Source organism: Eublepharis macularius, chromosome 2 (assembly GCF_028583425.1).
Source record: "Eublepharis macularius isolate TG4126 chromosome 2, MPM_Emac_v1.0, whole genome shotgun sequence".
Lineage (NCBI taxonomy): Eukaryota > Metazoa > Chordata > Lepidosauria > Squamata > Eublepharidae > Eublepharis > Eublepharis macularius.
The window spans coordinates 101,151,533-101,223,621 of NC_072791.1; positions in this window are offsets into that span (position 1 = coordinate 101,151,533).

Below are 72,089 nucleotides of genomic sequence, written 5' to 3' on the forward strand. Positions count from 1 at the left end.
CATATTTTTGAAGTTGTAACAGCATCCCTTTTAGTCATGCAATTTTTCCAATGGGCTTGGAAATGATGGCTTCTAAGTGTTGGAATATGTGTTGCAAGGTCTGACATTCAGTCATCATGGAGTTAATATGTTTACTCACTGTGCTATGACCTGGAAGAGAACCTGGCACAAAGCCAATAGCCTTATCTGATTGAAAGCCGGGGAAACTAAGATAGGTTTGTAAACTGTTATTAGTCAATAGGTCAAGTGATTTTCTCTCAGGATCAAGAAGAGATCCCCAGTGTTACTTCTTCTCCTTGCTCTCGTGGTCTACATTTGTAGTATGTAGCAGTAAAATGTAGCTCATAGATTTTCTTATTTTGTAGCAATCCCGTGTACCTTTTCCTTTACAAGTAAATGTTTTTTTAAAGCAAACAGATGTTTGACTCTCTATTGATTCAAGATTCATTGCACCTCTGATTTTAAACTGTTTTAACCCATTTTCCCCCAACACGAAGGGGTTTATAGTTCGATTAGACACACTTGAATGCCAAACACATACAGGTAGAATTTAATCATAGCAAACACAATTGCTAGAAGTTCCTTCTCGATCTGTATGTAGTTTTGCTTGGCCTGTGTCAGTGCTATAGCAATATAGGCAATAGATTTCTGTCTGTTGAAACAGACACTCTCCTAAGCCCTCTTTGGATGTGTCTGCCTGCATTTCCAACTGTTCTCATGGATCAAAATATTGGAGTGTAGGAAAAGTTGTTATGTCCTGGTTTTAGGTTGTCCAAGGCATTCTGCTGCTCATGTCCTTATTGTCTGAGAACAGTCAGGTATAAAATTTCACACATAGCTTAAGATTCTAAACAGTATGTTGGCACTATCATCTCTTAGGGGGGAAAATCAACAAAAAGCAGGATTTAAAAAAATGTTGCTACACTGAGCAGCTTGGAGCACTCTCCTGTTTGGGTGCTACCCTACCACCGCCACCACCCTGCTGCCACTTTCCAGCCAGTTTCTCACCATAGTGTGTGCCCACTGACATGCACCTTCTTCAGGGTCCATTACTGTGTGTGTTTAGTGTACTTGAGAAAGAACTCAGTGAAGCTATGGTTTAGAGGGAGAGGGACTAATTATTAATGTGGTTTTTGATTGTGAGAAAACAGCTACCTTGGAGCCTTGTTTCGCCAACCACTCCTGAAAAGAACCGTGTGCAGGTGCTCTGCCAACACTTGCATTCCCAAAGCATCCTTTGGGGTCCATCAACACTGAATCCCATTGTTGTGTGCACTCAGACTCACTGGGTCCATGATTTAGAGGGATATCTGAGATTTTGGTGCCATTAATTGCAACAACAGCTGCCCTAAGGAGCCTCAGAGATCTCATTTCAAAGAATGGACAGAAACTCATGATGATGAAACAAGCTCATGAACAGATTTGAGCTCCACCCATATTACTCCACCCAGGTGGGCTGGGTAATATATGCCATCAGGCAATGGGGTGGGCATTTGATGCAGTAAATCTGTTGCCCTTATGCCATGCCAACATACGGCTGTAATCAATAAATTTAGAGCCTATTTCCATCCAACAATGGTGTGTTGTGCATTCCTTGCCTGGACACCAGCATCAAGCATAGCCTAAGCAGATGCAAGGTCCTAAGACGGAACAAATTTACTTGGTTATAAAATCCTCTGTTCCAGCAGCCTTATTATGCTATAATTGTTAGAACTGGTCTCTCTCAAATACAGGGTTTTTCTTGGGTTCATATGATTTAAAGGCTGTTAAAAGGCTCTGCAAACCCCTTTTGCATATTATTATAATTCAAGGCCTTTTTTCTTCTATGCAGTGAAGCAAGTTTGCAATTTTATAATCCTCAGACTCTTCTTCAGCCTTTGTGACTGCTAGGTACAGTTTGAATTTCTGTTCCCACCGACTCCAGTTCTCCTCTAAATTCCCCACAAAAGGTAAACTTAACGGAGGCTTGAAATACTCAATAATTGAATAGAAGCTATAATCTTGAATCTTCTTATATAGTGCTGGAGATCCAGAGAAGTAACAAGCCCAATGTTGACACTATGTGTTATTCTCTTTTGCTTGCAAGTCAGAGTCTCTCTACATAATATTTCTTACATGATGGTCAAGTGAAGGAAGACACAATGTTAGCTGGGACATGTAGTTTAAAAAGATGAAACGGAAGGCTCTGTCAATTTCCCCTCTCTACAGGAGGGTACTTTAAAAAGACAGTGGGTAGAGGTGCTCCTTAGAGGGTTTGTTAATTGCCCCCTCAGTTGGAATGAAAGGCAGACACAGTATTTGGGTTCTAAAATGGGCCACTTTATTAAAATTACAACAATTAAACAAACTATGGCAAGGGCCTAACTAGTGGTACAGGTCAGGCCCTGGGGTCACTGCTGGACCCTGCCGTGACCTGTATGGACGAGACACCCTCTGCCCTGGGTGCGAGCCATCCATGGTATGGCTGGCCAGGCAAAGTTGTTCACCCCTTTAAAGCTCTCCCACCTGGCTGTAGAGCAGTGGGGGGAGACTGGCTTGTCCAGGGGTTCCCCACCCAGGGCGTCTGTCCTCACAAATGGGCCATACAGCAGCCAGCTGCTCCTGACATACCCCTATTCCCCACCAATGGGGAGATGCCAAGGGTGCTCACTGGCCTGCTCAAATTTTCCCCTAACTTAAATCCTGCCACCAGGGAATTCCTCAGTCCCACCATGCCAATAACCTTCCTCTTCTCACAGTGCAAGGTAGGTGAAAAAAACTCCATTCCCAAGTGCCAATCAGGGGCAAGGAGAGAAAAATTCCTACCTGGCCCCCAAAGGCAACCAGCTAATCCTGCACTGCAATCGGGTGAGGTGGGTGGGCCGGGCACAAGGTGCAACTGAAGGCAACGGGGGCGGGGAAGCCAGCTAAGGCTACAGACTCCACCCTCAATGCTAAGCTCTGGATGTCAGGGTGCACCTCCTGCTTTTTTCCTTCTGAGGAGGCAAAGAGCGGCCACTGGCCTGAGCGGCTGTTGCCACTGGCCGGGATGGCCGAATTGCCCCCTCAGTCAGAATGAAAGGCAGACACAGTATTTTGGTTCTAAAATGGGCTACTTTATTAAAAATACAACAATTAAACATAAATTACAGCAAGGGCCTAATTGGCGGTACAGGTCAGTCCCTGGGGGCTGGACCCTGCCCGGACCTGTCTGGGTGAGATACTTGCTGCCCTGGGTGCAAGCCATCCATGGTATTGCTGAGACCCGGCCTGGCCAGGTGAAGTGGTTCACCCCTTTAAAACTCCTCCACCCAGCCATACAACAGTGGGGGGAGACTGGCTTGTCCAGGAGTTCCACACCAGGGTGTCCATCCTCGCAACTGGGCTGTACAGCAGCCAGCTGCTCCTAACAGACCCCAATTCCCCACCAATGGGGAGGTGCCAAGGGTGCTCACTGGCCTGCTCAAATTTTCCCCTAATGTAAATCCTGCCACCACAGAGGCCAAGCCTCTGCTTAGGCCTCAGCACCCCACAAATGGCTTAAAGCCAACCTAAGCCCTTGCCGCAGGTAGTTCAAAAATATACTATTGCCTCTCATAGAAAGGTGCACACTATCCCCTCAGTAGTGGTCTGCAAACTTGCCCCCAATTTATGAATGGGGCAAATAAATCCCCACCCCCCCATCATAGCCTTGAATAGGGCTCTGTTGGCCTTTCGCTAGCCCATTCTAAAGCGCTGTGGTCCAATGCATCCCACCACACCCGGCACAGAAGCATTGCAGACCAAAAAATCAGGACGCTGGGCCAACGCTTGCTATTCTCCAGCAAGTCATCCCACACCTGCCAAGACAGGGCCATGCCCTTCATCAAACCCAGGTTGTTACCTCCCAAATGAACAACCAGGATGTGTCAGCCAAGGTCATTACCATGTAGTGAATGACCAATGTGAGGCGGAGGTCTGAACCTCCCATCAAACCATCCGGCCACTACTTGTCTGAGCAGTGCAAGCCTGCATGAACTTGTAAGGAAAGGGCAATGCCCTGTAAGACAAGGTCATTACCACACGGTGAATGACCAACATGAGGAGGAGGTCTGCACTTCCCATCAAACCATCAGGCCACTACTTGCCTGGGTGCTGCAAGCCTGTGCGAGCCTGTAAGGAAAGAGCATGCCCTGTGAGACAAGGTCAACACCACACGGCGAATGACCAGGCCATGAGGCGGAGGACCGCACCTCCCCTCAAACCATCAGGCCACGTCTTGCCTAGGTGCTGCAAGCCTGTTTGAGCCTGTAAGGAAAGGGCCATGCTCTGTGAGCCAAGGTCAACACCATGCGGCAAATAACCAGGCCATGAGGCGGAGGACCGCACCTCCCCTCAAACCATCAGGCCACTCTCTAGCAGGGACTCCTCCCCCCACTAAACTAACACTCTCAAATATCAGAGGGGAAAACAGACTGTACCATTGTAATGTATACAATAACTACACCACAGGCTGGGGAGCTTGAGGAGTGGCTTCATTGTTGCACTCATGTTTTTATTGGAAGTGCACACATATTTTAAGACTGGACCTGGTCTTGGAAACAAGAGTTGCTGTGGGAGAGCTGTATTGGAAATTGCGGAAGAGGATTGTATTTTGTGGAGTTAGTGGTGCCATAGGTCCATCCATCTTGCCTAAAGAGCCATATTTGGCTCATATATGCCTTTGAATATGTGCCTTATACTACATTATGTCTTGTGGCTCTGTTTCACTTTCTGCTGATGCAAGCTCTTGCCAGCTGGTGCTGATTCTGGCTGAGGTAAGCGCTGACCTCGAGAAGAGTATATCTTGATTAAGGGAAGACCAGGCAATCAGGCCTTGGGTAAGTGCCAATCACTTAGCCTTATCAGCTAGGCTTAGATCATCAAGGCTAGCTGGACACTGACAGCATTCCTTAGCCTTGGCCCCCTGATTAGTCACCTTCCCTCTCATTAAGACCCTTCTGGGGAGGCTGATGTCACAGGTGGGCATAAGCCAGCTTTAAGGTATATAAGTCTGAGCAAGGACCCTCTGAGTGGGGATTCGGTACAGATGAAAGATGGTAGTGTGCTGTACAGTTGTATTTGGCCGAAGGAGTCTGCCCATTGCCATCAGAGAGAGTCTCCCAGTGACTGAAAGGGCATTGCTTGCATCAGGCGGCATCTTTCCTTTCCTTTATATTATGCTATATGATATGCTGTATGTTTATTCCCCTTGTCTTGTATCTTTATGTAATGATTGTATTTGCTTTGTGTAATAAAGTCTTTTGCTTTCCCCATCAATTGGTTTTAATTGTCCTCAAATCCTAAAAGAACAACTGGCAGGACAAGAGCTGAGTTTGCCAGTTCTGGTTCTGCATTCAATTTGCCCATCTGAGAAAACAGAGAGAGACATGGGTTATACAAAACACTAAGGATAAATGCTTTTGTTCAATGTTGTGTCAATGCACACTGTATATACTGTACACACTGATAACATCGGGGTGGGGGGATGAATAAAATGGATCAAACCAGCAACAAATTGTCCATTGGGCTGGGATTGACGGGAGAGTTGCAGAGCCCTCCCTGCAAAGTTGTGAATGTCTATTGAGCTTCCATTATTTAGGTACCTTTGGGGAGGGCCTAAGATACAGACAGCAATGCCAGAATTAACTTTACAATTATATTACTTACATAAGAATTAAGCACCCTGACCTGGATAGCAAAGGCAAGCCTGATCTCACCAGATCTTGGAAGCAAAGCATGGTAGGCCTTATCAGGGTTGCAGAAGGCAATGGCAAACCACTGCTGTTAGTCTCTTGCCTTGAAAGCCTCAGCAGGGATCACCATAAGTCAGCTATGATTTGATGGCACTTTTCACCATCACCAGAATTAAGCAGGAATGAAATGCAGCACAGAAATTCTGAAAAAGTGATGCAATGCAATGGGTGGAGGGGGTGGTGTATGAGCTTCTCTATTATGTAGATAAAAAATCCTGACAAAGCTCTTTGAATAATGCAATTCTATGTTGTTGTTTTTGATGTTTTCTAAAGCTAATAGTCTAAATATGACTCTAACAAGAGAAATAAAATACCAATCATTGGTTTTGTTAATGCCCATAATTGTTGATAATGGAATGTGCAACTGCCAGCAATACTATTTACAAATCATATAATGGCATAAAATGGCCTATCATTAGCTTCATATAATAGAACAAAAACACCGCTATTTGTTGCTGTCTATAATTCTATAAATTAGATTTTTAAAAAATAGAAAATACTGGATAGTGGAAAGAAGTAGACATGCAGAAAGGAAACGGTAACACTGAGCAAATTACTAATTTTTTCATCCATTTTTACTAGTGTATACAATTAGACTGATGTTATTTAAAACACATCATTTCCCCAGGCATAAACCTTGTGATAAAAGTTTTGTGTGTTTTATGTGTATGAGAAGAATGAAGTAGCTATACTGCTGTTCACCACTATAAAAAATTAGGGAAGATTTGTGATTCAGCAACAGTGAAATGAAGTAGATAACCTTTAAATGATAAATAAAACAGATACATTTTTAAAGACAAATTGTCCAGGAGGTCATTGACTGTTGGAGGTAGTGTTTAACACTTTTAAAAATAGAAGTGTTTTCATAAATGATTGGCATGGACTAACAGTGGTCAGCCTCTGAAGAAATTTTAAAAAGTCAGAAAATGGTGGTGGGATAATAGAGAAGAAACATTGCCCCTCATGTTTAGTGATATCATAGTCACTGTTCAAAGGGGACATGTGCCACTCATGCCACCATATTCCACTTGGGGCACTCAAATCTAACTAGTAATGTATGGGCTATGGTGGGGGGGGATCACATATTTCTAAGAAAAAAATACTGCAATTTTGGTGGCTAAAAAATGTAAAATGACTGAAACAGAAACATTATCCAGAAGGAAAATGTGCAGTAGATGATTTACACATGCCTTGGCACTTCAGGAGCCAAAATGACTTGAGTGAGACTAATTTTTTTATTTTTATTTAATATTTTTATTTTTAAACAATGATTGAAATGCTTAAAAAAACAAATATACACATAAAATACCAACAAAAACATCAAAATAATGAAATTACATAATGTTTCTCTCTCCGCCTCCTTACATAAGATACTTTATGTTTTATATTTTATATTCAACATTATATTCAATCTAATTATGTTTAGCATATAACTTAGCTATTTAACTTAGTGATTAATCTATTTTAATATAACATAATTATCCTTAGTTTACAGCTACATATTAAAAAAACTCCATTTTTCTTGAAATTCTTGGTTTGGTGTGTTATGCGTATAAGAAGTAATTTTGCCATTTATGCTTATTCATACAATTTATTCATCCAATCGGTCATGTCTGGACAAGATTCTGCCTTCCATTTTGTAACATACACTACTCTCGCCACTGTCACCATATATTTAAAAAGTTTGCTGCGCTCTTTTATTATGTTGCTTGGTAAAATATTTAATCATGTACTTTTTAGGCCCAGTGCAAAGCCTTCAGTATCTTTTGCATCTCCTCATATGTTTTTATCCAGTATCTTCTTGCCATCTTACATGTCCACAGCATATGATAGAAAGTTGCATCCATATACATTGGCATTTCCAACACCTTCCACTGTAATCCTTACTAGTTTTTGCAGTATCCTTAGGAGTGATATACCATCTTAAAAACATTTTATACCAATTTTCTCTTAACATTTGACAATCTGTAAATTTAATTTCTTTAGTCCATAAATTTCCCCATTGATTCATTGAGATATTTTCACCAAAGTTTTGGATCCATTTAATCATACAATTTTGACCTGTTCTGATTCTGTTTCATATTGCAATAATATTTTGCATAGTTTTTGTAACAAGTGTCTTTACTCTCCAAAATTAATTGTTCAAACACTGTTTTCTCTCTTAATCATCCTCCTTCTTTGGATAGTTATTCTTTAAGTTTAGACAATTTTAATTTAATTTAATTTAATTTAATTTAATTTATTGTATTTATATTCCGCCATCCCCGCTTCCGCAGGCTCAGGGCGGATAACAGAATACAAATATACACATCATTAAAACACATTAAAAAACACAATCATATCATCTACAGAGTCATCTATTACATATAAATAATTAAAAAGATTTTTAAAAGCAGCACATAGCAAAAGTTTAGTATATCACACAGCGATGTTACCAGAGCAAATCCATATCGTAATAATAAGTGTGGCAGCAGCATCTACGTTTACATGGGGGAATAGTTTAACCCCCCCTCCAGGGGGGGCACCGCCCGGCATCAGCCATATGCCTGGCAGAATAGCTCCGTCTTACAGGCCCGGAAAAATGCAAGCAAATCTTGCCGGGCCCTAGTCTCGCAAGACAGAGCATTCCACCAGGGCGGGGCCAGGACCGAAAAGGCCCTGGCCCTGGTTGATGCCAGGTGGGCCTCCCTAGGGTCAGGGACATTTAGAAGATACTTTCCACTAGATCGAAGAGTCCTCCGGGGCTCATACGGTGAGAGACGGTCCTGCAGATACGTCGGTCCCAGCTCACATAGGGCTTTATAGGTTAACACCAAAACCTTGAACCTGATTCGGTACTCCACTGGCAGCCAATGCAGCTGGCGTAGCACCGGCGTAATGTGCTCCCACACTGGTGCTCTAGTAATGACCTGCGGTGCTGCATTCTGTACCAGCTGTAACCGCTGAATCAGGCCCATGGGAAGCCCAGCGTAGAGCGCGTTACAGTAATCCAGCCTAGAGGTGACCATTGCTTGGACCATTGCTTGGAATTGATACCCCATCAACCATGGGTATCAATTGAATTTGGGAATTTCTTCCCATTTTTAATTTTTTTCCTTGCTTGTTCGTCATGTATTCATGGTTAACATCGTCTATTTTATTCCTTGTAATAATATCACAATAGGCATCTATTGGTGATGTCAGTGGCAAAATTGGCAGGCTTAATCTATTTCTACACTGTAACCATATTTTTAATAACTCCTCTCTCACAATAGGAGGGCCATTGTCGCGCACAGGGCTGGGCACAGCAGGCAGGAGGCTCACTGGTACTGCAGGGCTGAACACAGCAGGCAGGAGTTCAGTATTACAAGACAGCAAACCAGGGTCCAGGAGTCAGGCCAGGTGTCAGGGTCAGGCTATCAGTCAGAGAGAGAGAGCGGCAGGCAGAAGAGTAGTCAATAGGCAGGCCAAGGTCAAAGTCCAAACAAGCAGTAGAGCAGGGTACACGAACGTCCAGGTAGCAGGGAGTGGCGAGCTGAGTTGCTTCCACGCTTGGTCTTCTCAGCGTCTTCCTTTATTGCTGTTCTAATGAGGGCCAGCTGCTGCCTCTCCCTCGAACAGCGCCGCCCGGCGTTGTGCTTGTAGCCGGCTACTCCTCCGCCTTTCCAGAAACGCTGCCTTATCTCTAAGTTTCCTCCTTTCAGCTGGCCCCAGAGGCTCGGATTTCGCTCTTGCCCTGGGGGAGTCTTTGTCTCTTACAGCCTCTGTGGAGGTTTCTGGCTGTTCCTCGTCCCTGACAGTCTCTGCAGAAGCTCCAGGCTGTTCCTGCTGAATTCCCTCTGGAGCAGCAGCAGTAGTTTCTGACTGCTCCTCCTCTCCCATAGCTTCTGCAGGGGCTTCCGACTCCAGAGGAGATTCTGCTGGCCCTTCCTGCTCATCTTCTGAGGAGGACTCTGAGGCAGTAGGTAAGGTGGCCAGTCAGGGCTGGGGCTGACTCATGACACCATCCCCCCTCCCAAGGCCCCCTCCACCCAAGGGTCCGGGTTTGCTGGGGTAGGTCCGATGGAACTGGCGGATGAAGCGGGGTGCATGGAGGTTCTCGGCCGGTTCCCATGATCTATCCTCGGGTCCATAGCCCTTCCATTCCACCAGGTACTGCAGACGGCCCCGGTGCCAGCGAGAGTCCACGAGCCGTTCTACCTCGTACTCCTCCTATCCGTCCACCAGGACCGGGGGAGGTGGTGGTACAGGTTCATGGAGGGGGTGTGGAGGTGTTACCGGGGTGAGCAGGGAGCGATGGAACACGGGGTGGATCCGGAGTGTTGGCGGGAGCTCCAATCGGTAGGCAACAGGATTGATCTGGGCGGTAATTCGGTAGGGCCCGATGAACCGGTGGTCCAATTTCTGGGAGGGCCGCTGTGACTGAATGTGCTGAGTGGAAAGCCACACCGAGTCCCCCACCTTCAAAGGGTCCCCTTCCCGCCGTCGCCGGTCTGCGGTTGCTTTGTAGGCCCGTTTGGCTCGGTCTAACTGTTCCCGCAGAACCAGGTGTAGGACCTGCAGCTCCTGGACAAAGTCATCTGCTGACGGTACTGATGAGTTTGGCGTTGTTCTGGGAAAGTAACGTGGGTGGCGTCCGTAGGTGGCCAGGAATGGGGTCTGGCGTGTGGAGGAGTGCACTGAATTGGTATACGCAAACTCGGCCATGGCTAGGAGGTCTGCCCAGTCATCCTGCTGGTAGTTTATATAGCAGCGCAGGTATTGCTCCAACGTGGCATTGGTCCGCTCCGTCTGCCCATCGGACTGTGGATGATGGGCCGAGGACAGGTGAACCTGGGTTCCGAGCAGTGTCTGGAGGGCCTTCCAGAAACGCGAAGTAAATTGCACCCCCTGATCTGAGACCAGGTGCCGGGGAATCCCATGGTGCCGGAACACGTTTTGGACATACTGATATGCCAAATCTTTGGCTGTAGGCAGCGATGGGCAAGGTACGAAGTGGGCCAGCTTGGTGAACAGGTCAACAAACACCGCAATGCATGTATGCCCTTTAGAGGGTGGCAGGTCTGTGACAAAATCCATGGAAACGGTTTCCCAGGGCCCCTCAGGTGTGGGCAGCGGTTGTAACAGTCCTGTTGGCTTCCCTGGAAGGTCTTTGGCCCGCCGGCATGTATCGCAGGACTGCACGTAGCGAAACACGTCCACCCACATACGGGGCCACCAGAAATCCCTGGACAATAGGTGCAAGGTCTTGTATCTCCCAAAGTGACCAGCTGCTAGGGTGTCATGAGCAAGCTGCAGTGCCTCCCCTCGTAGAGCACCTGGGGGAACATAGACTCGGCCTTCATATGTAAGGAGGCCCTGTTGCAGGAGGTAGCCTGGAAGGTCTGGCTGCGCGGGGTCCTGTAGTCCCTGGGTGATGCGTTGTGTCCAGGGGTCCGTGGTTTGAGCTTGCCGGATCCGATCCTGCAGGGCATCTGGGGCATTGGTGGCTGCAAAGCACTCAGGAGCCAGAATGGTTGTGGCTGGCGGCTTCTCTCCTGCCTGCCAGCTGAATTCAGGTTTCCAGGACAGGGCATCCGCCAACTTGTTCTGTGAGCCAGGGATATATTGGATAGTAAATTGAAAGCGGTAGAAGAACAACGCCCATCGGATTTGGCGTTGCGTTAGGTTTCGGGTGGTTTGCAGATGTTCTAGGTTACGGTGGTCTGTATACACCACCACCGGGTGCCGAGCTCCCTCCAAATGGTGCCGCCAGGTCTCAAAGGCAGCCTTGATGGCCAACAGCTCCCTCTCCCAGATAGTGTAATTCCGCTCGGCTGGGGTGAGCTGTCGGGAGTAGAAGGCACATGGTTGGGACACCTCGTGGGAGGAGCGTTTTTGTGCTAAGACTGCCCCCAAAGCGGTGTCAGAGGCGTCAGCCTGCACTATGAACGGGAGGCTCGGATCTGGGTACACAAGGACCGGTTCAGTCGTAAACCGGGTCTTCAGGGTTTGAAAGGCCTGTTGGGCTTCCTGGGTCCATTGGAATGGCAGGCGGGGCCGTGTCAATCGGGTCAAGGGGACGGCTAGTGCAGCAAAGTCAGGGATGAACTGTCGGTAGTAGTTCGCAAACCCTAAGAAGCGCTGAACCTCTTTACGGTTTCGGGGAGCCTGCCAGGAAAGTACCGCCTCGACCTTAGCGGGATCCATCTGTACTCCTTGGTTGGACACTCGGTGTCCCAGGAACTCAACTTCTTCCCGGTCAAATTCGCATTTCTTGAGCTTGGCATACAACCCATGCTGTCTAAGTCTCTCCAACACAGAACGCACATGCTCCCCATGCCTGGCAGGGTTGTGGGAGTAAATCAGAATGTCATCCAAGTACACGATGACATAGTGGTCGAGGAGGTCCCGGAACACGTCGTTGATGAAACGCTGGAAGACCGCTGGCGCGTTAATAGGCCAAAGGGCATTACCAGGTACTCGAACTGGCCGTAACGAGTCCCAAAAGCTGTCTTCCATTCATCCCCTGACCGTATCCGGATGAGGTTATATGCTCCCCGCAGGTCTAGTTTAGTGAACCGAGTTGCTCCTCAGAGCTACTCTAAGAGGTCAGGGATCAGAGGTAGTGGGTAGCGGTCTCTGACTGTAATCTGGTTAAGGGCCCGGTAATCGTTGCATAACCGCAAGTCCCCTCCCTTCTTTTTGACAAACAGGACTGGTGCAGATGTCGGAGAGGCTGAGGGTCGGATAAACCCCCGTGCTAGGTTTTTTGCCAAAAAGTCCTTGAGGGCCACTCGTTCTGGCTCCGACAATGAGTACAGGCGTCCCTTGGGAAGGGATTTATCAGGAATCAGGTTGATGGCACAATCGTAGGGTCTGTGTGGAGGTAATTGATCAGCCCCCTTCTCCTCGAACACGTCCGCGAACTCTGCATAGCGGGGTGGCAGCAGGGATCCCTGGACCTTGGCGTCTGCGCTGGCGAGCAGCTTCGGGAGGGGATCCGGCTTCCTGGTCGGGAACTGGACGACTTAGCGCTTCCAGTCGATGAGCGGGTTGCTGCCCATGAGCCAGGTTAGCCCCAGCACCACCGAGAAGTGCGGCATGCAGACTACATCGAACTGGACGCAGTCCCGGTGGCCTTCCACAACTACCTCCACCAGCTCAGTCTCATGGGTTACTGGACCGGATTTCAGTAGCCGCCCGTCGATGGCCTCCACTAGGGCAGCAACGGGTTTTTCGTGCAACGGGATGTGGTGCTGATGGGCAAACTGCCGGTCCATGAAACTCCAGGAAGCGCCGGAGTCAACCATGGCGCGGGTTTCCACGCACCGCCCGTCTGGCAACTGGATTTCTAGGTGGAGGAGGAGGTGTCCCCCTCCGACGTCAAGGGCCCCATTGGTGTAAACCTCTCGCCCCGGTCCGCGTGGGTCGCCGCGAGCCGGGGCCGGTCTTTTGCTGCACCTTCTGGGTGGCGCTTTTCCGGGCAGGCGTTGGCATAGTGGCCGGCCCCACCACAGTACAAGCAGAGCCCCTGGGTGCGTCGCCTTGCTTTCTCTGTGGCCGTAAGACGGGGTCGGGCGCCGCCCAGCTGCATGGGCTCCTCCCCTTCCGCCCCCTTTGGAGCAGTGGGGGTGGAGTAGGGGCCTGCAGGCACCGGCCGGGGCACCCCTCCCCGCCAGGCCCCTTCGCTGCGCGCCTGTCTCTGGGCTTCCAGGCGCTGGTCAATGCACTGGCACAGCACTACAAGGTTTTGAAGGGAACTGGGCCGTTCTTTTCGGGCCAGCTCATCTGCAACCTCATCAGACAAGCCCTCTATGAACTGGTCCTGCAGCGCTGCCTCGTTCCACGCAAGGTCCTGAGCCAGTAACTGGAATTCCGTCGCGTAGGTGGCCACGGACCCCCGTCCCTGGAGGAGCCGTCGGATGCGCCGGTTGGCGCTCTCAGCCTTAACGGGGTTGGCAAAAGTTTGCTGGAGCCGCTCCACAAATCCAGTGTAGTCTTGCAGCAGCGGCAATGGTTCCAGGAGCAGAGGGGTAGACCATTTGGCCGCCTGGCCTTTCAAAAGACTCAGGATGAAGCCCACCTTGGTCTTATCATCAGGGAAGTCTCGGGGGCGCAGGCTGATGTACAGCTGGCACTGGGCTAGGAAGACAGGAAACTCCTCCACATTGCCCGCGAACTTTTCTGGTGGACTCACCGGGCACTTGGGCGTGGCCGGCGGCGGTACTGCCGCAGCTTGCTGCTGAAGCTGTTGCTGAAGCTGAGCCACAGCATTGCTCAGTTGGGTTACCGTCTGCTGCAGCGTCTGGTTCTGAGCTACAAGTGCAGCAGCTGTGGCTGCATCCATGCTGCCAGTAGCTGCTGAGTTGTGGGTGGAAGCAACGTGTCGCGCACAGGGCTGGGCACAGCAGGCAGGAGGCTCACTGGTACTGCAGGGCTGAACACAGCAGGCAGGAGTTCAGTATTACAAGACAGCAAACCAGGGTCCAGGAGTCAGGCCAGGTGTCAGGGTCAGGCTATCAGTCAGAGAGAGAGAGCGGCAGGCAGAAGAGTAGTCAATAGGCAGGCCAAGGTCAAAGTCCAAACAAGCAGTAGAGCAGGGTACACGAACGTCCAGGTAGCAGGGAGTGGCGAGCTGAGTTGCTTCCACGCTTGGTCTTCTCAGCGTCTTCCTTTATTGCTGTTCTAATGAGGGCCAGCTGCTGCCTCTCCCTCGAACAGCGCCGCCCGGCGTTGTGCTTGTAGCCGGCTACTCCTCCGCCTTTCCAGAAACGCTGCCTTATCTCTAAGTTTCCTCCTTTCAGCTGGCCCCAGAGGCTCGGATTTCGCTCTTGCCCTGGGGGAGTCTTTGTCTCTTACAGCCTCTGTGGAGGTTTCTGGCTGTTCCTTGTCCCTGACAGTCTCTGCAGAAGCTCCAGGCTGTTCCTGCTGAATTCCCTCTGGAGCAGCAGCAGTAGTTTCTGACTGCTCCTCCTCTCCCATAGCTTCTGCAGGGGCTTCCGACTCCAGAGGAGATTCTGCTGGCCCTTCCTGCTCATCTTCTGAGGAGGACTCTGAGGCAGTAGGTAAGGTGGCCAGTCGGGGCTGGGGCTGACTCATGACAGCCATCTTGTCTTTGAACAGTTTTTAACGATTTCTTAATCCATAAATAATTATGAATTCCTTCCTTAGTATCAATTGTCTCCAGTTTTATTTGTCTGCTGTTTGGATTTATTGGTAAAGGTAAAGGTAGTCCCCTGTGCAAGCACTAAGTCATTACAGTGTCACGTGGGGGGATGTTGTATCATGACATTTTCTTGGCAGACTTTTTGTTGTGGGGTGGTTTGCCATTGCCTTCCCCAGTCATCTACACTTTACCCCCAGGAAACTGGGTACTCCTTTTACTGACCTCAGAAGGATGAAAGGCTGAGTCAACCCTGAGCCAGTTACCTGAACTCGGCTTCCACCAGGATTGAACTCAGTTCTTGAGCAGAGCTTGGGCTGCAGTACTGCAGCTTACCATTCTGTGCTATGGGGCTTATACTGGATTTATAATCCAGTCTGATATCCATACCAGTGCAGCTGCTTGTCAATACAGCTTAACATTGGGCACTGCCAGCCCACCTCGGCTTTTTTCATCTTCTAGTATTTTAAATCTTACTCTTGGTTTTCTTCCATTCCATACAAAGTCATTTATCTTCTTCTGCCACTTTTAAAAAATCTTTTCATCTATATAGATTGGGAGCATTTGAAACAAAAAATTCAGTTTTTGTAATATATTCATTTTAACAGCAGAGATCCTCCCTAGCCATGAGATTTTCAATTTTTCCCATCTTTGCAGATATTCAATAATACTTATCCAAACTTTTTGATAATTATTTTTATATAGGTTATCATTACGTCCCATTACATTTATTCCCAAATATTTAACTGGTTTTCTGGTAATAACAATCTATTATTTTCCCTATCTCTTCTTGTTTCTCTTTGGTAGTCAATAATAAAAATGTTTTTGTCATCCTGCCAGCACTAGGTAAGGGCCAGGTTCAAATCATGCATGCTTCCTGAGTCCAAGTGCTGCTCCCTTAGGGTTGCTTCCCTAAGTCTCTCCCTCTCTCCTGGCCAACAGCTCTCTTCCTCCATGGACCACGCTGCTCCTCTGATTGGTAAATGTACTCCCCCCCCACTCTATGGGGAGAGTCATATATGTACGCGGACTGGGACCGACATATCTGCAGGACTGACTCTCCCCCACTCTATTCCAACTTCTGGCTAGCCTCTTAGGACTCTGCGTGTGTGTGTATCAACTATTTTCATTTAACTTCTTGTGTTTATGTTAGTTTTTCCTCTTTAAATAAAATTATTCTTTGACCTTAAAAGCACCACCCTTGTCTGCTACATTGGGGAGGGGATCTGGTAGAAATTGGTGGAGATTTCCCGCTTGTTACCCTTCTCGCATTGCCATCTTCCTTGCCATTAATTCCCCACTCATACTCGCAAGGAGGTCCATTCCAGGTAACAACTTTTACAGAATGGAAGGATCGTATGAAGACATGTGCATCGATTGAACAGTTGAGTTGTCTTGCCCAACACCCAAGCAGCAAACCATTGGCCCAAACTATCTGATGTCTTTTTCTGACTTAGGAGGTCAAACTGTACATCCTTCTGGGAGCACGGTCACTAATGCTGAGAATTTTGATGAAACCATGTTTCCTGTTGTGCAGAATGAGAAGGACTCTAATCATTCTGTGCCTCTCGCAACTGCAGATCCATTGGGAACATTATCACCTGTTCAGAGGCCAATGCAATGTTCTGCAAGTCAGAGAGTTACTCTTACTTATTTTAAGGATTGTGTAGTATAAAGTTCTTCATAATCTTCTTCTTGTTGTTGTTAGAGTATTCTTCTTTGAGAGTTCAGGAAAAACTTGGGGGGGGGGGTGGAATGTCAAAATGTATGCAAGCAGACTCTAGGGGACAGCTTTCTGCTTTACATGTCATTCAGTTTTGGCCCTGCAGGGCTCCTGTAAACAATTGGCTGCTGCTGAGGGAGGGCAACTGAGAGGCTGGCTGAAGGTAGGCTGTGCAGGTGAGAGCTAAATAAAACCTGTTAAATTGTTATAAGCTATTGTGTCCTGGTGTTCATAATCCTACAGGCATTATAATATCGGCTGTTCTATTCCATTCACATTCCTAGTAATACCCAGGATAGAGTTTGCCTTTTTCATAGGCATAGCACTGGGTTGATATTTTCACTGAGCTATCCACTATGACCCCCCAGGTCTCTTTCCCTCTTAGTCTCAGGAAGTTCAGATCTTATTAGCATGTACTTAAAAGTTGGGATTTGTTGTTTCACTGTGCAATTAGACTTAACTGAATTCTTGCTACCTCACTTTGTTGCTAATTCATTCAATTTGTGGAGATTCTTCTGGAGCTTTTTACAGTCAGACTTTGTTTTCACCATCCTGAATAATTGTTCTTATTTGTGGCTCTAAAAAGTTAGTTCATATTTTTGAATGAGAAAAAAAGGACCAAGAAGGCTCATGAGAAGGAAAATATCTAGCCATAATAGATTCAAAGTGCTGTAACCTAATTTAGGAATATTCAGTATGGCTGGAATCAATTGACTGATAAAGGAACTTGGCCAATGCATATAGCATAGATTTGGTGTCTGCTTTGGTGATAAAAAACTGGTTTCTAGGTTGATATGGTTCAGTGCAGGTCTTTGTGTTTGTGTTTTTGGAAATTGTTTTAGATCCTCATTGGAGTTTAACCACAGAGTCAGAGAGCAGGAAACAGCCAGTATTCAGCTGAAAGCAACCCCTCCAAAATTCCAACTGAGAGTTTTTCAGGTGAACAAAATTCAAGTCTAGTAGCACCTAAAAAAAAAATCCAGGGTATAAGCTTTTGTGAGTCAAAGCTCACTTCACCAGATATGGAAACAGTGCTAAGAACGTCCTTTGTTAGGTAGCCTACAGAACTGTAGTTCCCAATATTCACTATTAAATTTAAGCCTACGGTGTAGCCTATGCTCTTAGTTGAAGGAAACTGTAGCTTCCTACTGTTGTGTTATGAGCTTCCATGAGCTTCCATGACTACAAATTAGAGGTGACTAGAACTTATGTTTTTTGTATGAGCATATGTTTAATCATACGATGGTGTGAGCTTACTATTGCCACAGATACCAGCTCTGGAAATCCTCTGAATCCAAAATCCTCTGACTCTGAAAGGACAGGCCATACAGGAACATAGATATATACCATTTTCTAGTTGCTTTGCAAGAATTAGGTCTCATTCTTTTAATGAATCATTCTTTGTTTTATATAATGAACCTCCCTTTTTTAGATACCCTTTGAATAAACAGTAGGCTCTTTCACATAAATAGTAGAGCACTGACATGAATTTACAGTGCAAAGAGTAATTCCAGCTGTATTATGCAGCTGTTCTTTGCACTTCATCTTCATACACTTTCACGAGGCTATTCTCTTCCCATTTTCAGTCAAGTGAATTTTACTTTTAATTAGATTATTTTGTGGGAACAGGCTGGAAGAGGCTGTGCACAGGAGATTGAGATGGTCCTGATATAACCTCAAACAGAGAGCTATCTCAAGATAAGTGCTTCTTGTTAACAAGCTCAGTGAATGTCGCCCATTTTCGATTAAGTTGCTAAACCTTGAATGGACTTAACATGGTATTGTAAATATCGTGAATTCAAAGACATGTCTTTGAACAAGAAAGAGGCAATAAAGACTGGCTACTTTGCGGGCTTTATTTCCATTCCTTCTCTTTCCCAAGACTACAGACAAAGAGCTAAACTCAAAAGGTACTAAATAAAATAGCTCTGAGTGTTGGCAAGTGCTCTTTTGAATTGAGACCAAAAATGTCAATCATTTGCCTGTAATGAAGAGAATGGTTCAGTTTAAACTATACTACACTGGTTTGCCACTACATTACACCAAATGCCTGGGAATATTTGAGCATATGTTCCCTTTCCATTGTATGGCATCACCTAATTAGATACTTCATAATTTGTCATTGGCTTGGATCCACCAAAGTGCTCCCACAGATGGAAGGAATTTTCCCCACAGATCATGACTAGAGATGGGCATGAACCGCATTACGAACTTCAAAACCCCAAGAAAATGGCGATCACATGATCGCTATCTGGCAGTTCGTGATTGGCCATGGCAAACGAACCAGCGGTCGGCAAAAGCCTGGTTTGGTGTGTTTGGCTGTGGTTCGGGAAGCCAGACAGTCAGGTGCCAGCAATCAATTCCCCTGGCAACGGAGCTGGGGAAATGCCTAAACTCTGTCTGTGGTCCTTCTGTTGCCCTGGAAACCAGAATGGAAGCCCATCTTTCCTTGATCAGCAGGTCTTCCTTCCAACCACGGAGCTGCAAAATGGTTACAAGTTGGGAGAAGACACCCAGGGGAGGGAGGGGGAAGGGGGTGTCCTGTAGCCATGGGCACTCTAATCTCATCCCTGCAAACCCTGATAGGCAGCTCTGACGGCTAAACACAGACCTCCTATGTTGCTCAATGGGACCTGTGCTAATAAATAGCTGTGGGCTCCCAGGCTGGGTTTCACTTTCAACGAGCAGTGGAGTGGGACAGAGCTCTTGCTTGCCACTTGCTAGCCTTTAAGGAGAGAGACTAATTCAGTTTGGATTTGAGGGACAGGGATCTATCTCCTCTGGTTCCAGGGCTGCTGCCTGGCTCTGGGGCCAAGCTCAGTAGGCACCTCGGTTGAGGGCTCACATTGATTATTGATCAGAGCCTGATCTGTTCAGGTCTGTGGGAGTGGTGGGCTAGGGTTCTAGTTCCTCCCTCCCTCTAGTGCCAGGGCTGCTGCCAGGCCCTGGGGCCAAGCTCGGTGGGTACCTTGGCTGAGGGGTCACATTAGTGCCTGATCAGTTCAGGTCTATGGGAGTGGTGGACTAGGGCTCTAGTCCCTCTCCCTCTCTGGATCTGCTCAGATGCCTCCCAACCTCTCCTGTCTTTCCCATCCCGTCCTTTCCGTGAAGGCAGGAAGGTGTGGTGCTGCCAGCTGATGCCGCTTTTGGGCACAAGGAACAGCTCTGCTGCTGTTGCCAATGTGAGAGTGGCAGTGTACAGTACAGCCCCTTCCATGGTGTTCCCACTGAGCAGGGGGGAATGGGTCCCTCCCACCCTTTCCACGAAGGCAGAAAGTTGTATGCTGTCTGCTGCCGCTGCTTTGGACCCCGAGGAGCAGCTCAGAAGCTTTTGCTGAGCTTGACAGGTTTGAGCTGCATGGTGCACCCCTATCCATGTGTACCTGCTGTCCTTTCTGTGCATGGGGGGAATGGGACCTACGACCACTCACGTGTCCTTTCAGTGAAGTCAGGAAGGTGTTTGAGGTCTGCTGCTGCCGCTTTTCAGCATGAGGGGCAGCTCAGGAGCTGTTGCTGGTGTTAGTGTGGCACTGCAGGGTACCCCCCCCTTTCCATGGTCACCTGCTGCCCCCTCTGAGCAGTGGGGAATGGGTCCCTCACCCTCACACCCTTTCCATGAAGGCTGGATGGTGGGTGCTGTATGATGCTTTGGCTTTGGGCCACGAGGGACAGATCAACTGCTGTTGCGCATAAAATTGCACGTCATGGTGGCCCCTGCCAACAGCAGTGGCGGTCCCCTCTGGGCGGGGGTGAATGGGTAATGTTACCACGACCAGTCACATCCTTTCCGTGAAGGCAGGAAGGTGAGTGATGCTTGCGACAGCTTCCACTGTGACACAGGGGGAGCAGACAAGCCTCTGCCACAACAGTCTGCGCACTCCTTCAGGGTGGATGTGAGATCCCTGCATCCCAGTCCTGCTGTGCAATGAGGCCAGGAAGCCTCGGGCTTGACCCTCCTCTCCCACACAAGTACATGGTCCCTCCTCTCACCTCACCCTCTGCGGAACTCTCAGTCCCCTCCCAACGACCTCAGTGGGAGCTTCGGAGGAGGCCTCGCGGCTGTTGGTGGATCTTCCCACTTCCCCTCCAAATGACATCTCCTGTCCCTCCCATCCTTTCTGGCAAGGCGGGAAGGTGTGTGCTGTCAGCTGCTGCCGCACTGTTCCTCAGTGGGACCCTCGGGTGAGGACCCTCGCTTGCTGGGGGATCAGGCCCCCATCCGAATGACATGTCCTCTCCCACCCACGCTGAGAATACCAGCACGCTCCTCTTTGGCTTGTCAGGTAGGCACATGGGGGGTGCCGCGGGTGAATGGCCAGACCCCCTGCCCCCTAAAGGGGAGGTGGCTCATCGCCGCCTCCCCATGGCCACCAGGCCTGGTGGCCACTGTCAAAACCCACCTTCTGTACACTGGGCCAATGTCAACTGGTGGCTCTAATTGTGTCGAGTGGGAGTTTTCTTGGGGCCTTGGATTGGAGAGGGTATAACTCCAAGATCCCTTTTGCAATCTTGTCCAAACTTGGGTGATGGCTGTAGGGGAGAGCCTGCAAAAGACTCCCTGGGAATATGGGCTCTGTAAGTGCCACGGGGACAGTTCCGCTCCCAACAAACTGTGAACCGTGAACCAGTTCGTTAATGGGAAATGTTCGTTGCAGTTTATGATCTCAGGACCGTGGTCGGCACCGATCCGTGAACCGCTGGTTCGTTAAATTTTTTTGGTTCACGCCCATATCTAATCATGACTTTCTTGCCTCCCTTTTCTCACTATTGTCCAAAATGCCCCCATGCTATTCCTAGAGTTCAAGGGATCCCAAGGAACAGCAGGGATACATTTGGGGCTGCAGCAGAAGGGAAAATGTGGTAGACGTTGGGCTCAATGAGTGGGAATTATTCTGTGAAAACCCTCTGGTGATTCCAACCCCATTATGACGAATCAGCAAACTATGGTTCACAGTTTCCTGAAAATTAGGAATTTGAACTGGGATTAGATCCAGGGGAGAATTCTGGCTTGGACAGAAAGTATAAACCATAGCTTGCCAGGCAAGGCTTCCAATGCAATCCTATGCAAAGTTACTCCAGTCTAAGCCCATTGAAATCAATTGCACTGATAATGGTTAACTATGGTTTGCAGCGCAATCATAAAAAAATCTTTATTAAATTGGCTTGCAAGAAAGAAACAGAGGATTCCCCAGACTCATTTACATTATATTGGGGGCATTACATCTGAACAGAGCTTTCTTAATTGTTGAAATATATCAGATCAAATGAGAGCTGATGTAGCATGGTGGTTAAGTGGTTGGGTTGTGAATCAGCACTCTGCTGGTACTGCCATGAGCTCAGTGGGTGACCTTGGGTAAGCCACCCCTCTCAGCTCTCCAGTGTATTGTGGGGATTATAATAATAACACTGACTGTTCTCCACTCTGAGTAGGGCACTAATTTATCTAGAAGAGTGGTATATAAGAGCAGTTGTTATTGTTATATAAACCAATATATAAATAGAAGTATTTTGCTTGACACCTTTGAAGGTTTATGGTTTGTTTTTCTGATGAGTGATGCTGTCCTGTTTTTGCTGCAATGTACAGTTAGATAATCCTTCATTGCCCTATTATCCTGCTTCATTTATTGGCTTCTAAGGTATCAAACTGCAATTCTGATTTTCTAGACATTTCAATAACTGGCCAGGAAGGAGGAGGAGGAAGATTTCTGAGGTACCTAAAATCACTGTTTGCTGTTCATAAATCAAATCAGAAGCCACCCACCATGTATGATCTGAACAATGGTGGGGGGAGGGGTAACTGCACTATTAAGCTTGAGAGATTCTAAGTTAAAGTTATGGGGATAGTAGGATGAAGTTGTGGGAAGGAACCCTGATATGCTTACCAAAAAGGTCTTGTCGACCAGAAGAAAAATAGTAAGAATACTCTGAGCAATTCATTCCCTTTCAGTAGTATGTAAAATTATTTCCACTTCTCTATCTGGTTCTGTCACATGGCTATAGTCCAGATATGTCGAATGAGAATTGCATCTTCTAGGTTTTTTTAGACTTAATAGCTGATAGCAGTGAAATTTAAACAGCAGTTGGCTAAGGACCTTAAAATCAATCTCTCTCTTTAAAGGAGAGCATCCCATTGGCAGCATCATTATTAAGTATTGTGCTTGGCTGGCATCTGTAATTAACACAGTTAAGTGCCTTCTAGCACAAGCCTGTGCCTGCAGGACAAAATTAACAGGAACAAAGGAAAAGTGTGACAAACACAGAAGAATCTGATATTCAAGATACTAGCATTATAGGAGGGACAATCATAGCTTACTAACAAGTTGGGGATCATAGACTTCATCACCATTTTTGCCTCATATATTATCTGCTGCTTTAAATATGTACTCCTATGTACAACCAGCGCTCCATGCTGTCTAATGTTAGTCCTAGAATTGATTATGTTTTGCTTCAGTATCTCTACTATGTCTTGGATCCTTGCTAATGCTATGTCTTTAAACTTGTATATGTTTACTTTATGGTATTGTATTGAAATGTACTTACTTGATACTGATTGTATTAACCTCATACTGTGTAATCCGCCTTGAGTCTCAGTGAGAAAGGCAGACTATAAATGACGTAAATAAATAAATTAAATACTGACTGGTTTAGTAATAGACAATTAGGCTGATTGTTTGGGTATGGAAGAATTTCTATTCAGCTCTATGGCTGCTACTATAGAAGATCTCCAACTGTAAGCAGAAACAGGAATAACTAAGAAGTCCTCCATCCAACCAGCAGCAACCATGTCAGAATGAGGGGCTAAGAAAATCAGGTTTCTATTTTTATCACAACTTTTGTTACCAAAGAAAAGACCAAGGAGGTCTTCCTTGCTATGGTCAGCAATGCCGGGTTGCAGGGAACTGTTACTATAGAGGCACGTCCGCGCGCACACACACACACACACACACACACCATGAAAAGTGTATGATGTTTATTTACAAAGACTATATTACAATTGTCACAAGACTGACTGGCATAAGGCTCTGCCAGACTTGTGTTACCAACAGAGGGCACAATATAATGGCACTTCAACTCTTAAGTACACATATGCTTAATTACAGGAGATTACACAAATTGAAACAATTAATCAATCATGGAATAGTTGCTGACTTACCATGACTGAGTCTGATTAGCCTTGTGTATCACCTGACATGCAATCATGTGACTTAGTACCTGTCAGGCTAGATCATTCTCATCTAGCCTGCTGTCACTGCCAGTAAACAGCTTCAACATGGAAGTATGGCATGTCTGCACACACTGCAGCCATCTGTTCTATGGTCAGCATTAGTCCATTCTGATTGGAAGCCCAAAACTATGGTACTCCTAAGATGACTCTCATTATATTTCTGGTTTCATCTTCCCAAATTAGTCATCATCCAGCCTTCCGATGTGCCATCTATCTCTCACTGTAACTATGACTGTTTTTTTTTTAAAAAAAGACTTTTTATTTTATTAATAAGATTAAAAGCCTAATAAAAGATAGAGAAAAAAAGAGAAAAAGAAAAGAACGAAAATTAAAGAAAAACAAAGAAGAATAATGCATATTTTGTTTTCCATTTTCCTCTACAACACCTATCATATCTTTACTTGCATTATACTTGTAGTTTTAGTACCTCTAAAATTTACCTTTTCTATACTACCCTTCTTCCATTTATTTTTCCCAAGTTTATCTTCTAAGAAATCAAATTCACAAATCATCAATTCATTATTTCTCGTCTCACATGGAAAGTCAATAAGAAGTTTCCAATTAACCATAAAGGCAAACAGTGTTTTATCTTTGATCAGAGCTGTAAGTTTAGCCATCTCTACTAACTCCATCATTTTCACAATCTAGTCACCAATTGAAGGCAATACTGTACTTTTCTGCTTTTGTGCATATAAAAGCCTAGCTGCCATTGTCATATATAGAAACAACATACCGTGTGCAGGTGGTGCAGCGGTGACAGCACAGAACAACTGAGTGGGAGGGCTGGGAGGCTGCCCATTCAGCTGCCCCATGCTGCTGCCACCAGCACGCGCTCCTGGCTGGGTGCAACAGCTGCGGGCCAGGCACGGCAGGTGGCCGGGGCGGCACGCATGCATCCTCCCTCTGGCTAAATTGCTCTGCATGCCACCTCGGCCGCCTGCCACACCTGGCCCACAGATATGTGGTGGTGGTGGTGGTGGCTGTAGCAGCAGCAGCACAGGGCAATTGGGCTCTGTGGTGCACACCTCTGCCCCTGGCACCCCCTCCAGCGCTGCCTTGGCACCTTAGTGCTCGAGGCAGCTGCCGGCCCAGCATCAATGGCTGTGCCGGCCCTGCTGAAGAGGAGATGGGTCTGTGGGAGCAGCAGTAAAATGACTAGTGTTTCACAGAGAGAAGAGGGGGCTTAAGGAAACTTAAGGGTGGGTGCTTGGATCCAGAACACACATACACACTGAGCACATAGCTGGACAGTCCATTTATAAAGTGAAATGTGCTCTGGGGCAAGTCTGACATCTTGCAGCCAAAAACAATAGCTTGATGCCTGTCTCCAGAGGTGGAACAATGAATTGGGAAAGGTGTGATATGATTATTTGGGCTGGATTGTACGTAAAAAAAATATTGCTTGATGATCTGGTAAGTTTTTGACAGGAAGGCTCTCACATGTGCTGAATTAAGTCTGGTTAAGTAAATGGTGGAAGAAAGGATTGATGAGATTAGGTGGGGACGTGTCTCTCAGGAAGCCTCATTATCTCTGCTTCTCTCTTGGGCATGGGGGCCATTCAATCAGTCATTCCCCTATAATTCATGGCTTAGTAATTTTCCAGTCTCTAGGCTGGCTGGTATCCCCTTCTGCCTAGGGCCAAACAGTGTCCGATACTTCTGGCAAGAGGTTTATGATACGTCATATCCAAAAACTGTCCATGCACTGTGGGGAAGGGGTCTGACAGATAACACCATGTACACTAATGCCAGAAAAGCCAAACATACAAAACCCAGAAAAGATATCTCTAACATCTGCCACAAGCAGTAGCCCCCAAGACAGTTCCTCAAGGGCTACACTTCATAAACCTCTGCTAAGCTATGAAGAGACTCTCTAACAGTACAGATTAACCAATAAACTTCAGTAGATATATTTTTAAAGAAACAACACCAGTTCAAAACAGCCATAGTTTAGACAGAGTTTGAAAAAGAGCTTTGTACAAATGATGAACACGTTATTTCCAAAATGTACAAACTTTTGTTGAAATTTGAAACAGAAGAAGAATGTGTGAAAGACTGTATGGTAAAATGGGCTAACAAATTTGGGTATAATATTCAAATAGACCCCATGTTACTTTTTTTGTGCATGCATCGGTATCTGATCACCAATCCCAAATGTCATGTGCAGTTTGATCCATGTATGTGGATTTAACTGATTTTTGGTGAATAGCCTTATGTAAATGCCAACTGCTGTCATTGTGTTTGTGCCATATAATGTCCTTTTTTTAGTCCTCTTCAGATCCACATAATGTATTTTATGTTTCAGATGCATTAAGTTCCTTGATCTGATGCAGGGTGGAGTGGAGATAACACTGATCCAACAATGATGCTAGGTAGAGATTACTAGTTTTGTTCAGGTACAGGCTGCTTCTGTTGCTACCTTATCTGGTTCAGACAGAGGATAGGGCAAATGATGTTGAGGTGTTCATGTTCATTTGGAGAGGACTCTTCTTGGAGGCAACTTCTCCTGTGGTGCTGGGAAATAGAGGGGCTGGAATGGCATCTTGCCATTATTTCCAGCTGCCTAACTGGAAATGATGTCACTACATTGTGAGATGCTACACTATGAGCAGCATCTGGGGGAATATTTTGTGCTGCAGTGGGAGGAAGAGCTGAGAAAATCCTTCACAGACAAAAATCCTTCCATCCATGGGAACACTCCAGTGGATACAAGTCTGTATTTGTTATGCTTGTTTTAAACTTTTTGTTAGCTGCCTCATGTGTTTGTATGAACTCGGGTCATCCCTTGGCTGTCAATCTCCATAAATCTCCATAATATTGTGTGTGTGTGTGTGTGTGTGTGTGTGTGTTAGAGACCCACTGAAACAACATCCTGCAATGCCATAATACCATTTCTAGCTAAATCCTAGAGTGTCCCACAAGACAGTGATATCATTTCCAGTTATACAGCCAGAAATGATGTAACACTGCAGGGCTGACAATCTCTAGGAGACTGAAATGGTCTCCTGAAATGTCACTTCTGTGCAACCAGAAGTGACATCACTGCTTTGCGGGACATTCTAGAATTTAGCTGGAAATGGTGTTGCAGCATTGCAGCATGCCATTTTGGTGAATCTCCACCCCCCACCCAGTCTCCTGGAGATTGCCAGCCAAGGGTAAGGCAACCCTTGCAAGCTCTGGCAACTCTAGCTCATACACATGCATAAAGCAACTAACAAAAAGTTTAAAACAAGCATGACAATTACAGGTTTGGATCAACTGGTATGTTTCCAAGGATAGAAGGATAACTGGCTGCAAAGTGTGATTTTCTCACCTTCCCATTCCCACTGCAGCCCAAAATATTCCAAAAATGCTGTTCCTGGTAGAACAAGGGACCGTCTAGGAGCAACATGGAGGGCAATTTGGGCTGTTGAGGGAAGGGAAAGTTGAGAAAATTAAGCTCTGCTGGCAGAAATCCTTCCATCGTAGATTCAAATCACAACCTACAAAACACCCCAAAATAAAATCTATTTTATTTAGATGTATACTCACAAAATGAAATTAAAAATTATAAACAGATAAGCTAGATTTTAAAAACTGAAATGATCTAAAACAGCAGCTAGGAGCAGAATAACAGCAGTACTGAGACTTAATTAAACCTGAAAAAGTAGCCGAAATAATATGATAAAAAGCAGCAGTTACAAAACCATTCATTAACAACAGACCATGCAAAATAAAATATCTTCAGACATAAAAATACTAATTGCCCTCTGGAATAAAATTGTTTCCACAGATTTCCAGAAGGCCAAAATAAAATAGTAGCTGAAAAAGCCCTGTCCTATATACCTGCCAATTATGTAGCTGTCAATGCTTGCACATGGAGTAGTAAATCTTAGATAAACTAACAAAACCAAAACAGATTAGCCATGTCAAAGTAAACCATTCAAGTAACAATGCATAGCAACACAAACTTGAATCAATATATGAACATGTTTAACTAGAGGCCCTAAGAGCTCTTCTAAAGAGCACTATTTTATGCAGAATTTCATGATGGAAGTTCTAATCCTCTACTGTTGTTAACTTCATGAAAGGAAAGAGTAATGTAAACATTGAGCCAATGCTAGGGAGACATGAACCAGAGACTGGGGAAATTTGTGATTCACTTACTTGGAATGAAAATTAGAATAGTATAGTTCCTTCCTTCCCTTCACAATACCAGATAGTTCTGCAAACCAGATTCATGAAACCTCTTTGAAGGAAGTTTGGGGCCCTAGAGCACTTCCCCTAAATGTTCCTTATTCAAGATGTGAGATACATTAGTACTTGGCAGGAATGTAGGCTTCTGTGTACTTCTTGTGCACACAGATGAGCACATCATCTGTTCTCTTGGACATATCATCACCTCTTTCATTGATACCTCTATCTCTCGATCACATATATGGAATTGCCACCACAGTTGGAATAAATAGGCAGACACACAAATTGGGATCCAAAGGGCCACTTTATTAATGTAACAGCAACATATCAAAACATGGCAAGGGCCTAAACTAGCGGTACATGTAGGGTCCTGGGGTCACTCCAGGACCCCGCCCTGACAGGTCTGGGCGAGTCACCTGCTGCCCCAGGTGAGAGCCATCCATCGTATAGCTGGGACTCGGCCTGGCCAGGCTAAGTGGTTCACCCCTTTAAAGCTCCCCCACCCAGCCGTAAAGCTGCAGGGGGAGACTGGCTTGTCCAGGGGTTAACAAAACCAGTCCATCTGCAAGCTGACAAAACCAGCCCATCTGCAGATGAGATAGGGCATCTGCCATTCCATTGTTAACCCCAGGTACATGCCTGGCTGAGAACAAAATGTTAAGGTACAAGCACCTGAGCATAAAAGCATGGACCAGTCTTATCACCCTATCCGATTTAGGAGAGAGGGAATTAACTACATGAACCACAGCCATATTATCGCACCAAAAGTGCACTAAGTGATTCACTAGCTCATCCCCCCACAAATAAACCGCCACTAAAATAGGGAAGAACTCGAAGCATGTCAGGTCCCTATAAAAACCAGCTTCTACCCAGTCATCAGGCCATTGGGCAGAGCACCGGTGCCTCTTATAATAAACCCCAAAGCTCGTTGAACCGGAGGCATCTGAGGAAACCTGGAGGTCCCCTTTTAGTAACGTCCTGTCTCCAAAAGGAGACCCCATTGAAGGAGTCCAAGAACTCCACCCAAATGGCCAAGTCCTCTCTCATTCCCCCAGTAATCCATATTCAATGATGCGGGAGCCTAAGGGAACCCATGGCCTCACACAGGTGCCTTAAAACGGCCCTCCCTGGGGCCACCACCCAGCATGCAAAATTGAGGTAGCCCACTACCTGCTGCAGCTCTAAGAGCGAAACTTTCCAACTCCCCAGAAGGCCACTCAACTGAGCCTTAAGCTCCCTCAGCTTGTCAGCCAGCAAACATGAGGTTTGCTGCACTGTGTCCAGCTCTGTACCCAAAGACGTGAGTCTGGGATGGGCCCTAGTTCTTCTCATGAGCCAAGGGTACTCCAAGCTCCCTGGAAAGTCTAACGAAATTTTCCAGGAGGCGGGCACACTACCCAGAACCCACCAGTCCCACGAAAAGGAAATAATCTAAATACCTCAAATCCTCCCCTCAGCACATTCCTTTGCTATCTTCACTCAGACTACATCCTCCATGCCAAACAGAGAACACACCAATAGAGGCGTTGGATGAGGAGGAGGAAGATGAGAAATGGTGGAGATTACTTAAACAGAAAGGGTACACTAGACTACAAGATATACTATGTGGACAGTCGCTTAAGCCATTACAAATATTATATGATGAAATAGGTAGGCAATATTGGTGGAAGCTAATAGGTTTACATAATAGACGTAAAAAGATAATTGAAAATAAGACTTTGGTGGTGGGGGAACCAATGGAGGAGTTATTGAAGGTGATGATAAACACAAAAAGGGTATTAGTAGGTAAGATATACAGGAGGATGACATCTGATGATGATCGGACAAGAACCCTCCTTCAAGGGAAGTGGAGTATAGAAATTGGTTTAGAGGAAAGAATGATTGATAGACTTGTAAAAGGTACACAGAAGATAAAAGTGCATAAATTTAGAGAGTTGGAATTGAAATTTTATATGAAGTGGTATAGAACTCCGGTTATATTGGCTAACATGTTCCCAAGACTGAGCTCAAAATGCTGGCATTGTAGAATTGAGAAAGGATGGTACTCCCATATGTGGTGGGAGTGTACAGAAGCTAAAGCCTTTTGGGAGAAGGTAACAGAGCAGCTTTATAAGCTTTTTGTAATAAGACCGAAGATAGACGTTGAACTGATGTTAGGTAGTATTCTAGGCTATCAAGGTATTAGGAAAGAAGAACAGGATTTATTTAAAGCAATAGTGCTAGCCGGAAAAGCAGTAATAGCATTTGGTTGGAAAGACAAAACCAAGTGGACGGAACTAAATTGGCAGAATTATTTATTTGAATATATTCGATCAGACATTATAGCTATAATTAATCAGGATGAGCCATGGGAATTAAGGGCAGGGAAGATTAAGGAAAAGTGGCATTTATATCTAAAATGGGTTATGGAAGGTCAACAACAGGACGTTCGGTAGAAGCTCCTAGGCCTCTGTCCCTGGCTAAGAAGGATGAGAAGTTAAGGGAGGGGGGGAGGGATAAGGGTATGGGAACATAGATGGATAACTTGTATGAGGAATAATCATTCAAATATTGAAGGCAATGTATTTAAATATATATATATATAAAACATTGTAATTATTAATGTGTAATTAAATAAAAACCAAAAAAAAAAAAGAGGAGCCGCACCACTCCAGGGTGAGCCTCGCTGCGTGCCGCTTGTCGCTTTTCGTGCTAGGCGAGAAGAAAGAAAGAATGCTCCTTTCACCATGGCAGAATGAGCCTCACCTCGCTATGCACTGCGCTCCTCTCGCCATGCCGGGATAAGCTGAGCCTCACTGTGTGCAGCTCAGCTCCCGCTCCTCGTGCCGGGTGAGAGGAGAGAAAGAACACTCCTCTCTAACTCGAGCATGAAGGTGCGACTGAATTGTCAGGGGGCAGAGCAGTCTGAGGAGGCTCACAAGCTCCGCCCCTGTCAGAGACCCGGATGGCTGGGAACTCCTGCCTGCCTCCATTCCTTCGCGGAGGCAAACCAAATCCAAATCCAAATCCAATTTATTACAGCAAAAGCCAGCAATATAAAACAATATGATTACAAGCAATAAATTTTTTATCAAGCAAGCGGAGGCAAACAAGGGCATCCGGCTAAGATGGCAGTTGCCACCTGCTGGGAATGCTGCATTCTTTTCAGTACAACTATGTCATAAAGGAAAATATGAGTTCTTCAAATGTATCTCTTTGTTAATAAGAAACAGCCAGTGTAAAACAGCAATGATCTGTAGCAGAGTTTTAAAAGTAAATCTTTGGAATGAGGTACCTGGAACAGAGGCAACCCATTAAAGGAAAGCTGTGATAATTCCATTACTTTCAATTGAGCTAACTCAACTTAATTTGAAGAAAAAGCAACAGTCAACATCAACAACAAAAACCCAGGATGGGATTTTAAAAAATCTTCTACCGAAGCGCATTTAGAAAAGGATGGGGAAGTTACAAGATTGGTTATAATTAGCCATGCAGAGCTCAGTTATGAAGTACATTAGATAGAAAAAATAGGTAAACTCATTCTTTTATGCAGTTGAATGATTGTGTAAACATCATCCTCATAATGCAGAAACTGGCTTACCTGCTGTTAAACTAGTATCTCAACCACAGGCAGCTGGGACAGACAGATTGGCTTGCCCCTGGGAGCCATTGGTCTAGTATTATTCAGGTTACATTATTGTAATGCTTTATGCTACCTTTGAAAATATTTTGGAAAACTGTCACTTGTGTAGTATGTTTGGCATCTATCAAGTGTTTAAATCAGTTTGTATCTAGACACAATTCAAGGTGCTCATTTTAACTTACATATAACTTCAGTTTGAAGTATTTGAAGGACCTTGTTATTTTTATTTTCTTTATTTGCACCTTGCCTTTCTCCCCAATGGGGACCCAAAGGAGCTCACATCATTCTATTCCCCTCCATTTTATTCCCCATATAAAATTGTTCAGTATCGAAAAGCTCATCTCCAGTAATGTTTTTTTCCTACAGTTATTTTAAAAGACTCTTTTTTAAAAAAAATAGATTTGATCTGCCAACATGACTATATGAAGAAGGAAAATGGTGTGGGAAGAGAGGGGGGTGTTAATCCTTTCCTCACCTGCTGCCCCCCCCCATTCAAAGTGGCTCTGTTTAGCACAACTCCCAGAGTGATAGCATCTTTGGCAGGTAATGGCTATGGCCTCCAGCAGCATCCCTACTTACCTGAGTTCATGCGCACCCCAGAAGGAGGTTATATAGCATGGGCTGTAGAATGATTGGGCTCCAGGGAGGAAGCTCGGCCATTGCAGGAGCATGAGTGGATTGATTGCCATGACAGTCAGCATGCTATACTCTGCTTGGGCAGGGCCAGGTATGGGGGCAGGGGGAGTGACTTTTTTCCTTACAGAGGGTGTCTATTGGTTATGCCTCCTTTTTTTAAAGGTGTAACTTTCTGCTGCTATTGGAGGTGTTCCCAGGCCCAAAATGGATTAGCTCGCTTTGCCCCCAGTCCACCCTTGGCCTTCCAGTGCAAAGATTTATGCCATAGAACCACCTATGTCCAGGCATTGACATGGAGCCCAGGCACAGCAGTGCAGAAGGGGAACACCAATCTAAGTCTGGTTTACTATGGTGTAGCAGGCAAATACACCATCTGGGGGCTTGTCTTCTTCCGAGGCACTTCTCCCCCATAGGACTGAGCTGTAAAAATATGAAGAATAAGCTAAATCTAAGACCAATCATATTTTATATTATTGTCACATGTAAAAGATCTTTGCTGTTATAGCAAATGTCATTTAGTAGAAAAGTATGTCACCAAGATAAGGAATTGGAGTTTTAATGAAGGAAATTGCATGCAGAAGATTTTAGATGAGAAATGCATATGTCTGTGTGTTTATGAAATTCTTACGCAATTCATAGTAGACTAAGCATGATCTGATTTTAAATCATTCATAGTTATGAATGATTAGAAAATGTTAAGAGATTTACTTTTTATTGCATGCATATTTCAATAAAGAATTAAGATTTAAACTCTAAAAACCCTCTGTGTACCTTCATGGAAAAGAAACAAAACAAAAACAAAAAGAACCCACACAAATAATTTGTATTGAGAAACAAGTTCTCTACAGAGAAATCTCTGTTTTCAGACCTTATCTGAAGCTCTGAGTCTATCCAAAATTTGGGAAATAATTTTCCATACTGGACAGTTTAGAAGCTCTAATTAGGTATGGATAAATCAGTCCATTACAGAGAGGAACAGAGGAATGTTTCCCTATTTTCTCCTTGATAAAGTAATTCTGGAAACCAAAATTCCAAAATAAAAAAGTTGTTTAAAATAAACAGAGAAGAAACCATAAGGTATAACTTCAGAGACTCTTTCTAGGTGCCCACCATCAGAGATTAGACAAATAGAGCATGGGTAGATGGCCTTTTAATCCTGTTTGTGGAAAGACAAATCTGTGAGGCTGGGCACCAATAGTTATTTAGGTGATTAGTTAAGACTGCCTTTATTTCTAGAACTTGTAGTGATTTCTGATATGTTTATGGTTTCACCTGTTCTCTACTATCTTTGTTATTTTCTAATTTGCTATTATGCTGCATAGTTTCTGCCTTGTGTTTTATATCTTGCAACTAATGATGTGGCTTTTTACAGTTTTTTAAAAAAAATATTATAATCTTGTTGATTTTTATTTGTGAACTGCTTTGAAGTATCATATAAATGTTTAAAATGCATTTTAAAATGGTGAAATGGTACAAGGAAACCTAGATCTGTAATCCATTCCATTCCATTTATTCTTTATGCCTGTTATTTATGCATTGCTTCACTTGTTACTGCTTCCTTTAGTTTTTGACACTCTGCTTAATGCTGGTTCATCCTACCCAAAGGTCTATTCAGAAATAATCAGAAGGCTTTGGTTTGCAGATTAGTGATAAATCAGTGAAAAGGGGAGGAATTCTGCAGATCTTCCAAGAAGAATCTTCTCTTGCCAAATGCCAAACCACTTTGCAAAGTTCAATGATTTTCTCACTGCAAAAAATAACAAAGGCAACCATGCTCACTAGCTCAGGTTACATATGCTTATGAACTTGGCCTGGTACCTAAAAGAATGCAACATAGGCACCAGGGGAAGGGCATTCCATAAGTAAGGTCCCACTACCAAAATAAATGATTTTAAGGTTGTTATCTGCCCTGAGCCCGCTAGCGGGGAGGGCGGAATACAAATATGATATAAATAAATAATAAAAAACATCCTGTCTCTATTACTTACCACTTGCCTCACCTCTGAGGGCAGGAGCATAGAGAGCAGGGCTTCTGAGGCAGAACTTAATTGGCAGGCTGTACAATATGAGAGCATACAGTCCTTCAGGTTTAGGTTGAAGGTAAGAACCAGCACTTTGAATTGTGCCTGAAACAAATGAGCACCATACAGAATTGCTGGGATGAATATGAGAAAGTGGTGGCAACTGTGCTGACCAAATAATCATTGGCATCTTGGGCAACCATTCCATGCGGCTCTGTTTTGGACTCCTTCCTGGGCTGTCTGCTAGCCATCCTCATAGGAAGCTCAAACCAAAAAAGCTGTGTTATGCTATGTCCGTGCATTTCCACTGTGGTGTGCCTTTTTCTGTAGTCCTACCTGTCCTGGTATATAAAGCTGGTGCCAAGACTGCTGGAGGATTCCTAATACCCTATGTTAATTCTCTTTCCTCTGTGCCCAGTTGGGTGTGTGATTAGAGAGCTGCTCTCAAGAATGTGAGGGAAGGGTTCTAGTCCAGCTTCTTCTGTTTTTCTGCAGATCTTGCAAGCAATCCTTACAAGGGATTTAAGTTCCTAGCCCCTTTTTGTCATATGTATGTCTTTCCCTGGTGAACTACTGAGGGGATGACAGGAATACTTCATGTGACTGTACAGTTGTGTGCCCTCTAGTTGCTGCCATAGTGTCTGCATTCTGCTTGCCTAGCAACTGGCCAGTGCTCCTTAGCTTTGTCCATTCCCCTGCCGATCGCAGTACTCAAATCATTGCCTGGGAGAGTTCTTGGGTGATATTTATGCTGCAGAGGCATGTGTATGGTGTGGTTAGAGTGGCAATGTTTCCTTCCTTGTACTTGAGCATAGGATACTGAGTAGTGGCATAGGATACTGAGTACTATGGTCTTACAATGGGATTGCCCATGTACCTCAGTAGCTACAAAGGAGACTGTAAAAGGAAGACTCAAAGAGAACATGTAAAAGAGAGTGGCTGAAGAAACCAAAATCTAACAAATGGGATTTCCAGAATGGCCATCCATGAGGACGGTAGGGAAAGAAAGGAAGGAAGGAAGGAAGGAAGGAAGGAAGGAAGGAAGGAAGGAAGGAAGGAAGGAAGGAAGGAAGGAAGGAAGGAAGGAAGGAAGGAAGAAAGAAAGAAAGAAAGAAAGAAAGAAAGAAAGAAAGAAAGAAAGAAAGAAAGAAAGAAAGAAAGAAAGAAAGAAAGAGAGCTGTAATAGTACTACTAAAAGCCTACTAACGAATACTCATGAATAGAGATGGGCACGAACAGCAATATTAACAAAAAAAAGCCACTAACAGCCCAATCTGCTGTTCACGAACAAGCTGTTTGTGAGGCCCCATTCGAAATGAACATGTGGTCGTTGCAAGCCTCGTTCGTTGCTGTTCGTCAAGCCAGACAGTCTGGCACCTGCAATCAATTCCCTTGGCAACTTAGGCAGGGATTGTCTGAACTCTGTCTGAACTCCTGCTGTTGCCCTGGAAACCTCAATCTAAGCCCAATTTAGCTTGATAGGCAGGTCTTCCTTTCAAGTGTGGAGCTCCAAATTTGTTACATCAAGGGAGCAAAGACCAAGGGGGACAGTGGAGAGACATTAGACCCTACCTCCATGCAGCTTTGGCTGTTACGGAGGGGGCCCGCCATTGCTCCCCTGGGAGGAGGGAGAGCAGGGACTTTCCCGGGCATCCGGGTTCCTGCTGCGTGGGCAGAGCCAGTAGCCATTTAGGCAGCTCTGCCTAAGCAGCGCTCAGTTGCTGCTGAAGCTCGGCCCACCCTCCTCACCCTGTTTTTGGTGTAGGTTTAACCAGCTGCCGTTTTCGGAGTCAGATAGGATTTTTTTCCTCTTATCCTAATTGGCCTTGGATGGAGTTTTTTCCGCCTACCTTACACCATTACTTGTGTGCAGGATATTGGATTAGGGTGGTGCCGGTTAGGGTGTTCTGGCAGGATTGATTTGGGATTTAGTCAGCGGGCTGGTGAGCACCCTTGGCGTTTCCCTATTTGTGGGGAAGAGGGGTCTGCTAGGAGCGGATGGTACTACTTGTGATGGCTGCCAGCGCGCGTGGGCAGGCGGCCTAGGTTAACCCCATGCACAAGTCCTGCCTCACTGCTGTACGGCTGAGAATTAGTAGCTTGGAAAGGGGAACCAATTTGCCAGGCTGGCCGGGTATCCTTGCCATCTCTAGGGATGGCTCGCACCCGGGGCTTTGGGGCTCGCCCAGGCAGGTCAAGGCGGGGGTCTTGGGATGACCACGTGTCTTGACCTGTACCGCTTACCCTTGCTGCAGTTTTGATTAATGTTAACGTTGAGGTTAATTCAATAAAGTGGCCCTTAGATCCAACAACGTTGTCTGCCTCTTCATTCCCATTAGAGGAGCAATTGCTGTTGGCATTTTGATAGAGTACATTGGAGCTTGAATTTTCTTTATGTGTAGTGGGAAAGGGATCTACCCCTTCAAGTTCCAGGGCTGCTGCCAGGCTCTGGGCCAAGCTATTATTTATTATTGGTACCTTTCCTGCTGCCTGCTCTGGTCAGGTTTCTTGGAGTGGCGCAGTAGGGATCTTGGCTTGGATGATGGCTGGAGGAGAGCCTGCTGGCCCACATGAACAGCCAACCTCGAACATGTTTGTGAACAGGTCCATGTTCGTGGTTGTTCGTGAGTCCCTGTTCATGGATGGCAATGAACAAGAAACATCATGTTCATTGGTTGTTGTGGGTTTTCCGGGCTGTATTGCCGTGGTCTTGGCATTGTAGTTCCTGACGTTTCGCCAGCAGCTGTGGCTGGCATCTTCAGAGGTGTAGCACCAAAAGACAGAGATCTCTCAGTGTCACAGTGTGGAAAAGATGTAGGTCATTTGTATCCACACTGTGACACTGAGAGATCTCTGTCTTTTGGTGCTACACCTCTGAAGATGCCAGCCACAGCTGCTGGCGAAACGTCAGGAACTACAATGCCAAGACCACGGCAATACAGCCTGGAAAACCCACAACAACCATCGTTCTCCGGCCGTGAAAGCCTTCGACAATATATCATGTTCATTTTTTTCTGTTCATGCCCGTCTCTACTCATGAACAGCAGGAAGCCGCAGTCATGAATTTCAATTCATAGGCCTCAAGCTGATCTTACTCCAGGAACAGACAGTTCATTTTATAAATATGTCTAAGAGTAATTAGTGTGAGGTGATGCAGTTCACAACCAGAATAGTATAGTGGTTGAAGAGTGAAACTAGGAAGACCTGAGTTCAGGTTATGAACATCTGAGTTCAATCCCTTGTTCTACCATCGAATTTCTCAGGTGACTTTGGACCAGTCAGTATCTCATAGCCTAACCTCTCTCACAGGGATGTTCTGAAAATTTAAGGTGTGTGTGTGGGGTGGTGGGGGTGGTGGATCTGTACAAAGTCTTTGAAGAAAAGCAAAGATAAAAATTATAGGGGATTAATGGAAGAAAAATATATTTTGGACTGGATTTTGGAGGAACAGAATGTTGCCTCTTAGGTGTTGCTTAGCAAAATAATCACTTGCTGCAGTGCAATGTATACACTATATTAGTTTTTCCCTAAATTTAGTAGTTATTTGGATTCATGAAGCTGTAGAACCAGGTTAAGGTACCTCAAGTTTCTCCCTGCCTCCTTTGTATTCTCAGAGGCTGTTGGGTGTTTTCTACAGATCCATTTGTCATTGGTTTAGTAAGAATACAAGGACAAGCATCCATTCTAACAATCCCGTTAATAACCTTTTGCCTGTGACAGGTCCATCATGTGCAGAATCTATTTCATTCACATTTCACTGGTGATTAAACTTTTCATTCTAGTGATTTTTTTCTTGTAATCTGCCAAGGCTTTTGTCAACATTAATAACTTAGCACTGCACAGGTGCTGTAATTAAGGGATTCGTTTTAGCTAAATTGTTGCACTAGCATCACCCTCAAGGAAAAAAGTGAGAAAAGCAATTTATTTCTTTGATGTTACATGAAAACTATGAGCTAACTGCCTTTCTGCACAAAGCTTTGCAAACACAGGTTATTACTGTTAGCTGTAATTTTCTTATTACTATTATACTAACACACAATGCAATTAATTTCCCTGTTTAAAAAGGGGGGTTATCTTACTGTTCTGCCCTTTGCCATTATAGCTAAAAACAAGGCATGCAGAGTAAATTGAGATTGGTTTATATTTTGTGATTTATTCATCAGCAGGCAATGGACAGGGCAGAAAGCAAAAACACTGGCTGCAGAGAAATCTGGAAGATTTCAGCTTCTCTTCCATCTTGATGAAGCAATCTTATTCACTTTACTGCAAAATAGAACATCAGTTTGAATTCTAATACACAATTGACCTAGCAGATTGCTTCAGGAGACTGTATAACTTATTAAGAGCTTCCCAAATTAATATTTTCATCTTCAGGCTTTTTTTCCTGCAAAAGTCAGTAGTTTAGTTGTAATCTATATACCATGATCTCAGAAACAAATCCCATTTTTGTTAGATTTGACTGTCTTTAATTGGGTGTATTATACTTATTCTTGTTTCCATCCTTGCATAACCAGTGGAAAAGCTTATGTATAAGCAAGCAGGGATGTTATATTTTTCATTATGTTATAACATTGTCCAGCCTATTAGCATATTTATCAGAATTATCTAGAAAGTTGCTTACTGAGTACAGTATTGCCATAGAATAAACTAGGTGCAACAAAGTTGAATAAGGAAGAAATTCTGAAAAAACTGAGGTGTAGTTCAGTTTTATGAAAAATTAAACAGGATAGGCCCTCCCTAATCTATTCATGGAGGATAGGTTTGACAATGGGTATTAGCCCTTAGAACCAAACTAAATGTCCATATTTATATGCACCACACACACATATGAATACTCAAAGCTGTGAAAGCCAGCAGGGAGAACTGTTGCTTATATGTCTTGATTATAAGCTTCTTATAAGCATCTGCATGGACAGCATTAGAAACTGAATGCTAGATTAACCAAGAAAAAGCAGCAAGAATTAAGTGAATTAAGAAACTGGGAAGTGGTACATAAAATCAAATATTTGGGGATAGAGCTCACTGCTAAGAATATAGATTTATTTAAGAATAATTATGAAAAGCTCTGAACTCAAATTGAAAGAGATATGATAAAATGGAATAATCTAAATTTGTCGTGGTTAGGTCGTATTGCTACAATTAAAATGAATGTATTGCCCAGAATGATGTTTTTAATGCAAACAATACCAATTATGAAAGATAAAAAACAGTTTGAAAAATGGCAGAGGAAAATATCTGAGTTTGTTTGGGCAGGGAAGAAGCCAAGAGTAAAAATGAAAGTCTTATGTGATGCAAAGGAAAGAGGAGGAATGTAGTTACCTGACCTAAGACTTTATCATGAAGCGATATGTTTGGTGTGGATAAAAGAATTTGGCCACGCCTCCAGGCAGCTTCGCTGCTCAAGGAGGGGGCCGTGCATTGCTCTCCTGGAAGGAGGAGAGCAGAGCAGCGTTCCCGGGCATCCGGGGCTTTCTCAGGTGGGCGGAGTCAGCAGCTGTTGCTGGCTGCTCCGCCCATCCAAAGCCAGTCGCGTTTGTCGCTCGGCCCACCCTCCTCACCCTATTTGGTACAGGATTAGCCGGTTGCTGTATTCGGAGCCAGGTAGGAATTTTTATCTCTCACCCTTAATTGGAGTCTTGGGTGAGGGGTTTTTCGCCTGCCTTGTACCAGGTTTTGGGTGTTGGAAATTGGCTAAGGTGGTGCTGTCTAGTGGTGTCATGGGCAGAATAGAGTTTGGTAAAAGCAGCGGGCCGGTGAGCACTCTTGGCGTTTCCCTATTGGTAGGGAGGAAGAGTCTGCTAGGAGCGGCTGGTACTGCTTGTAACGGCTGCCAGCGCGCGTGGGCAGACTGCCTGGGGAACCCCACGTGCAAGTCCTTCCCTCACTGCTGTACGGCTGAGGCTTAGGAGCTTGAAAGGGGGGAACCAATTTGCCAGGCTGGCCGGGTCTCCTAGCCATCCAGGTGGATGGCTCGTACCCGGGGCTTTGGGGCTTGCCCAGACAGGTCAAGGCGGTGGTCAAGGTTTGACCCCGTGGCTTGGCCTGTACCGCTTTCCCCTGCCGTAGTTATATTAAGGTTGTGTTGAGGTTAATTAAATAAAGTGGCCCTTTAGATCCAATACCTGTGTCTGTCTCTTCATTCCGACTAGGGGGGCAATGGGTGTCCTTGACCAATCATAAGTTATTAACATTGGAAGGATATAATAAATTATTTGGATGGCATGTATATATGTGGTATGAAAAAATATAAAATGGATGCAATGTTTCAGCACCACTACCTAAGAAGAAATTTATTGCTAACTTGGCTTAAATACAAGAAACTCGTAGAAGAAAAGAAACCACTTTGGATTATACCAGCTGAAGTAATCAACCCAAATTTGGAATACCAGGGAAAGGAATGGCTTACCCTCAAAGAACTAACAATACTAGAAAAGGATGAGTTGAAGCTTAGACGAAATGTGGATTTGCCATTCAAATATGGTTGGTTACAATACAGGCAAATTAAAGACATGGAGCCAAAACACACGTTAAGAAATACCTAGGTTCAGCACGTGTTCTCTTACCTCAAGGTTTGCCGGGATCTGTAGGAGTCCTGGAAGCTTAAAGTTTAGTATTTACAGAGCAGCAAAAAGGGGAAGGGAAATACAGGCGCCTGTATTTTAAGCTTTAAGCTTCCAGGACGCCTTTAAGCTTCCAGGACACTTACAGATCCTTTAAGCTTCCAGGACTTTAAGCTTCCAGGACCCCTACAGATCGTTAAGCTTCCAGGACGCCTACTTTAAGCTTCCAGGACGCCTACAGATCCCGGCAAACCTTGAGGTAAGAGAACACGTGCTGAACCTAGGTATTTCTTAACGTGTGTTTTGGCTCTTATTTGACTCAGATAAAAGGAAGACAGGCTTTAGAATTAAAAACTCAGACTTGGAAGAGTTATTGGGAGATAATAATAAAGCAATATCTAAAATGTATAAGTTGTTATTGAAGTGGTTTACAGAAGATGAAATAGTAAAGGTTCAAATGGTAAAGTGGGCTATAAATTGTAATAAAGAAATAACCATGGAAGAATGGGAACAATTATGGAAAAATACCCTAAAAATATCAACTTGTATTAGTATTAAAGAGAATGGATATAAAATGTTGTATAGATAGTAATTAACACCGAAAAAAACTAGCCATAGCTAACAAACAGTTATCAAACAAATGTTGGAAATGTAAGGAGCATGAAGGATCTTTGTTTCATATGTGGTGGACGTGCCAAAAGGCTAGAGACTTCTGGTCTAAAATATGTGCTGAAATGTCTTTGATATTATAATATAATGTTGCTAAAAATCCTGAAATGTTATTATTATCTTTACATTTAGAAGAGGTTAATAGAAAGGATAAGACATGGTTATATTATATGTTAGTAGCAGCAAGGATTCTATATGCTCAATATTGGAAAAATGAAGAAATAACAAATGTGGAAGAATGGACCAGGAAGCTGCTGTACATGGTCGAAATGGATAAAATAACTAGAAATTTGAAGGAGCAAGATCCAGAAACTTTTTTAGAGGATTGGAAGAAACTTAAGAAATATTTGGAAAAGAAATGCGATGTTAAAGGACAATTGTGGTCTCTGGAGGGATTTTAAATTTTATATAAAAAGACTTTAACAAAAGAAAAACATATCAAGATCTTTACCATGGTAAAAATTACAGCAATATAGTGTAATAATAATAGCTATGAATAAACGGGGGGTTCGAGTGTTGTTGGAAGTCAACAAAGAAAAGGGGGAGGGGAAGGGGTGGGGTATATATCTAAGTAGAAGGGTTAATTTGGATAAGTTTAATGTATTAATCAATTATTGTATATTGCCTCATCCAATAAAAATTATTTTTTTAAAAAAGAAAAGAAACTGAATGCTAGATTAAATAGCACCTTAGTTAGACTCTGCAGGGCTTTTAAAAAATAAACAGCATCGTTTCTGCCGGTATGTAGGATGTATCTTCTAGTATTTATTTATTTTATTACTTATACATTTGTGCTCTGTTCCTTCTATCTATATGGTTTGAAGAAGCTTCCAGAAAACGGTTTAAAAGAACAGAATTTTAAAATGATGGTATAAAAATCTGGCTCAGTAGTAGAGCATCTGTTTGGCATAAAGTAGGCTCCAGTTTCAGTTCCTGGCCTCTCCAGTTAAAAGGATCAGGTAGCAGGCAATGTGAAAGACCTCAGCCTGAGAATCTGGAAAGCTGCTACCACTAAGACAGTAATGACATTAATGGACAAATGGTCTCATTCAGCAGAATAGGAGTAATAGTCATGTTCCTCCCTGCTCCTGATAATAACCAAACTGCAGACATGATGGGACAACGTCATGATCTTTATTTGAGCCCAGTAACTAATGGGAAGCCAATGGAGTGAATACAGAATGTGAGTAATATGCATGCTCCATCTCACTGCAGCATTCTGCACCAGTTGGAGTCTCCAAGTCAGCTTTGAAGGGAGACCTATATAGAGTGCATTACAGTAATCTAGTCTCAGTGTTACTGTGCCATGAATTCAGGTGGCCAGTTCATTTGTGTCAACCTAGGAGGCCATCTTCCAGCATTTTTTGCAGCTGCCTAACTTGCTTTTCTAGCAGTAGCACTTGATACAGTATAACCCCAAGAGTCTTAACTGAGTCAGTGATGGTCAGATGAACTCCATCGGAAGTGGAGAGTTAACGTCCTTCAAGATCTCTGTCTTCCCCACCAGCATCACTTTCATCTTGTCTGAATTCAGTTTCAATTTGTTCTCTTTCAGCCATTTGACTATAGTTTTCATGCAGTGACTCGCGTTTTCTACTGTATCCTGTGGTGATTTAGATAGTGAAATGTAGAGATGGTTGTTCCTGTGGTGATTTGTTATGAAAAATCCTATCTGACAAAGATGCACAAAATGAGAAATAAAATCTGGAAAACTCATTATATTTATGTTTTGGTACTCAGTGTATAAGCTTTGGATGTCTGGAACTCATTAATTACTGGCACCATTGGTTGTTGTAACCACAGTGTTGTTGTAACAATATTTTTGTCTTGAGCTTTGTAAGAATATTTTTGTCTTGAACGTTGTATACTAGTATTATTGTCTTAATTGATACACACAAAAATATGGACCTGTATTGAAACTATACAAAGTGGCACTATAGTGTTTGTATTGTTATTGGTTTATTACTGTGTTCCTATAGTCTAGTATTGTTTGCATAATGGTGGCATCCAATTCCATAGCTACGAATAAGTTCTCCTAAAGTCTTTAAATAGAGATTGAATAACATTGGAGGATAATATTGCACCCTGTGGAAGCCCACACAATAATTCCCACTCTGAAGACAGCTGGTCTCCAACAGTAACTCTTTGAGCCTCTTCCATGAGAAACTATTTAAACCAGTCCAAGGCACAATCTTTGATATCCACTTCTGCCTCCAAACACCTCAACAAGATGGTATGGTCTCCTGTATAAAAGGCTACAGATAGATCCAGGAAGAGCAATAATGGCCTTTGTCTATATTCAGATGCAGATCATCTACTAGAGCAGTTTCTGTCCTATGGCCTGGCCTGAATCCAGACTGAAAAGTTTCCAAAGTACTAGAGTTATCCAAGAAGACCTGGAGCTAGTCAGCTATTGCATTCTCAATCATTTTGCTCAGAAAGGGCAGATTACATACAGGGCAATAATTGCCCACATCATTTTTGTCTAGAGATGGTTTTTTAGTAATTGGAGGTATAACCGCCTGTTTGAGTTGCTGCGGGAAGGTGCCCCAAGATTGATTTACAATAGACCTCAATCTCTCATTTATGTGGTCCAGCACACAAGTAGTGACTTTAACAGATGCTAGGATGCCATTTGATCCATCATTGTAACTGGTTCAAAGTGGTCTATACATGAAGCAGACAGTGTGTTAAGCCTTTCTTCCATCTTGTCTATATTAGTTTTCATCCAGATCAGAGCCATAGTAAAAGAAGTAGGGCAGTGGCGTCTCTCACTATAGTGGGATACCACACACCTCCATCCTCAGGCTCCAGATTCCCAATAGAGCAGTGGGAGCAAAATGAAGAGAAAAGTGGCTTTGTGGAAATGCTGCAGCATCACTTCTGGTTACATACCGTATTGTGTGTTTCATGACTTCACCTTGCCCTGCCCCCAAAAGCTCTTGGAGATTGCTGTAAGACAATTGGTAACTCTAAAAAGAAGCAGAAAATAACTATTAAACAAGCCCTAAATAAGACAAGTAACAAGCTAGGTCAAAACTAATCAACAGCACAAATTACAAAATCTACTGATTTAAATGCAGGAAACCTCTGAAAAGCAGAAGAGCCAGACATCCTAAAAGCACTACAATATAAGCCAAAAAAATAATAATCTTGGAATCTGTTAAAACATTTCCCCTAAAGACTTCCGGTTTGGGATTCATGGAGGTCTAACGCAGCTCCATTTGTGGAGCTGACCGGATTGCCGTTTTAACCGGCCGGAGGGGTGAAAATAACCCGCGGCCGACTGCTCTCAGGCGGGGAGCAGGCAAAGAACGCTCAAGACCCTAGGGTGAGTTAGATCTCGGACGAGGGGGGGCTCTACACAAGGAGTCTCCCCCCCGATCCTTGAGGTCCCACCTTGCGACGGGTCGGCTATAATCTCTGCGGCAATTTTGGGGCCAATTCGGCTGGCATAAGACCTACATACCCAAGCTTCGATCGGGGAGGGAAGTCGAGAGGAGAATTTAAGATCGAAACAGCGATTACAACCCGAGAAAGCTGGAGAGAAGGTAAAGATCGCTATCTCTTGAAACGGGACAGATTGACAAAAACAGAGAGGAAAGAAAGTAGACTTTTAAACTGCAACAGACTAGCGAAAAGGAGGTGAAGACTCGGCAGGAGTTGTATTTTAAAAGAGACTAAGTTTAAAGAAGTTATTACAAAAATCGGACTATTGTTTTGAATACCTGTGGTTTTGGAGCTGTGGGAAAAGGACACCATCGCGAGACCTGCTGTGGGAAGACGGGAGACAGGAAGTGCGTAACAACAATAGAGTGGCTGGAGGGAAGCGGCCCTTGCCAAAGGACAGGAAGTGGGGAATCGCCATCTTTGAAAGTGGAAGGGTCGTGGCTTCAGCGGAAGAGGAAGTAGGCCATCTTGGATTATAATAACATAGAGAAACCATAGAGAAAAGACGCCCGACATTTTGGATATAAAAAATAAATTTTGGTAAAGATTGGGACATTTAAAAAAAAAAAAAAGGAAAACGTTTAATTATACGCCACGGAGCTGAGGAAGAGAGCAGATTCGTGGGAGCGAGCTAAAGCAAGCCCCACGATGTCGAAAAAAGAGTGGCAATCGGCAATAGAAAACTTGGACAAAAAACTTATAGACATGATGAAAGAACTTAAGGACACGAAATTGGAGCTTATTAAAGAGGTCAAGGAAGTTACACAGACAGTAAAGTCGGAGCTGTCAGAAGTGAAAAAAGGTGTGGAAACGATTAGCAGTGAATTACAAGGAACGCAGCAGAGAGTTAAAACAGTAGAAGACGCGATGGAGAATTTAATAGACACGCAACAAACAGAGATGAGGCTGGTGAAGGGGAGGATGTCAGTTGCAGAAACTAAACACATGGAGAAGCAGCTTCGTTTTCGCGGTCTGCCAGAAGTGGAAGGGAAGTCAGCGCAAGAACAGATGACTGAGGTGTTGGCTGATTACCTGGGGAAGGAGGAGGAGGAAATTGTGGCTATCCTAGATGTGGCGTATCGTGTGAACTCGAGAATTGCAACCCAGAGGAAACTACCAAGGGATGTGATTGTGCAGTTTACAACTAGAAATATGAAAGAGAGGATTGTGACCAAACAATTTCAAGATCCATTGGAGATTGATGGCGAGACGATTATTATAATGAAGGAACTGCCCAGATCAGTGTTATTGGACAGGAAAAAATATAGAGTGCTAATTCAGACTTTGAAGGACATGAATATCAGATACAGATGGGAGTTACCGGAAGGAGTGTCCTTTGAGTTTGGAGGGGCAAAAAAACGCATCAGATCTGAGCGGGAGATGGAGAGATTTATCAAGGACAATGAAAAAGACTTACCAACAAAACCATGAATATGGAGTGTAAAGTATTATCTTGGAATGTAAATGGACTAAACTCACCGAATAAGAGAAAAAATATTTTTCATTGGCTACTAAAACAAAAATGTGATATTGTTTGTTTGCAGGAGACCCACATTAGAAAACAGGATGTAAAATATTTAAAATCTGGAAAATTGGGCAAAGAATTTGTAGCGGCTTCCAACAAGAAAAAAAGAGGAGTGGTGTTGTATATAAAAGAGGAGCTGCAGCCAAAATCTGTTATGAGAGATGTGGAAGCTAGATTTGTAGCAGTGGAATGTAATTGGAACTTAAAGAGAGTGTTGGTAGTCGGACTTTATGCACCTAACGGTGCAAAGGAAAGCTTCTTTGAGGACTTAAGGAAGCACCTAGACGATCTTGTATATGACCAGATAATTCTTGCTGGAGATTTCAATGGAGTGACAGATTTGGAATTAGACAAAAAGACTACAAAAGCACAAAAGAAAAGAGGACTATTGCCAAAGCTTTTTTTTGAGTTGATTCAACAAGAGACTCTCGAAGACGTATGGAGGAGAGAATATCCTAAAACCAAACAGTTTACTTTTTATTCTGCAAGGCATCTTACATTATCAAGAATTGATATGATCTGGGCCTCAAAGGACTTAGCGCTATGGACTAAGGAGGTAGAAATAATGCCGATGGTAGGCTCAGATCACAACCCAATTATGTGGAAATTTGGAAAAAGGAGAAAAAGGAAAGCCTGGAGAATAAATGAGGACCTGTTACAGGAAAGTGAGAATATGGAAACACTGAGAAGAGAGACTAAGTTTTTTATACAATACAACGTGAATAAAGAAGTACCAACCAGTAAAGTTTGGGACGCGTACAAGGCGGTTGTAAGGGGCATACTAATGGACTTAAATGGTAGAGCAAGGAAAAAGAAAGAGGAGAAAAGACAAGAGATTGAGGAGAAAATAAAGGCCAAAGAAGTACAGTTAAAAAAGAGACCAGGGAAAAAGAAAATACATCAGGAAATCAAAATTCTTCAAGAACAGTTAACAGCAATGAGTAACAAAGAATTGGAGTGGAACCTTAAAAGACTGAATCAAAAAGCTTTTGAGGGTGCTAATAAACCTGGGAAATATTTGGCATGGCAATTAAAGAAGAAAAGGGAAAAGAAAATAATAAATAAAATTTGTGAAGAAAACAAAACGTATTTGGAGCAGACTACCATTAGCAGAGCCTTTTATAAATTTTACGCTAAGCTGTATAATAAAAAAGAAGTAAACAAAGAATCAATAGCATCATATTTGGAGAAAACCAAACTTCCAGAGATCTCGGAAGCTTGGAGAAATAAGCTGAACAGCGAAGTAACTGATGAGGAAATAAATATGGCAATACAATCCGCAAATCTAGGAAAGGCGCCAGGGCCAGATGGACTTACGGCTAAATTTTATAAGACAATGGCCAACGAACTGGCACCATTCCTAAAAGAGGTGATGAACGGAGTTTTTAGGGATCAAAGAATTCCAGACACTTGGAGCGAAGCGAATATATCATTGATCCCAAAAGAGGGCCAAGATCTGACTAGCGTGAAAAATTATAGGCCTATATCACTACTCAATAATGACTATAAAATTTTTGCGAAGATATTGGCGGAGAGATTGAAGGGGTGGCTCTCGGAAGTCATAGAGGAGGAACAAGCAGGCTTTTTGCCAGACAGACAAATAAGAGACAACTTAAGGACAGTGATCAATGCTATTGAATACTACGACAAGCGTTGTGACAAAGAGGTTGGTTTCTTCTTTGTAGACGCTGAAAAAGCGTTTGACAATTTAAACTGGGACTTTATGTTTGCCACTATGGAAAAGCTACAATTGGGAGAAAGATTCGTCAGAGCAATCAAGGAAATTTATAGAGACCAGACTGCAGCAATTGTAGTGAATGATGAACTGACCAAGAAATTGACGATTAGTAAAGGAACAAGACAAGGTTGCCCGTTATCTCCATTGTTGTTCATTTTAGTATTGGAGATTCTGATGATACAAATACGACAAGACGAGGAAATACGAGGAATAAAAATAAAGGACTATTCATACAAGGTTAGAGCATTTGCAGATGACATAATGTTAATTGTAGAAGATCCATTGGAGAACATGCCAAAAGTGATAGACAAGATCAAGGAGTTTGGTGACTTGGCAGGTTTCTTCATTAACAAAAAGAAGTCAAAGATATTATGTAAAAACATGACTAAGCAGAAACAACAATTGTTAATGGAAACAACGGACTGTGAAGTAACTAGTAAGGTGAAATATTTGGGAGTTGAGCTGACTGCAAAAAATATAGATTTGTTTAAGAATAATTATGAAAAATTATGGACTCAGATAGAGAGAGACTTGATCAAATGGAATAGACTGAATTTGTCATGGTTGGGCAGGATTGCAGCAGTTAAGATGAATGTGTTACCAAGAGTAATGTTTTTGCTACAGACAATACCAATCATCAGAGACTCTAAACAATTTGAAAAATGGCAGAGGAAAATATCAGATTTTGTTTGGGCAGGCAAGAAGCCTCGAGTGAAAGTAAAAGTTCTACAAGATGCAAAGGAGAGAGGCGGAATGCAACTGCCCAATCTGAGACTTTACCATGATGCAATCTGCCTAGTTTGGCTAAAAGAGTGGATGACATTAAAGAATAAGAAACTGTTAGCCCTAGAGGGATATAAAAAAATTTTTGGATGGCACGCATACCTATGGCATGACAAAGTAAAGGTCAACTCGATGTTCCTGCATCATTTTGTAAGGAGAAGTTTATATACAATCTGGAAGAAGTACAGAATTTACCTACAAGAAGGAACCCCTTTGTGGGTGGTTCCATACGAGGTGATAGATCCGAGAGCTGTTGATAATGAACAACAATGTTTAACGTACAAAGAAATAACTAAAACTGAAGTGTCTAAACTTAGAATAAAGACGCAAGAGGAACTATCACCGAACTACGATTGGTTCCAGTATAGACAGATCAGAGATTTGTATAACTCGGACTCTGTAAAGGGAGGTATACGAACAGAGAATTCGGAACTAGAGCAGACCCTTTTTAAAGAGGACAAGAAAAGAATATCCAAGGTATACCAAGTACTGTTGAAATGGTATACCGAGGATGAGACAGTAAAAACACAAATGGTGAAATGGGCTATAAATTTTAATAAAGAAATAACAATGGAGGCATGGGAATACTTGTGGAAAACTACAATGAAGACAACGACGTGTATTAATATTAAAGAGAACATTTTCAAAATGATTTATCGTTGGTACATGACACCAAAGAAGATTGCGCTAGGAAACTTGAACACTTCTAATAAATGCTGGAAATGTAGAAAGCATGAGGGCTCCCTCTATCATATGTGGTGGTCGTGTGAGGTAGCTAGGCAGTTCTGGGGGGAAATAATAAGAGAAATGAGTGAAATTTTACAGTTTCAAATAAATAAGAACCCAGAACTCCTGCTGCTAAACTTGGGAATGGAGGGAATTCCAGCCCATCATAGGACGTTGATTTTTTATATGACTGCAGCAGCTAGACTTTTGTATGCGCAGAAATGGAAAGTACAAGAAGTACCAACTATTGAAGATTGGATCTACAAATTGCTGTATATGGCTGAAATGGACAAGATGACAAGAAAACTGAGAGATCTGGACTCAGGGCAGTTTAACACAGACTGGGAGAAGCTGAAACAATATCTGGAGAAGAAGTGGGAGGTGGGAGGAAAACTGTGGCAGTTTGAGAACTACTGAAGTACAATAAAAGTATAAAAGAGAGGGGTGACTTTACCGGGGGAGGAAGAGAAATGTGAATTTATAAGCAGTTAGATTAATTAATTGATTGAGATATATATAGATATGTAAAGGTTAATTGATAGAATATTGATAGAGAATAATTAACGGTTTAAACATGAGGATTGAGTAATTAAAAATATTTTTTTTTACTTGATAAGACTTATATGCACCAAACTGAATGTATAGAAGAGTTAAAATGACTGACTATGTGATGAGTTATATAGAAATACTATAAAAAGAAGAAATGATTAATATAGAGAGAACAAATCAAATTGTTTGATTTAAATGTGGGAAATTTTTATGGTTTATGATATACAGAAATATTCAAAACTGGAAAATGGGATAAATTGTTTATCTAAAGAAGTATAGTTTGGATGTATAGTAAGTAAAAGAGGTAAAGATGTACTGCTTAATATAATGGAGAATATATATTTGTTTTAGATAGAGGAAATTAATAGAAGTAAGGGAAAAGGGACAGAGGGTGGGAAAGCTGTTGGAAGTCAACAAAAGGGGGGGAAAGGGAGGGGGTTAGAAACGAAAAATTAGGGGAAAATTGATTGTAATGTAAAAATAAAAATGTTCTAACCCAATAAAAATTTTTCAAAAAAAAAAAAAAACATTTCCCCTAAAAGAGTGAGATTTAAAAGAAATACCTTTGCTTGGTGGCTGAATACCTGCAAATTTGGCATCTGTTTGCAGGGTGTTCCACAGTCATGGCATCATGACTGAAAAGACCCTGTTTCTAGTGCATCAGCCAGTAAAGGCAGACCTTCTAACACAAACACATAGCAGAGTCAGTAGGAAATATAAAATATGGAGTCTGACTCCTAGACTTGTTCATGTCAGACAAAGCTGAGGATGAACAAACTGAGTAAGAGGAAGTTATCATTAAGGTGCATCCACGTTAAAGTAGCCAACATCCAGTGGGGACATTGAGATCTCCCAGAATTAAGCTGGGGGAGGGTGCTGCATTTCTCTCTCTGTGTATGTGTTACTCCCTTGCTAATAAGCTGCTTCTCTTTGTTTGGAACTAGAGAGGTGCACTAAGGAAATATCCTCTTCAGTTCTGGATCTAGGGCTTCCAAACAAACTCTATTCTGTTACTAGCTTGTTCTAGGTGAGCCACTGCTGGCTCAGATCTGTTCTGTATTTTTTTTCCATGAATTTCAGGCACCAGTTGCCCATGTGCAAGGGAGGTGTTGGCTGTGCATGTACATATGCAAGCTGTTGTTTTCATGGGGTGTGTGGGGAAATGAGGATTTGGGACAGCTGTTTTTGCATTTAATACCCCAGAATTGCACAGGAAGATAAAACATCAATAAAATCGTTCACAATACACGGGTAAAATCATTCATAGTACAATAGTATAAGATTAAAATTCTCGGTGGTACAATAAAACCATTCACTTAGCCACTAAGGATTTCCTGATCCTTGAAGCAATCCAACCAAATCTGGCTACCTGAAGCATGATCTTAGGGTGTCTATCTGAAAAGAGACCCCTCAGAATACATATCCTTTGGCTGCGTGTAAAGGGCAAAGTTAAAGAGAAAGGGAGAGATTTGCGAAGATTATTGTACACCTTGCAATCAGATATAATGTGTTCTAATGATTCTATCCTTTCCTCGCAGCAGGGACAAATCCTTTCCTCATACAGGATTTTTTAAAACTTCCCTTTGAGGACAGCTGAGGGAAAAACATCCAGTCGCATTAGTGTAAAAATCCGCCTATACTCCTGATTTGATAGATTGAGGAGGTAAGGCATAGGAGTTACCCTTTTAGGGGGCTCCAAAAGATCTTGCCATTTCTCTGTTCCAATTATGTCATATTGCCTTGAAATATCTGATATCCTCTGTTTTACTGTATCCTTAGCTTTTTCGTAGCTCATAGAACACAGGTATTGTTTAGAAAGACTGTGTAGAAGTAACTTCTTATCCAGCGCCCTAAGCCATGGGGGGGGGGGGCAGCAAAGGGATCCAATAATATTAGACTCGTTTATTGAAGCTCTTTTGTTGAAAGTAATAGTCTATACAGCATACATGCTGCATAGTTAGTCGGGCATGGTTATACATATTGTTTTGGTTGGTTGCTCCGTGCCTCTCTCTTTTTGTGTTTTCTACTGTAATTATGCCAGTTTCAATTCTGATAAGAGCATTTGGAACACCATGAGGCACTTGTAATATTGTTCTCAGAAATTTAGACAGGGGCTGTGCAGGTTCCCACTCTGTGGAAGGAGGGGGGGTATACATCAGCCTCACTCCATCTCAGTCCACTCGCAGGCCTGCTCAACCTGACAGAGCCCCATCTGCCTTCGCTTACTCCTTGCCTTCCAAAGCCTCCAGACTCACTCCTCCTCCTCTCCTTCATCTTCCTTACTCTTCCTCCTCCCAGCTTCTTTCTCACTTGCCTAAACTCCACCACCCTGGCCTGTGGGTGGACTTCCTTTATATCCCTTCACCCATTCCCAGCTCCACCTGCCAGCCATACCCGTGCACTCTAGCCACGGCCCTGGCTGTCTTAGGCAGCCATACCTGGGGTTGCTCTACTGGCTGCTTTGGGCAGCTGCACCTGTGCCTTCTTTGATGGCTGCTGGGCTTTTTTTGCTGATTGCCTCAGGCAGCCCCACCTGTGGTTGCTTTGCTCCCAGCCTCACCTGGTCCTTGCTAATCCCTTCTAGCCTGCCTGCAGGTTGGGGTGTGGCCTTGTGCTGCCTTTCCTCCATTGCCAGTAAGGTAGCTGGCTGGCTTGATGCTGGGTGACTGTCCATGCTTCCTGTGCCTTCTCCTTCTGGTCTCATCCCCTCCTGGTGGTCCTCACTCTCCCTGCCTGGTCCCCTGGCATCCCACCAGAGGGTGGGACTTGCTGGCTTCCACCTGCCCAGTCTGACCCTCTGTGGCTTGGGTGCTTCTTTTCTCCCCTCTGTTGTTAGCACGTTCGAGCCCTGGATGTCAGTTGGGGTGACTGGGTAGCTCTCCCCCAGCTGCCTCCCATCCCCTCCTCCCAGTAAGTCCAGGGGCTGAGCCTCAGACCCCGGATAAGTAGCCATGGCACCATGGCACCTGTGAAGGACAGTGTCTCCCCTTGGAATCCGATTGGTTGGTTGCTGTTAAGGAAAATGCTGCTGCCTGCAAGTGCTAGCCAAGAGCCAATGCCTGCCTGCACTGCTGCTGTGTGGTAAGAACCAAACCAAAACACATGAACTTTTCAGTGAAGAGGAGGACTCTTTACAGCTTTGTGTCCCAATTTTGTTCCACTGTTCTGGAAGGCACTTTAATGAACCAAACCAATAATGTCTGTATAATTTTGGGTCATTTTTTCTGTTTTACTCACCCTTAGTGAAAACACCTCCACATACCAGCTGCCATTGAACTTAAAGCCCTCTGGGTGCATTGCCACATCATGTTTGGCCATAAGGGCCCCAGGGCTGCAGGCCTGGACCATCCTAACTGCATAGTCAAAGGACATGTACTTAACCGAGCAAAGCTCAGGGGGTATGGCATCGTTGAACAAAGGATAGGACCCTGTCCTAGGGACAGGACAGGCCCCTCTCATTGAGGGGCCTCAATAGGCTCATGAACAGCAGCTGCTGAACCCACCGCAGAGGCCCCCAGCTGCTCAACTCTCTTGGTGAGAAGTTCAACTGCTCAAGAGCAACCCTGGAGGGTAAAACCTGCTCCCCTGCCGACTGGGTTGCTCATGGCAGGGGCTGGAAACTTTGTGCCCTGACTTTGACTTGCTGCCTGAAGTGGAAGTGCTAGGAAGGAAAGAAGGCTGCTCCCGTACAAAGCTATGTAGGAAGGAGAGAAAAAACTCACAGGAGCCACAGAATATATAAGCAATGTGAATATATAATCAAAACGAATTATTTAGTGCATATGATACTTAATTTCATAATTCATATAAGGGCAGTTCAATAAAAATAGTCCAGGACTTCCACCGTGTGTGTGTGTATTCTTTTGCCACGGCGTTCAGAGGAATCTTCGCAAAGACTTCTTATGTGAAGAAACTGGTCCCAACAAAATTATATATATATTTTTATATTTAGCCACGCCCAATCTGGGGCCGGCTAAGCACAGATTTCGTCCCCTTCTTCAGGGGCGTGGTACACAACTGTAACGAAAAACAATCTCATATTACATTTCAAAATATCTCCACAACAATGATTTATACAATGTCCAAAGGCACTAACCACATTTCAAAGTATCACCACAAAAGTGATTTATACATCATCCACAAACTGACCTGTTCCATTCATTATACTTCAATATCAGAAAGCAAAGACGCGTATAATCACAGCACCTGGATGGCGGCAGTTGTATCTTCTCCTGCGCATCGTCTGATATTGAAGTATAATGAATGGAACAGGTCAGTTTGTGGATGTTGTATAAATCACTTTTGTGGTGATACTTTGAAATGTGGTTAGTGCCTTTGGATATTGTATAAATCATTGTTGTGGAGATATTTTGAAATGTAATATGAGATTGTTTTTCGTTACAGTTGTGTACCACGCCCCTGAAGAAGGGGACGAAATCTGTGCTTAGCCGGCCCCAGATTGGGCGTGGCTAAATATAAAAATATATATATAATTTTGTTGGGACCAGTTTCTTCACATAAGAAGTCTTTGCGAAGATTCCTCTGAACGCCGTGGCAAAAGAATACACACACACACGGTGGAAGTCCTGGACTATTTTTATTGAACTGCACTTATATGAATTATAAAATTAAGTAGCATATGCACTAAATAATTTGTTTTGATTATATATTCACATTGCTTATATATGAAGTGGAAGTGCTGGCAGGAGCCTTTTTGTCTGTGTGCCCCCATAGCAAAGGGGAAAGAGCCCCAGCAGGATGGAACTTGGCTTGGCTTCCCCTGGCCTTCCCAGACTGAGGAAGGGGTTGGTGATTGGCTTTCCCTGTCTTATTGGGGGCCTTGTTCCCAGCTGAGGCCCCGTGGGATGGGGTTGAACGGCCTGTGCTCCCTTCCTTGCAGCCCTCTTTTAAGGCATCATTGCCACTGGGCTGGTTTCACCCCCAACAACCATCCTCCTCCCCATCAGCTGTAACAAGTAGATGGGGCGGGGGGGGGGATTTGCACTCAGCTGCTGGCAGCAGCTGCAAGTGGCTCACTAGTGGTTCACTTATTGTTGCCCCAATGTGGTGCAAGCAGCCCATTGCAGCAGGGCTACCAAGAAGGGTCCTCTGAGGTGGTGAGGCTGCCAAAGCTGAACTCCGGCAGCTGCTCATCTGTTGCTGCCTTTGCTCACTTGCTGCTTTGCAGCTGCCACCTCTACTCACTCTCCACTCGTCAGCCATTGCTGCATGGTTCTGTCTGAGAGCAAGCAGTGAGCTGCATCCCAAAGCCAAGCCAGCCACAAGCAGAAAGGCCAGGGAGAGGCAGGGCAGTCCCTTTAAAGGCTCTATACCTGGGAGGAAACCTTGACTCCCATTTTGCTGGGCTTTCCCCACCCGCCCCCTGGCTGCTCATAGCTGGCTGACTGTGACTGGCCAGCTGGCTGTTTGAATTGCAGCCACGTGGCCACCAGCAACATCTGCTGGGAGCCTTGTGGCAAAAAACATGGCAGCTGCCATGCTATTTGCCCCTCGCTTCCCCCCAGCTTTCTGCAACCCAGGCCTTCAGGTGAGTCTGGGCCCTGAGTTTTCTTTGGGTGATTCCTCTTGCCTCCTTCTTGCCTTCTCCAAAGGAGAAGGATATATTTTCCAAAGATTCTGCCATGAAGGCCTCATCCACACACCCATGTCCAATGGCAAGCAAAGTGGTCGTGGTAATAGGGAAAGTAATTTAGACTAGAATTGTTTCTTTTTACTCTGACATTTGGTTGTGAATAGAATCTACCTCAATAAACTGTAAGCACTCTCTTTTCTATAAGTTAATTGCCTGAAGATTAATTAATGCTTTTTGGGGACATTGCTTCTAACTGGGTAACTCTGCTACCAAATGAAGTATAACTGTTTCTAATATTTTAGAGGGTGGATTCTATGACATTATATCCCTTTGAGATCCCTCCCTCAGCTCCACCTCCAAATTTCTAGGAATTTTGCAATCCAGAGTTGTCAACACTTCTCCAAGCTTAACTAATTCCACAGGCTTAGCCATGTTATTCTGCTGCAGCAAAAATACTAAAAAGGTTTTTGTGGTACCTACATCATTGAGGAAGAAGCTTTTATGAGCCAGAAAAATCCACTTTGTCAGATGTAAGAAATGTTATATCCAGTATGCAGCAACATATGCTACAAACAACTGAAAGGTAGGAGTTATGTTACATTGCAGAGTATGTATCCAATCAGAGGAGTAAACAGTCCACTATGAGTGGTTGTGGATCATTACCAACTGTTGTGATGAGGCTGTGATTCAGTGGTAGAGCATCTGCTTGGCAGGCAGAAGGTCCCAGATTCAGTCCCCCGCATCTATAGTTGAAAGGATCAGGCAGTTGGTGATGTGAAAGATCTCTGTCTGAGACCCTGGAGAACTGCTGCTAGTCACAGTAGATGATACTGACCTTGATCAATTAATGATCAGACTAAATGTAAGGCAGCTATGGGTGTTACTGTAAAAAGTTAGCAAAATCTGATAAGTCTGAAAAATTTACTTAAACTTGCTTGGCTTTTTTTGATGAAAACATACTTTGGCAAAGCTGTACTGGATTTCATGAATCTTGGATATCTTATAATTGTAAATGGTTCATTTGTCAGTCCTATTACTGTAATTAATATTAATATCTGCATGGGCAAATTTTAATTTATAAATATTGTGTGTCAAAGAGATCAAAAAAGATAATTATTCTTTGGCAGGTTTATTCTTTTAATTATATTTTATGCAATTTTCATAGTATATATTACATTATTTAAACATACAGTTGATTAATTCAATAGCTCTCTCCCCCCAGCAAAAGAAGTAGCATAATTATTTACAATGTCTTAAGCAGACTGCTTAACTGTAATGACTCACAGGTAACTGATCTTATTTCTAGAGTACATTTAGGATAATACCTAGGGTAGAAATAAATCCATCATCTGAGGTTCTATCATGGAAACCCCCAGTGCTTTAAATTCTTTGGACATTTTTTTAAACACCTCAGCTAACTCAGGGAAAATGAGATAGAGCATACATTCAGAAAAGTGTCAGTAAAGTATGAGGGAGAGAAGTTTCTTCAAGTTTAAACATTACATGTGAAAAGGGAATCTAAGGGGCAGAAGTTAATATGAAGTTCCAAGGAGATACACTAAAGTTCTGTCTGGGCCAAATGCTTATATCTCTCAATACAGGAGAGTTGCAACAGCTACTCTGTCTATCAAGATGTTCTTGGCAGTCCTTAACTTAACAGTGTTTGCTAAATTCTACTGACTTTCTAATGCTTTTTTCAACAAGCAAGGCTAGGAATTGAATGATGAAAATAAATAAATAAATAAGATGCTCTGGCTATCTCAATTGTAGTATACTTGTCAGCATTGTGAACAGTTCTGTTCCCCAAGGGCAGGAATAACATGGAAGGAAAATCTCTTAGCTGCCAGAATATATTGCTCGAGCAAGAGAGAAAACAGCCAGAACTGTACTGTAGGTAAGATTTGGATTGGTGTCAACAGTCTTCCTAGCTCAAGCGGGAGGTAGCAGTAGAAAGGAAGGGATTAAGATGAAAGCATTCAATTCCCAGCAGCTTCTAGATGTGGCATTGAACTTAATTTGATTTCAAGGACAAATTGGAACAATTTTCATGAAGTTCAGAAAAAATGAACAGAAAACGGTAGCACTGTTCAGCGTGGTTTCTTCTTTAGACAAGTGATTCTCTATCTTTATTGATTGTGACATTTTACTTTCTCTTAATCTTCACGGACACTTTATATTTTAAAACTGAAGCTATTCTTGATTGAACATCTTACATTTGAGCACACCATGTTTTTATGTTCTTGCTCCCTATTTCAGTGTTGCAACTAGTCCTTTTTACACTCAGGCAGGTTTTCAGTTCTTTGCTCATGCTTGTTGCAAGACACAAAACCCATACAAAGAAATTATCCTGGTGCAGGAATTGCAGCACAATTAAGTCATGTATGGAAACAGTGTTCTACCATTAGAATACCTGAGCATTCTATTATTTACAAAACACAGTATTCCCCATCGATCTGAAATTTGGGGGACACAATCTATTTTTTTTCATTAAAAATGTAGTATTTGTGTGTGTGCAATCGATAAGAGTGATCTTCATTTTTAACACCACCCTCCTCCCACAGGAAATTCTACACTTTAAAAAACTCTTGAGTGAAAAATTATTCCATTTACAGAAGTCCTATTCAGATGTTTGGCTTTGGTGCTCCAACGTGGAGTAACAGGAACATACACTACCCACAGATTTCCTGATATGAACTGTTTCCATGTGGTTTGAAATGGAGCTTGTGTATTATCATGAATTTGATATGTATGAACATGCTAAATGTGCTAAAATTCATGTAAATTCATGCTAAAATTCATGCATATGAAAGATGTATGAATACAGAAAGTATGTGCATAATCTAGTTTCATACATGGGGACCACACTCATTGGGAGAATCATTGGTAATGGGAAGAAGGTAGGGGAGGAGATGTAATGCTCGTCCCCCTGGGTTCTGCCATGGTGGCAACAGTGGAGGCAGGTGGAGGAAGGAAAGTCATTGCTGCCTCCTTGCCCACCGAGGTGGCAGTTCTGGAGGTGGGGGGGAGGGAAAGGAGCAGAAGCTGAGCCACTGTGGGAGCAGCCTGGTGAGTGGGGAGAGGATGGAATCACCTTCCCCCTGTGAGTATTGCGAATCCCCACTTATTTATGACTAATATGTCAGTGAGCCTAGTATGTGTGTAAATGTGTATACAGTGTAAATACTGTGCATTGTCGAAGGCTTTCACGGCCGGAGAACGATGGTTGTTGTGGATTTTCCGGGCTGTATAGCTGTGGTCTTGGCATCGGAACATCAGGAACTACAATGCCAAGACCACGGCTATACAGCCTGGAAAATCCACAACAACCAGTGTAAATAGTGTTTACACCTAACATTCCATTGTTTTCAGATTGTGTGGATGATCTATATAAAACAGGAGTTTTCCCTTTAGAAGAAGTTACTGTTAGGCTATACATGTGGGCAGCAATTAGTTCTATCTGGGATCTGGAGGTGAGTAAAGAATGGTACTGCTGTTGAAATTCAAAGCTCTGGTGCTCAGATAGAATGTCCCTGCTGTTTTCTTATCTACAAAGAGTCAGCAGAGAATCTTCAGTCCAATACCTTTTGCTGGGTGCTTTTGTCTAATCAGAAGTAGCTAGCCAAAGTCACTAACAGTGCCATCCTAAGCAGAGTTACACACTTCAAAGCCCACTGACTTTAGCTGAATTAGAACTCTGCTTAGAATGGCATTGTCAATCTTTCTTTTCCTCTCCAGTAATCTAGCATTTAATGTGCTTTACCATATTAGACTATAGGCACAAAATCAATAGCAAGATACAGGGATTCTTCTCCACCTACTGACCTTACTAAGCCTCCTAGCAAGCTTCCTATCTCCCATGCTGAATACAACCTAGTTGTTTTATATGTGGGGGAAAAAAGCCCTTATATAATTTAACAATGTTAAAATGGAAACTCTTTTACAAGGCCTTTGAGGCCAACTTTGTTTCCCTTTCCAGGTTATACTTGAGAAAGTTGTCTATATTATTTCATTCTACTTAGATTATTGAACTATATTCTCCATTTATCATATTGGTAGCCATCTGTTTTGTCTTTCATAAAGTAATTAATATGTATTTTGGCTTGCATTGATCTTGCAAGAAGGATCTACTGATGGGTCAGCTAGGGATCCTTATTCAGATATTAAGTAACCAACATGTGCGCAAAGGCAGAGTTCCTGTTTACCCTGTGGTCATCACTGTCTTTGTGGGGGGTGGGGGAGAGAGATTTTTTGCTTGTAAACACTGGATGACAGGCTGTGGAAATTCTGATTAGGAGATAGTGTGAAATGCTTCCTGCTACTCAGCAAAGGCAGCACCAAGCCACATAAGAGATCTGTGGTTAGGAAGAAACTACACGACAGGTCAGTGAAAATCAGTTTTTCGGATCTTTCAATGTCTTTATTTTAATTTGTACAAGCTCTCAAAATGTAATCCCACTTGAAAGGATTTTTACAAAAAGAATTTACAAGCACAAATATGTTTCCTGTTGAATTCAATGTAAATGAATAAATAAAAGAGCAAATAATCTGAATTAACTATAATAAAGAAAATGAATATATATTAAGAAGTTCATAAAAATAATACCAATAAAATTTCTGTCTAAAATTCTAGCGTCTTCATGCACATACATGATACTGGAGCCATTGCAAAATTTATTTTTGCTCTTATCTCCTTCTGTCTTCAACTCAAAAGATGGAGGGCCAATGTTAGGGTAGATCTCACATAAAATATTATGCTCTATTTCCATTGTTGAATCCAAGAGCCAAGTGAGATGTTTTTTCCCTGTTGAGTTACTCTTTAATTCGCCAGTGATGGAATATTTACTTTTCCTTAGAAGTAAGAATTTGGACTGTGTTGTTCTGAGTACTCCATGGGGAGTTGGTACTTTTAATGCCAGCAAATGGAATTATGGATAGCAGTGTTGATCTAGGATTTGGCAGGTAGGAAGATGTTGAGCCAACTAATCTTACTTGAGACTACTGAGATTCAAGACGGCTTTATGTGTCCCAATCTTTTCATCATCAGAAATAAATCTTAGAGATTGTGCACAGAGCAACAAGCAACAGGGTGTGGGCCTCTGAGTAAATCCAAGGAACTTGCTCTGTGTGATAAGCACAACATTAGTCATAATTTCAGATACTGTTTTGTTTTGAAAACTGTGTGAAAGCTCAGGAGAAAGAAGTCAGCCTGGGAAGTTTAGCTGTTATTCCCATATTTTTGATAAGCTTTAAGAAAAAGATCATTCTATTGATAATAGAGATATTTAAAAATGAGACTGGAGAGGTTAGATGAAATAGGGAATTATGATAAACAAGAATAATTCTGGTGAACTGTGAAATAAACTAGAAGATAAAAGAATGACAGAGAATAAAAAATATATATTTCTGACAACCTTCATTATGCTGAACAACTAATTCATAGGAAATAATTTACTTGAATGATTGTTATTTGCATTTTGGTAGCTAGATTGTAAGGTCTCTTGCCAGCTAGATGCTTGCATGAAAATAGGTTTGCACAATTTTCATCCCTTCATGAATCAATTTTGCTTTCCTAGCTCTGCAAGACTAGAATTTAAACCCTGTATTAAAGCAACCCAGGGATCCAGCCATAGCTCGATATTTTCTTGCTTTATACAGCTGAGATGGTTTCTCCTTTCTTAATGCAAAAGTCACAATAAGATGAAGCTGCTTTATCTGTCCCTAGGAGATAGCATCAGGGAGTTCTCTTGTGTAACCTCAGGAGTTTCATTGTTTCCTCCTTCTTCTGCCTGGGCAAAGACTACTTAAAAGATCTGGCAGCATCAAATGTATTGTCTTGATACATCTATATTCTCTGCCCTGACCGTGTATTGATGTCACAGATGTGCAAAATGAGGCCATTTGAGCTCCACAAATAAGATCTATTATTTTGGCAAGACACCTTTTGACAATCCCTCCATGGCAACAACTCCTTGCACCCCATCCACCATGAGCTCCTGTGCACCTGTACCACTAAGCTGTATGGCTTATGAAATGCCAGCAGTACTATGCGGGAGTGTGGAAAAAACCAGAGATCACACGCCTCCCTATGCAGTTGCACACCCTTTGGACCACCCACCAGCCTGTTCCCTGTGTGAGCTGCACACAACAGTCAGCAGAGTGTGTGTGCAGGAAGGGGTGGGGAACAATATGGTAGTCCTTCTTCAAGATGTCACCACTGGACCTCTGTTATACATTGCAGCTGAACAAATCAGAAGTCCAGTGGCACCATAAATATCAACAACAGCAATCCCAGCATGACTTTCCCTGAGTGACAGCCAACTCCCTCTGACCTGTGAAGTGCAGATCACCCCAGAAAGCCATAAGAGGAAGTCACAAATGGGAGCAGGGGGGCAGGAAGGGGTGTAGGGTAAGTCTCATCTGTTAAAAAACCATACAAGGACAGAGTTGTAATTTGAACAGCAAATCATGATGAGGCCAGTGGCTGGAGTTACTAACTCCAGTACAGCTCTTGTTTCCTTTGTGAGCTGCTCCCAGGGACCATGGAGAGAAAGGCTGAGCTATCCATATCTCATATCCATATCTCTATCCATATAGCTATCTCAATATGCCTGTGAGTAGGGCAGATTTGCTGGTGGGATGGCTGCCAAAGGCAGGATACTCCAAGAGCCAGCCTGGAACTGATGACTGAGTAGAATGTCAGGCACTACCATGGTCATGCTCCTGTATCTCCCTGTTGAAACACCATCTACATGGATATCAAACAGAAACATATGCATTGATGGCAAACGGTACAGAAGCTGTGCCACTAAAGCCATGCCTGTGTGGCCTTGGCAGTGCCTGCAGTTTCATCCCCACAGGAGCTCCATTTTCCAGGGGACTCTCCTGATATGCATGCTGTAGAGCAAATGACACTTACTGATCCTGTGGGGAAATGCTCTGCAACTGCAACTGTTCCATCTGCTGCCGCCGCACCGGGCTCCAAACTTGTAAGGCAATAGATGCCACAGTTGTTTGGACAATGGTTCTATAGAGCACAATGGGGCACCTGCCAGACACCCCAAACCATAGTCATGCCCTGCCCTCCCTCCTGGGGGGAGGGGGCACCCTGTCAGGGAATGTGCTGACAGCCCTGTAAGAGCTGGCTGGCCTACTAGCATTCTTGCTCCCTCCAGGTGGCTCTCCTTTAGTATACAATCCTTCAAATATGCCTCATTGTATGACATAGAGGATACTGATGGGTGGGCTGGTTTGGAATGTTCCATGTACACAAACACCACTAGCCTCAGGTGTGGGAGCGTCCATTGTTGAAGAGGTGCCTGAGATGCATGTGAGGGAGAGGGACTGATTTCCCAGGCTGAGGCCACCGGATTCCCATCCCAGCTCACCAGCCAATGTGTGGTCATCCCTAAATTAATTTAATTTATTAAATTTCTAACCTGCCATTCCTGAGAATGGGCTCAGGGTGAATAACAACATTGTTAGACTACAATAACAATAAATGCAGTATAAAATTAAAAATACAATACAAAGTACAAAACACAATTAAAAACCATAAACCATATCCAACAGCAGCAAAGATATTAAAATTATAACCTCTTCAGCAATCGGAGGGAGTAAGGCAGGCAGGTGATAGATGATTCAGATAAATAGCAGACCAAGATCCCAGCATATAGGCAGACCAGGTAGCCCACTCAGACCTCAACCACTGCCATAGGTCTGGTGCAACATCTCTGTCTTGCAGGCCCAGCAGAACTGTAATAAGACCCACAGGGCCCTTGTTTCGACAGAGAGAGTTCCATCAGGCCGGTGCCAGGGCCGAAAAGGCCTTGGCCCTAGTTGAGGCTAGGCAAATGTCCTTGGGGCCAGAGACCACTAGGAGATATTGATTGGCTGAATAAAATGCCCTCTGGAGAACACTTGGTGAGAGGCAGTCCTGCAGATATGGAGGTCCTGTCCATTTAGGGCTTTGATTGCCATAGTCAATATCTTGAACTTGACCTGGAACTCAACTGGAAGCCAGTGCAACTGGCACAAGATAAGTCTAATGTGTGTCCTAACTGGAGTCCTGGTGAGGATACCTGCTGCTGCATTCTAGACCAGCTGTAACTTTTGGATCAACCTCAAGGGTAGCCCTATGTAGAACGAGTTACAGTAATCCGGTCTGGAGATGACAGTTGCTTGGATCACTGTTGCCAGGTCACTGGTTAAGAGGTAAGGAACAAGCTACCTGAGCTTCTGAAGATAATAAAATGCAGACCAGCAACTGCCATAACCTCAGTCTCCAGCAACAGGGAAGCATCCAGGACCATGCCCAGGCTCTTCACCATTGGCACAGATGCCAATGGTGCCAAATCCTGGGTTGGGAGCCGTATTCCTAAACGTGTCAACCCACGATCCAGATACAGGACCTCCATCTTCACAGGATTCAACTTCGGTCAACTCTGCTTCAACCATCAAGTCCACAGCCTTGGAAGCCCCAGCCAGGGTATCTGGTGTAGCATCTGGTTGATCGTCTAACAATAGATATAATTAGGTGTCATCCACATATTGATGACACCCTAAACCAAAACTCTGATCCAACTGGGCAAGGGGATGCATATAAATGCCAAATAATATTGGGGAGAGTATTGCTCCCTGGGAGAAATCGCCTACCAGTGGGTAGAATGGTGGTGTCTGCTCCCCGAGCATCACTCTCTGTCCCTGACCATGGAGAAAAGAGATCAGCCACTGCAAGGCTGTCCCATGTATTCCCACATTGGCAAGGTAGTGAGTCAACAGGTCATAACTGACCGTGTCGAAAGCTGCTGTGAGATCTAACAACAACAGCAGGTCTGACCCACCCCAATCCAGATGTCTATGGAGATCAGGTCAGGGCAACCTGCACTGTTTTCATCCCATGACCCAGGCGGAAACTGGACTGGAAGAGATCCAGGATAGTGGTGTCCTCCCTATTCCACCTCCACCTGCTCAATCACCTTACTCAGGAATGGGAGGTTCAACACTGGGTGGGAACTAGATGGGTTGGTGGGATCCAAAGATTTGGTTTTTTTAGAAGAGGTCGCACCACTGACTCCCCAGAGCTCAGAGACAGATTATCAATAGCCTTCGATGGGGCCCGAAGTCCATCAGCACTGGCTTTCACCAACTATGATGGACACAGGTCCAGGGGGGAAGTGGTGGGCCTCATAGCCTGCAGAACACTGTCAATCTCCTCCTGGGTGACTTGACTGAAGTGATCTAAAACAAGGCCAGAAGATGTCCAAGAGGTCTTCAGTTCCCTAACTGTATCAACCGTGGTCGGCAGGTCACAGCAAAGGGACAAGATTTTGCCTGCAAAATATCTCCCCAAAGCTTCACAGCTAATAGCCAAATTAGTAATTTGACAGTCTTCCTGTGAGAGGGAGACCAAGGAACAAACTGTATGAAATAGTTCTGCTGGGTATGAACCAGAGGATGCAATGGAAGCAGCACAGAATTCCTTCTTTGCGGCTTTCACAGCTACCACATAGGCTTTCATAAACATCCTATGTTCTTGTCTCTTCATCTTGAAGCTGCCACCACACTTGCTCAAGCTAAGTTCCCATTTCATCCCATTACATTCCATTGTAGCTCCTCAGTATACCAGGGAACCAGTCTTGTGCAGGGACATAGAGAGCGACAGGGAGCAATCTTGTCAATGGCTTTGGAGAGACAGGCATTCCGGTCCTCCTAAAGCTCATCTAGTGAGTTGCCAGGGGGCATCAGATTTCACAGAGCATTCTAGAAACCAACTAGATCCATCAGTCTCCATCAGCGAACCTAAATCTGCTCACCACCTATGCAGGGAGGGGAACTGGCACACCCAGACAAAGTGGTTCAACCATGATGCTGCATAAATCACATCTATGGTCAAATGAATCTCCATCCCAAAGATCAGATCCAGCATGTGGCCTGCTTGATGAACAGGGGCCAATCAAAATGAAAGAGTTCCAGTGCTGCCATGGAAGAGACTAGGTCTGCAACCTGTATGGAATTGGCATCATCAGCATGGATACTGAAATACCCCAATACCAAAAGTCTGGGGAACTCCAAGGTCCACCCAGCCTCCAACAAGTGTGACAGGGTACCTGCAAGTGCACTAGGCAGTTGGTACAACAGACAGATAGCCAAACCATATTCAGGGCTCCATGCAAGGCCCACATAATCAATGCCAGCAATCTTTGGGGCAGGGAGCAGCCTGAAGGAGAAAAACTCCCAAATGAGTATTGCCACCCCTCCTCCCTGCCCTGGGGAGTCAGTTCTTTCAGAGCTACCATCTCGCCCTCCCTAACCCATGTCTCAGTCACATATACCTGATCCGCATTTTTGCTTACAAAGTAACCTTGCAATGTTTTGGTTTTATTATTAGTAGACCTGGCATTGCACAACATCAGTGTCGGAAAGGAGCACACATTTCTAGCCCCACAACCAATGTACCTCGGGATGGAGCATAGGTTGGAAGGACAGTGAACCATAACATATTTCTGCAGCCTTCCCTTACAATACCTCACCCCACCTCCATACCTCCCACATCCCCAGAGTACTGGGATCCCTTACTCCATTTCGGCCTCCTTGCCAACGGCCACTGTACCCTACCCTGCCCACCCCACAATGGGCTGCAAGCCCCAGTAATACTTTAATAACTCAGGGCCTTACATAGTTCCAGTTTAATTTCCCCTCCACTGGCAAGCTAGCCAGTCAATGGCCACAAAATACAATAACCAGTTGAGAGATCTCCCACAAAAACACATTGACTGTCCAATTGAACAGTATAAAGAACATGTCACAAATAGCAGGGACAGATTATTGGTTTGTGTCTTGAGAAACAGGGTACTTGTAAGGGTTCTGAAATGAGAAGTTAGCCATGGAGCATGGACTTTGCTCTCCACCTAGAGTATAAGTGTTAAGTGCCCTTTCTGTGCTTTTACCACCACTGAAGTACAATGATGTGCATTTTAAGGGCTCCACTAGACAATATGTTTCTGCATGGGCGCACAAACATTTAAACCTCCCTGAGCCTGCTGATGCGGGGAGGGCAGAATATCAGTCAGTCAGTCAGTCAGTCAGTCAGTCAGTCAGTCAGTCAGTCAGTCAACGAGCGAGCGAGCGAGCGAGCGAGCGAACGAGCGAACGAACGAACGAACGAACGAACGAACGAACGAACGAACGAACGAACGAACGAACGAACGAACGAACGAACGAACGAACGAACGAACGAACGAACGAACGAACGAACGAACGAACGAACGAACGAACGAACGAACGAACGAACGAACGAACGAACGAACGAACGAACGAACGAACGAACGAACGAACGAACGAACGAACGAACGAACGAACAAACAAACAAACAAACAAACAAACAAACAAACAAACAAACAAACAAACAAACAAACAAACAAACAAACAAACAAACAAACAAACAAACAAACAAACAAACAAACAAACAAACAAACAAACAAACAAACAAACAAACAAACAAACAAACAAACAAACAAACAAACAAACAAACAAACAAACAAACATGCTCCCTGCAGTCACATGGCAGCTGCAGGGAACTGCTTCTTAGAAAAATGAAAGCCCAAATGGGCTTGAAATGGCACTGCAGGAGGGGGAAAGTTTCCTGCCTCCCCCACAATGCAGTTTTCTCACATGAAAACTATAGAGGGGGAATTATTTTCCTGATTTCATTGCTCTATGTGGAGAATTTGTGCACAGATGCCCCATGTGGAGCAACAAAATCAGTGAAATAACTCCATGCAGTTTTTACTTGAGAAATCTGCATTGGGAGGAGACAAGAGCCTTTCCTCCACAGTGCCATTTTGAGCCCATTTGAGATCTCCTTTTTAAAAAGAAGTAGTTCCCCACAGCTGCTATGTGACTGTGGGGAACATGTTAAAAAGACTGCATGCCCGAGCAGAAAAGTGTCCTCTAGAGGCACCCTAAGTGTGCATGGCAGAGCTCTCAGAGACAGAGTTTTGTACCACACACCCTATCATCTGAACTTTGAGGTTTTCTGGCTTGGGTTTACACAGTACTGAGGGAGATGTGATTGGGTTTGGGGATGGGGGTGGGGGTGGGTTGGCAGTCTCTGGGAAGGGGTGTGATTGGCTGCAGCCACAGTTGGCATCAGAGCTATGCCAGGCAGGGGTGTGCACCCCCAAAAGATTCGGGTTTCCTGATTCTGGTTTATCCTGGCTTCTCCTGTAACAGCCCTGCAGTGCAAATATATTGGAAACTCACGGGAGAAAAAAGGTTACACTCTTACAAAGTATCAAAAAGTATTTTCAAAGTGCAAGGGCGTGGAACTGAATTTGGGCATGGAACTGAATTTCAGGAGAACGAGAACAAAAAGATAAAAGAAGACACAATATCGTTTACACACTTGTGAAGAGAGACTTTATTTTGGGACTCTGTTCTTTCCCGGTCTGGTCATTCATATATGTGTGAAAATATATATATTTATATTGATTGTAAATTTGTCACAAACTTGTAGCACATTGCACTTTGAAAATACTTTTTGATACTTTGTAAGAGTGTAACCTTTTTTCTCCCGTGAGTTTCCACTCTATTTGCGCTGCAGGTCTGGTTTATCCTGAGCAGGAAAAAAATTGGGTAAACCCGAAACCCAAAGCAGCAAGCCACTTTGGGTTCGGGTATCTAACCCACTTCGGGTTTGGGTATTTAAGCCTATTTGGGATTATTAGGAAAGATTTGGGCATTGTTTCCAATGGGAAATGCTGCTCCCAGCTATCCGAGGGCCTGGGAGAGCATTTTCTTCCCTAATAACACCACATTTTCAGAGGACATTCTCCCAACCCTCCTCTCACAGCCACCAAAGTTTCAGGGAGATTGTACTTTGGAGGGGCATGTTATGGCCCCCCAAAGAAGGTTCCCCAGTCGCATTATTCCCTATGGGGACTATACACCAGAGAATCACAATAAGAAAAATTTGATTAAAAATACACAACAAAACCATGTGAAGCAAGTGAGTGAGCAACTAGAAGTGAACTAATGAACAACCTGGTGCCTATGAAGGGTGAGAACACAAGGGCTGTGGGCTCCTGGCCTGTGGCTCACAGCAGGATGTTTGATGAATGGGCTATTTCAGTGGACATGGGACAGACGGGGGTGAGATTTTTCAAAGATGCCCAGCATCTGGCAAGAATTCTCTCTGCCTATCTAATTTCTCTAGCATCTGGAGAGTTGACAATGCAAGGCCCTTCTTTCCCTCACCTTTTTTCTATACCAGATCAGTGAGGCATAGGGATGTGCGTTTCGGCATTCTGAATGCCGAAAGAATGCCGAAACAAAAGTGTTTCGGCATTCTTCAAGAATCCCGAAACGTTTCGGGGAATGCCGAAACGTTTCGGGATTGCCGAAAGAAAAACCCGAAACGTTTCGGGATTCTTTCGGCATTCTTTCGGCATTCGAGAATCGCCATTTTGATTTTGCTAGCCGTTTGCCTTAGCAAGCGGCTAGCAAAATCCTGCTGGAAGCAAAGGCTTCCTGCAGGCTCTTAGAAGAGGGGAGGGGGGGAGAAGGAGTGAATCACTCACTCCTTCTGTCACCCCCCACCCCTCTTGCAAAGGAGGATAGGGAATCCTGCTTTGCCTTGCAAATGCAAGGTGCAAGCATTGCATTGCACTTTGCATTTGCAAAGCAGCAGAGATTCCCGCCAAAACTAACAGGTAGGGGAGGGGGAGCAGGAGGAGGGTGGCTCTTGGAGTGTGGGTGGGGAAAGGCAGGGGACTGGGGACTTTAGGAGTCACCAATCCCACTGCTGCATTCTCATGCCAGCCAATAGATTTAAATCTTTGGCTGAGGCTGCAGCAGGGGATTTAAATTTGGAGCAAGACTGTCTGGAACACTTCTGTTGCTGCTGCTGCTGAGCTGTGACCGAGAGAGGAGAAGAAGAGAGACTGCACCTGGAGCCTGGAGGACATCTGCCTGGAGGATCAACTGTGCTGGACATCCTGAGAGGACACCTGGTAGGCCTTTTTAAAATTTTTGTAAATTTTTTTGATGCTGGGCAATGTGCTGCTGTGGCCTGCCTCTGCAAAAAGGTGTTGCAGTTTATTCTTGGCATGGCCTGGGGGACAGGTTGGGCAGACAATGTTTAATGGTGGGGTGGGGGTTTCAGCATTGGTTGTTGTGCTTGCCTTCTTTAAGCTTGATCCACTGTTTTAAGATTAAAACAAGAGTGTGCCAGCTTTGGGCCTACACAGGCCAGAAGCCTTTCTTCTGGCTGGCTCTCACAGTTGTGCTCCACAATCTGGAATGGTGTGGCTTGCTTTTCTGTGTCTGGTCCCCTGCTTGCAAGGATTCCCAACAGGCTCCGTCCTGATCAACTGTGCCAGCCTGTGGGCCACACACAGGTATGGCCTGGGGGACAGGTTGGGCAGACAATGTTTGATGGTGGGGGGGGTTTCAGCATTGGTTGTTGTGCTTGCCTTCTTTAAGCTTGATCCACTGTTTTAAGATTAAAACAAGAGTGTGCCAGCTTTGGGCCTACACAGGCCAGAAGCCTTTCTTCTGGCTGGCTCTCACAGTTGTGCTTCACAATCTGGAATGGTGTGGCTTGCCTTTCTGTGTCTGGTCCCCTGCTTGCAAGGATTCCCAACAGGCTCCGTCCTGATCAACTGTGCCAGCCTGTGGGCCACACACAGGTATGGCCTGGGGGACAGGTTGGGCAGACAATGTTTGATGGTGGGGGGGGGGTTCAGCATTGGTTGTTGTGCTTGCCTTCTTTAAGCTTGATCCACTGTTTTAAGATTAAAACAAGAGTGTGCCAGCTTTGGGCCTACACAGGCCAGAAGCCTTTCTTCTGGCTGGCTCTCACAGTTGTGCTTCACAATCTGGAATGGTGTGGCTTGCCTTTCTGTGTCTGGTCCCCTGCTTGCAAGGATTCCCAACAGGCTCCGTCCTGATCAACTGTGCCAGCCTGTGGGCCACACACAGGTATGGCCTGGGGGACAGGTTGGGCAGACAATCTTTGATGGTGGGGGGGGGGGGGTTTCAGCATTGGTTGCTGTGCTTGCCTTCTTTAAGCTTGATCCACTGTTTTAAGATTAAAACCAGAGTGTGCCAGCTTCGGGCCTACACAGGCCAGAAGCCTTTCTTCTGGCTGGCTCTCACAGTTGTGCTTCACAATCTGGAATGGTGTGGCTTGCCTTTCTGTGTCTGGTCCCCTGCTAGCAAGGATTCCCAACAGGCTCCGTCCTGATCAACTGTGCCAGCCTGTGGGCCACACACAGGTATGGCCTGGGGGACAGGTTGGGCAGACAATCTTTGATGGTGGGGGGGGGGGTTTCAGCATTGGTTGTTGTGCTTGCCTTCTTTAAGCTTGATCCACTGTTTTAAGATTAAAACCAGAGTGTGCCAGCTTCGGGCCTACACAGGCCAGAAGCCTTTCTTCTGGCTGGCTCTCACAGTTGTGCTTCACAATCTGGAATGGTGTGGCTTGCCTTTCTGTGTCTGGTCCCCTGCTAGCAAGGATTCCCAACAGGCTCCGTCCTGATCAACTGTGCCAGCCTGTGGGCCACACACAGGTATGGCCTGGGGGACAGGTTGGGCAGACAATGTTTGATGGTGGGGGGGGGGGTTTCAGCATTGGTTGTTGTGCTTGCCTTCTTTAAGCTTGATCCACTGTTTGAAGATTAAAACCAGAGTGTGCCAGCTTCGGGCCTACACAGGCCAGAAGCCTTTCTTCTGGCTGGCTCTCACAGTTGTGCTTCACAATCTGGAATGGTGTGGCTTGCCTTTCTGTGTCTGGTCCCCTGCTAGCAAGGATTCCCAACAGGCTCCGTCCTGATCAACTGTGCCAGCCTGTGGGCCACACACAGGTATGGCCTGGGGGACAGGTTGGGCAGACAATGTTTGATGGTGGGGGGGGGGGTTTCAGCATTGGTTGTTGTGCTTGCCTTCTTTAAGCTTGATCCACTGTTTGAAGATTAAAACCAGAGTGTGCCAGCTTCGGGCCTACACAGGCCAGAAGCCTTTCTTCTGGCTGGCTCTCACAGTTGTGCTTCACAATCTGGAATGGTGTGGCTTGCCTTTCTGTGTCTGGTCCCCTGCTAGCAAGGATTCCCAACAGGCTCCGTCCTGATCAACTGTGCCAGCCTGTGGGCCACACACAGGTATGGCCTGGGGGACAGGTTGGGCAGACAATGTTTGATGGTGGGGGGGGGGTTCAGCA